Source organism: Hyperolius riggenbachi, chromosome 9 (genome assembly GCF_040937935.1).
Source record: "Hyperolius riggenbachi isolate aHypRig1 chromosome 9, aHypRig1.pri, whole genome shotgun sequence".
In the NCBI taxonomy this organism is placed as follows: domain Eukaryota; kingdom Metazoa; phylum Chordata; class Amphibia; order Anura; family Hyperoliidae; genus Hyperolius; species Hyperolius riggenbachi.
The window spans coordinates 282344311-282405258 of NC_090654.1; the positions used below are offsets into that span (position 1 = coordinate 282344311).

A 60948-nucleotide genomic window follows, 5' to 3' on the forward strand; every position below is an offset into this window, starting at 1 on the left:
AGAACTGGAAGGGATCACTGTAAGAAGAAAATGGTGAGCTTCTGAGAGGAACTGATGGCAAGGTAACTATGTAATGTTCATGTGAAGTTACCTCATGTGTTTATTTTAAATAATTTTACTCAGTACAGGTCCTCTTTAATGGCTGACGGGACCACGTGATGCGGAGTGTTCCGATCACGTGGTCTCCACAGTCATTTTAATGGCGCACCGAGAGCCACATAACACGGCTTTATATAGCGTCCACCTTTGCCACCAGCAAGCGTTGCGTTAGGGGACGTTATGCGACCTTAACGTCCCCTGCAACACAACGTCTAAGTCTGAAAGTAGCCTTAAAAGAAAAGTTCTACTGTGGATAATTTATTTGCCCATTTCTCCCGGTTATGGCAATGTTTAAATTATATCCCTAGTACAATGTATGGTGACAACATTTTATCCTACCTAATAATAGGCAAGTGTCTCTGCGTCCCATGTCACTGTTTTTTTGTTGTGCGCATGTGCAGGGATGCAAAGACACTGAGGGGGAAAGACATGCAGACACAGCCAGGAGGGGCGGATGCGTATGCGCGTGCAGCAGGCGGGCGGCAGGCGTGTGCGCGACGGGCACGCGTGCGGCAGGCGCATGCGCTTGTGACAGACTTAGAGCCTGTTTTTAACCTCCTTGCCGGTCTAATTCTCCCCGGCAAGGAGGCAGCGCAGCACTTTTTTTTTAATTTATTTATTTTTTCAAATCATGTAGCGAGCCCTCGGCTGAGTGGTGGCATCCCCCCACCCACTCTGATCGCCTTCGGCGATCAGAGTAAGCAGGAAATCCCGTTCAGAACGGGATTTCCTGCTGGGCTTCCCTGGTCGCCATGGCGACCGGGTGGGATGACGTCACCGACGTCATGGACGTCACAGGGAATCCCGATCCGCGCCTCAGCGCTGCCTGGCACTGATTGGCCAGGCTGCGCAGGGGTCTGGGGCGGGGCGGCTCGGCGCAGCGGGTAGCGGCGGATCGGCGACGAGCGGCGGCGATCGAATGTTACAAGCAGCTAGCAAAGTGCTAGCTGCTGGTAACAAAAAAAAATTATGCAAATCGGCCCAGCGGGGCCTGAGAAATACTCCTGCGCAGGTTACCCCGAGCTGAGCTCGGGATAACCGGCAAGGAGGTTAAACGGGCTAAGGTCACTAGTTTTGAAATAAAGGTGCATTTTTTCAGTTTTGCATTCATCACTAATTGCAAGCACATAATCTAATATTAATATACCCTCTTGACATACATATTAAAAACAAATTCTGTCCTTAATGTATGTGTAAGGTGTAATTTTACTATTTGGCCACAGGATGCCCTCCTGCATTATTTTCTATTAGGCTAGATGCACACATAGCAGAAACGCAAGCGTTGTGGAAAACGCTGCGTTATTGCCGCTAATGGAAGTCTATGGGCCGCAGGAAAAAACGCATATATAAAACGCAGGTTTTGTTGCATAATCTTCAAAAACGCACATAATGAAAGTCAATAGGAACGCAATGGTTTGCGTTTTTCATGTGTTCTCCATGCGTTTTTATATGCGTTTTTCCCCCCAAAAAATTTGTTTTGCATATTTCCACTTCCTGTTGTCTTCCTGGTGATTTGCATAAATGGAAATATAAAACGCATGAAAAATGCAAGCGCATTAAAACGCACACAAAACGCTTAAAAAAATGCATCTGCTGTAAAAATAAACGCAAATGTACCAAAAACGCAGCAAGAACGCACAAAAAACGCACTCAACATAAACTGAAAACATGTCATAAAACGCAGCCTTTCATGTTACGTTATGTGTGCATCTAGCCTCGGTATGCAGATAGGATGTGAGGCGTGGCTGTGTTACTTCGGAAGTGACGCAGATATCTCATTGATGCCAGCGATCACATGGACCTAGAGGGGAGATGAATGAATGGGAACATTATTTAATGAAAGCTCATCAAACGATGTTTCATGACGCAGGCCACCCGCGGCAAGCGTTCCTTTTTAAATGACCGCCATGTTGGATCGCTCCGATTCCCATTGACTTTCACGGTAATGTTTCCCCGATTGTATAAATGATCGTTTAAAAGGATCATTCGTTTTCAAAGTCCCCAACGATGCTTGCAGATTCAGCCAGATGAATCGGGGAACAATCGTTCGGCGGCAGAGATCCCCAATCTGTCTGGCCAGGGGTACTTAGCTTTAGGGCCAGTTTCCACTTGTGATGCTGTGAGTTCCAGGGCTGTGGAATTGGTACAAAAATCATCCGTCTCCTCAGGTTATGAAACCTCCGACTCCAGGTTAGTGGTGTCCCTACCATAGGACGCAGGGGGGCGTGGCGCACCGGGTGTCAGACACCCAGGGGGGTGTCGCCACGACCCCCCACAGCAGCACAGCAGGAGGAGGAAGCAGGGCTAGAAGGAGGGGCTGTGGAGGCAGCGGTGGGGAGAGGGGACATATCCCCCCCCTCACCTGGGACCTCTCCTTCTGCCTCTCTCTCCCCCTCCAGAATAGCGGCGACAAGTGCGGGGTGGCCGGTGTAGTGTCAGAATGGCCAGCCCCGCAGATTCGGCAGCCCTGCATGCGCAGTAGGAACCTGTGTCCCATTAAATTACGCAGCCACGTAAAACGTCCTAAATATCTCCGCTTCCGCACCACGTACACTCCCGAAATTTTCAGGGGAGGGAGAGGACCCCCAGATCTAGCTCTGTGCCGAATTGCAGCCCCCGAGCCCCGCTGGTTCCCGAGACTGATTGCAGTAAACCTATCTCGGGAACTAGCGGGGCTCGGGGGCTGCAATTCGACACAGAGCTAGATCTAGGGGTCCCCTCCCTCCGCTGAAAATTTCGGGAGTGTAGGAGGTGCGGAAGCGGAGATATTTCAGGTAAATAATGTCTAACTTCCCACTGAGCATGCGTCATACTCAGTGAGGAAGGCTGCTTCTGGGCTGCCCATTCTGACATTACACCGGAGGCGTATGGACAATTACTCACCTGATTTCCGCCTTCCAAGCGTGGAGCGCAGCGTCATGACGTTACAGGTCTCCGTTTTCAATGCCGCCCACTGTGCTTCCTGATTAGCGTAAGCACAGTGGGCGGTATTGGAGGCGGAGACCTGTAACGTCATGACGTTTGGATCGCGGAGATTAGGTGAGTAATTCTCTGTACGCCTCCGGCCGCCCCGCACTTGTCGCCGCTATTCTGGAGAGGGGAGAGAGAGGCAGAAGGAGTGGTCCCAGGTGAGGGACCCCTCCACAGCCCCTCCATCTAGCCCTGCTTCCCACTCCTGGGGAACCTACACTGGGGGCAACTATACTAGCTTACTGGGGGCAACTATACTAGCTTACTGGGGGAAACTATACATATTGGGGGCAACTATACTAGCTTACTGGGGGCAACTATACTAGTTTACTGGGGGCAACTATACATATTGGGGGCAACTATACTAGCTTACTGGGGGCAACTATACTAGCCATACTGGGGGCAACTATACTAGCCATACTGGGGGCAACTATACTAGCTTACTGGGGGCAACTATACTAGCCATATTGGGGGCAACTATACTAGCCATATTGGGGGCAACTATACTAGCCATACTTGGGGCAACTATACTAGCTATACTGGGGACAACTATACTAGCTACACTGGGGACAACTATACTTACTGGGGGCAACTATATTAGCTATACTGGGGGCAACTAAACTATACTAGCTATACTGGGGGCAACTAAACTATACTAGCTATACTGGGGGCAACTATACTGGCTGGGGCAACTATACTATTTATACTGGCTGGGGCAACTACACTAGCTATACTGGCTGGGGGCAACTATACTAACTGTACTGGCTGGGGGCAACTATACTAGCTATACTGTCTGGGGGCAACTATACTAGCTATACTGGCTGGGGGCGACCATACTAGCTATACTGGGGCAACTATACTAACTATACTGGGGCAACTATACTAACTTTATTGGGGGCAACTATACTAGCTATACTGGGGGCAACTATACTAGCTATACTGGGGCAACTATATTACCTACACTAAGGGCAACTATACTAGCTATATTGGGGGCAACTATACCAGCTATACTGGGGCAATGGCAGCGCCATTCTCCAAGCACCTTTGAAGCACCCCCCAGCGTGAACTGACTTTCGGCGTCTAATAGACGCTGTGTCAGTTCACTGACAGCAGCAGCCCACAGCTGCGGCAGAGCAGGGCTACAGTAAAATGGCGTCTGAAGCCCTGCTCTGGAGACTTTGAGTCTGCAGTGCAGGGCTTCGGGTGACATTTTCCCATAGCCCTGCTCTAAGCGCGGGAGTTTCAGTTGCTGGCTGGCTGCAGAGGATTGTGGGAGCTGCGCCGGACAGAGGTCGGGACAGGAGGTCTGCTGCTGCTTCAGGCGAGTAAATGTTTTTTTTTTAATTTATATTAGCAGGTGTATCGACTGTTCTGGCCAGGTCTGCTACATGATTGAAGTGTTTTCTGGCCAGGTCGGCCACATGATTGCACGTATTTTCTGGTCAAATCTTCCACATAATTTCATGTATTTTCTGGTCAAATCTTTCACATGCTTGCATGTATTTTCTGGCCAGGTCTGCTACATGATTGAAGTGTTTTCTGGCCACGTCTGCCACATGATTGCATGTATTTTCTGGTCAAATCTGCTGACATGATTGCATGTATTTTCTGGCCAGGTCTGCTACATGATTGAAGTGTTTTCTGTCCAGGTTTGCTACGTGATTGTATGCATTTTCTGGTCAGGTCTGCTACATGATTGAAGTGGTTTCTGGCCAGGTCTGCCACGATTGCATATATTTTCTGGTCAAATCTGCCGCCATGATTGCATGTATTTTCTAGGCAAATCTACCGCCATGATTGCATTTATTTTCTGGGCAAATCTACTCACTTTACGTGTATTTTCTTGAGAAAACCTGCACAATTATGTGAATTTTCTGGGAAAAGGCTCACCAAAACTTGGGCCCACTGTCTTTGCGTTGCACTTTTAAAGGGAACCCGAGGTGAGAATAATATTGAGGCTGCCATATTTATCTCCTTTTAAGCAATGCCAGTTGCCTGGCTGCCGTGCTGGTCCTCTGCCTCTAATTCTTTCAACCATAGATCCTGAACAAGCATGCAGCAGGTCAGGGGTTTCTGACAATATTGTCAGAACTGACGAGATTAGTTGCATGCTTGTTTCTGGTGTAATTCAATTCACTACTGCAGCCAAATAGATCAGCAGGGCTCCCTATTGTTTAAAAGGAAATAAATATGGCAGCCTCCATATCACTCTCATCCCGGGTTCACTTTAAATTAGTTAGCTCCGCCCTCATCTGGTCATGGCCATGCCCATTTTTCACCGCAGTGCGTTTCGCGCGCCGTAGGTTATAGCCACACCCATTTTTTTGGGGGGTGTCTTTTAATACCCAGCACCGGGTGTCAAATGCCCTAGGTACTCCACTGCTCCAGGTACCCAAAATGGCTCCGACTCCAACTCCTCAACTCCGACTCCATAGCCCTGGTGAGGACACATCTGAATCCCTCTAGCCCTGGCTGCCATACACAGCTATGGGGATTGTGATGCGGCATGCATTTAAATGATGCATTTTTTTCCCCACTAGCCAATTCCACATTTGAATTTGCATGCGCTGCGAATCACCCCTAGTGGAAGGAAGTCCTTAAGGGCCAATTCACACTAGAGCGTTTTGCAGTGATTTTGGCAAAACGCTCAAACGCTAGCGCTTTCTAAAAGCGCTAGTGTAATAAAACCCTATGGGGCCGTTCTTACTTGGGCGATTTCCGCTAATCGCTGCAAATTGCCCCAAAATCGCGAAACGCAAACCATTTTCAGGCAATTTCCCGGCGATCCTGTTTCAGTGCTATAGGAGCGCTAAACGCGATCATGGGATAATCGCCGCAGTGTCCAGTGATTTTTCAGCGTGAAATCGCAAAAATCGCCGGCGTTTTGCGCTTTTAAGTGTGAATGGGTCCTTAAGTGTTTGCAGTGTTTTCCCTCCACCTATTAATTGTAAGCTTGATGGGACAGGTCCTCTTCCCTTCCTACTGCCTGTGTTCCCCCACCTCTTAGATTGCAAGCCTGATGGGACAGGTCCTCTTCCCTCTTATTGCATGCTGTGTTCCCTAACCTCTTAAATTGTAAGCTTAATGGGACAGGTCCTCTTCTCTCCTACTGTATTCTGTGTTCCCCCCTCTCTGATGCTGGGTACACACTATGAGATTTTCTGACCGATTTACTGTCCGATCGATTATTTCCAACATGTCCGATTTGATTTCCGATCGATTTTCGAGCATTTTCCGATCGATTTCCTGTTAAAGTGAACGGAAATCGATAGTGTGTACCCAGCAAGCCTGATGGGACAGGTCCTCTTCCCTCCTCTTGTATCCTGTGTTCCCCCACCAAGAAGTTACTTTTGGAAAAATAGATTGTAATCTTAAATTGAATAGAAATGTAAATAAATTGTATGGTGTGTGGCCACCTTTAGGGAAAGCCAGTTTTAACGGAATTGAAGAAACATCCTGCTGTTCACCTTCATTTCTTTAATTCCTTCTCAGCACTCCCAGTTCTGCTTATTATAGCCCTCGGATACATAAATGTGTCTACCTGCTGCCTTCTCTGGTGGAGCGCGAAATCTCTCCTATAATCACACTGATTGTTTTTGCTACATTAATTTTCATGCTGTATCTGAGCAGATCTGCATCCCAGATACTCGAGTATTCTTGTAGGTTATTAGCGCTGTTTGTGGTAAAAACAACACGATTGTCAGCGAATGCTAATTCACAGGTACATATGGCTGGCATTCTGCAGTGTCCCAAAGTCATCTTGCTTAAGGTGGCCACACACCATACAATTTTTTAAATATCTGTTCAATTTAAGAATTGCAATCAATTTTTCTGACTGATTGTAACATTGTAAAAATATGACCAATGTACCACACACCTATGTTCAATTTTCCCCCCAATTATGATAAAAATGATTGGAAACTATACCAAAATTGCTAGGGTGTGTATATTAATAAATTGACAATCCAACACACACCATACAATCTTTAGAAAGATTGAAGAAAAATATCTGGCAGTCCGGATCGATTAAAATCGAAGAAAACGGGAAATCCGATCTGATTTTTCAGTCGAATGAAAAAAAAGCTTTCGATTTTTTCGGGAGATACGATCGTTTTTATCGAATGACTGTAAAATCGGATCATTTTATTGTATCGTGTGTGGCCACCTTTAGGCTCAACACACACCATACAATCTTGGTTGTTCAATCTTACCACTTTCATGTAGTATAAGAGCTTATACAATCAATCATTCAAGGTATTTTCAATCTGTTGGCCTTTATACTACATAGATTTGGTAAATCTGTACAACCAAGATTGTATGGTGTGTGTTGAGCTTTAAAGAGACATTGAAGCGAAAAAAAAATTATGATATTATGATTTGTATGTGTAGTACAGCTAAGAAATAAAACATTAAGATCAGATACATCAGTCTAATTGTTTCCAGTACAGGAAGAGTTAAGAAATTCCAGTTGTTATCTCTATGCAAAAAAGCCATTAAGCTCTGCAACTTTGAAAGTCGTGGAGAGGGCTGTTTTCTGACTTTTATTATCTCAACTGTTATTGAACTATTTACTTTTTCTCTGCCAGAGGAGAGTTCATTAATTCACAGACTGCTCTGAAAGACTCATTTTGAATGCAGAGTGTTGTGTAATCTGCACATATTAGAGAATGATGCAATGTTAGAAAAAACACTACATACCTGAAAATAAAAATATGAGAATATTTTCTTTGCTGCTAATCATCTAGTAATTATTCATAGTACACAACCAATTCACTATATCATATTTTTTTTTTCGCTTCAGTGTCTCTTTAAAGAGACTCCGTAACAAAAATTGCATCCTGTTTCATCCTACAAGTTCCAAAAGCTATTCTAATGTGTTCTGGCTAACTGCAGCACGTTCTACTATCACCATCTCTGTAATAAATCAACTTATCTCTCTCTTGTCAGACTTGTCAGCCTGTGTCTGGAAGGCTGCCAAGTTCTTCAGTGTTGTGGTTCTGTGATGCATCTCCCCCCTCCAGGCCCCTCTCTGCACACTGCCTGTGTATTATTTAGATTAGTGCAGCTTCTCTCTGCTCTATTATCTTTTACAAGCTGGATAAATCGTCCTCTGAGCTGGCTGGGCTTTCACATACTGAAGAATTACATACAGGCACAGCTGTCTGCACTCTGCAGGAAGAAACAGCCTGACACTTCAGTGGAAGATAGCTGCAGGGGGAAAGATGCACACAAATGATCTCTTGAGATTAAAAAGGAAGGGTGTATACAGCCTGCTTGTGTATGGATGTATTTTCTATGTGTACATCAACCTACTTCCTGTTTTGGTGGCCATTTTGTTTGTTTATAAACAAACTTTTTAAAACTGTTTTTAACCACTTTTAATGCGGCGGGGAGCGGCGAAATTGTGACAGAGGGTAATAGGAGATGTCCCCTAACGCACTGGTATGTTTACTTTTGTGCGATTTTAACAATACAGATTCTCTTTAAAGAAAACCTGTACTGAAAAAAAGTTCCCCTGGGGGGTACTCACCTCAGTAGGGGGAAGCCTCTGGACCTTATTGAGGCTTTCCACGTCCTCCTGTGTGTCCCACGGCGGTCTCGCTGCAGCCCCCGGAACGCACAGGCGACAAATCCTGTGCAATATTTACCTTTTTCGGGCTCCAGCAGGGAGGCTGTTGCGGCTTTTCTGACGGAGATAGGTGAAAATAGCCGATCTCCGTCGGATCTGCTCTACTGCGCAGGCACAGGATACTAGCGCCTGCGCAGTAGAGCGGCCCGACGGAGATCGGCTATTTTCGCCTATCTCCGTGGGAAGAGCGGATACTGCGCCTATTTACATCGCCGCCGCTCCGGGAGGATTTTCGCCGCCACTCCGGGAGGATTTTCTCCGCCGCCGTGGGACCGAGGAGGATGGGGTAGGCCTCAATAGGATCCGGAGGCTTTCCCTACCTGAGGTGAGTACCCCCCAGGGGAGTTTTTTTCCATTACAGATTTTCTTTAAAGAGACTCTGAAGTCTCTCAAAAAACAGGTTATTCTTTTAAAATCCTCTTTAATATCACTGCCCTAATTGAAACGATGCATCCCCGCAGCTGAACTCAAACTAAATCACCCTAAACTGCCGGGCAAAAATCCACGACTTTCTTGGTCGTGGATTTTGCTGCCCGGGGAGGCAGAGCTTTGGGCTGTAGCTCTGCCTCCATTCACGTCAATCCACGCCTATCTCCGCCTCTCCCCCGCCCTTCTCAGTGAAAGAAGACTGAGAGGTGGCGATCCGCGCAGATGAAGGCGTCAAGAGGCAGAGGTGCAGCCCAAAGCTCTGCCTCTTCATGGAAGCGCTCCCCGCAGTGTGCCCCAGGGAGTTTGGGGTGATTTAGGTGATTAGGGTGTGTAAGTGCCTGAGGCCAGTGATTTGAGAAGGGGGCTGCCTCTCCCACATAAGGAGCCTGTAGGCTCCTTATGAAAAATCCCACCCTGACCTTTACACTGTTACATTACTGTTGGCTCTGCCCAAATCATGTCATGGCCACACCCATTTTTCACCTGCTGCCAGGAAATGACAAACAGGAAGTGGTCATGTGTATGCATGCTAACCTGACTAAAAAAATATTCTTATTATGTCAACTATATAGTTTTATTTAATAAAGATTATTTTTGCCACTGATTTTAAAAAATAAAATGTCTTGAGAAATCCAAGTGACGAGAGTAGTTTTGTATTTCTGACATGACTTAGTCTCGATCCTCCCGCACGTAGAAAGTTAATAGGTCGGTGATCCTCCCTGACACGAATCGCCCTCTGACTTTCATGATTTTCACAGTCTTCCGTTACTGTAGCTCAGCAAAGTCTAAATATTATTCTTTGCTATTGTTGTGTGGTGAGAGCCGGGCCTGAGTATTGTGCCGCTTCGAGGATCACCGCAGGACAGATGTTCCTCGAAAGTCTCACGCCCCAGACTGCACGGCTCCTCGCCCCTCAGGTACTCGTCTCAATGGCTTTGTTCAAGGAGGGCGGTGGAATCTCATGGCAAAGTTCAGTGAAAACATTACTTAAAGTACCTCTGTCGTGAAAATTTAAAATACTTGTAAACACATAAAAAGAAGAAGTAAATTTCTGAGTAAAATGAGCCTTAAATTACTTTTCTCCTATGTTACTGTCACTTACAGTAAGTAGTAGAAATCTGACAGACCCAACAGGTTTTGGATTAGCCCATCTCCTCATGGGGGGGGGGGGGGGGGGGGGGGTAGGGTCTCAGGATTTTCTTTATTTACAAAAGCACTTAGTGAATGGCAGTTGCTCCATCCAACTGCCAAAAAAGCGTGCAGCAAGCAGGGAGGCTGGCCAGCATCTTTATATAAATCTTTTTCAGGGAGTGTCTTTATAAAGAATAAAGGCCATGCTGAGAATCCCCCATGAAGAGATGGACTAACCCAAAACCTATCGGTAATGTCAGATTTCTACTACCTACTGTAAGTGACAGCAACATAGGAGAAAAGTAATTTATGGCTCATTTTACTCTGGAAGAAATGGACTTTGTATTTGTATGTGTTTTGAATTTTAAGATTTACGTGACAGTTCCTCTTTAATAAGAACTGGAAAGAAAATATTTTCATTTTGTGCTGTGGTCAACAAAGCTCAAAATACAAAAAGGGTCCTTCACTTTTGTGTTTTAGCCTACCTTATTTAGTGATGTTTGTAGGGTTCAAGCCAGCAGAATTTAACTTTCCCTAAAGCTGCTTTCACAGTGGAAGGTTACAGGCGCACGTCAGAGCAGCCTGTAACGCAGCCCCACCGCACAGTAATGAAGAATCAATGGGCTGTTCACAGTGCCCACGTTGCGTTACACTGTAACGCAACACATCCGTTGAGAGTGCTGCATGCTGTGCGTTATGCGCGGCCGCGTTAGACTGTGCGCACATGCTCAGTAGTGTTGGGGAGGAGTGGAGAGCAGCCAGGCACTTGGCTAATTAATATTCACTGCACTCAGTGACGTGCAGTGTTTACTTCCTGGAGCGGCCGCTCTGTGTGGCGATTGGCTGACGGGACCACGTGACGTCCAAAGCAGGGAGCAGCAGGTGTTGCGTTAGGGGGCACGTTATGTGCCCTATAATGTCCCCTAAACACAACGTCCTGATGTGTAAGTAGCCTTAAAGTGGACCTGAACTCTTGCACAGGACAAAAGGAAAACATATAGAAAATCACCCTGTGGGTATGTAGAGAGTTTAGCCTAATTCCACCTCATCTGTGACTAATCACAACTGTAATTTGATCTCTCAGCTGTGGCCACTGGCTGCCGCAGAGCCGCTAATATGTAAGCACAGGATGTTAACCCTATGTCTGCTTCCATGAAAGCAGGAAGTAGACACACTGAAGATTTATTGCCGGACTTGTATCAGCTGCAACAAAGAAATGTTTTTCTGTAAAGGTTATTATGCTGTTGCTTATCTTACAGAGCAAAGAGGAAGTTCTGATATTACAGTGTAACAGTGTGCTGACCAGGAAGCTGTTATGGGGTAACGGCCATTTTCAAAATGGAGGACGGAGAATTCCATTGACCACAGTGGACAAACAGGACGTGACAGAGGTGAAAACGATTGATGAGTTGCCTACACAGGAGGTTAGTATGATTTGCTATCTGATCTGAAAAATAAAAGTCAAAATAACCATACACAGGTCATACTTACCTCCTGTGTAGTCTGCTCATCAATCTCTTTCTCCTCTCCTACGTCCTGTTTGTCCACACCGGCCAAACAGGAAATGACGCAGCATGATGCCGTCACTTCCTGCCTCGGGTATGCGGAAGCATATTGTTAAAATATGTTTCCGCATAGATATATATGACAGCCTGTAACAGCTGTTTTCTTTTTTATGACTATTATGAGCATGATGTAACATCCTTGTTATGGGCAAGTTATGTCTTGTATTACTTTTTATAAAAAGTATTAATTTTAAAAAAATATACGTTTCCGCACATGAGCGGCATGATATCACGCCGGTAATTTTTTTAAAATCCACGCGTCGCCATAGACTAACACGACTTCCAGGCGACGCAGATCACCGCAAGTCACCGCAGAAGCCGCGCAGTTCTGGACCTGCATCAGGGATGCTGAGAAAATGTCACTTCCGTTGCTTCGCGTCGTATCACGGAAGTATTCATTGCCCACAATGGGGTGCGGTAAAAATTCTGTAACACCCCGGTGTGAAAGGGCTCACAGACTCAGCACAGACGTACAGTAGCATGAAAATATTGCACCCTTTTGATGTTGCATGTCTATAGCTGTTCCAACATTCTGAGCAAACAGTATTGGCTATCATTCATAAAAGTGCTGTCGCTAAAGTAAATCCGTGCGGGGAAACACCGCTGTCGGTATTTCAGCCTTCTGGGTGGTCATTCATAAAAATGTTGCCTGTTGCGATAGGAGTGCGGAGATATTCCGCTGTAGGCTGGCGTTAGGCTCTCGGTAGGCATGCGGAAACAGGAGAAGCTGGCCAAGTCCCTCCATGTGCTGCTCTCTCTGCTGCTGCTTGGGAGGTCTGTCCCATTCACTTACATATACTCCGTAGGCTTCTCGCTACATCCAGGGGAGCGGTAATCCCCGTCCACATACCGCTTGCGTAAAGTTTTATGCATTGACATTTTGTTACATTTCCGCATGGAATCACCGCACAATGCGGTAATTTATCGCTCTGCTTGAGAAAGTCAGCTTCGCATGCGGAAACGGCCTTTATGAATACACATTTTGCTCAGTGCTCGGTAAAGTCGGCTGTTTTTAGCATTTCCGCATGCGGGAACGCTTTATGAATGATAGCCATTGAGTCTGATGAAGGCTGCGCAGCCAAAAGCTTAAAGGACACCTGAAGCGAAAATAAACTAATGAAAGAAACAATTGTATCTATCTTCCTTCTCCTAAAAATGACTTTTTAAGATATTCCACAGTTTTATTTTACATTTAAATCTACTTGTTAAGTTTTAACTGTTTTATTCTTTTTGCTCAATGACACATTCATTGAAGTATGCCAGAGCTAAAATCTATGAACTATTGGCCCTTTTTATCTCTTTCCTGCTCTCAGAAGCCATTTTCTGCTAGGAAAGGGTTTTATAGTTGGAATTTCTTATCACTGTAGTCACTTCCTGTCTGAGTCAGGACTGAGTCAGCCACTTACAAACCTGATATTTAACTCTTTCAGGCAGAGAAAGAAAACAACGAACACAGCCTAGTTATTTGTGTGCTTGGCACTGTACATACATGTCTATCTCATCATGTCACATGTCACTTCGGGTATCCTTTAATCTCATTCTTTAAGTTAGCCAATAAATGGTATCATTCTGATTCAAAAGTTCTAGATGAAGAATTGGTCACAGGCCGGGGCGTAACAATAAACCCTGCAAGGGATGCAGCCCAGAAGCCACAGGGGGCCCTGTCCTAAGAGACTGACAACTAAGGGCAAGGAGAGAAAAAACTTTCTGCTTTCTGCACAATTGTTCTAATGACTGCCTCTGCTCAGCCACTGATAAGGAATCATAGAGGTTCGCAGACAAAAATGTGTAGACAGTGGCTCTACCCCTTTCCAAGTGCTCTGTAGTAGTGATACTGGAGGAGTCTGCGGAGCCAGTTCTGCTCCATCTCTGAGCAAGCCTTATCAAAGTTAACACGCCTGATCAGGTAACATGCCTTATCAGAGTAGCATAGCGAGCGCTACGAACTTATGCCTGCTAATTGGCAATGATGAGAGCTCCACTCGTCCTGGGTTCTTATGCTACTCTGTTAAGGCATGTTAACTTTGATAAGGCATGCTATTTGTCTTAGTGACTTAAAGAGAACCAGAGATGAAGCACCCTCATGTATTTTACCTTAAGCCTCATCTACACGCGTAGATGAGGCTGCGATCCGGCGGCTCGATTAGCCGCCGGATCGCCTCTTCCGCGTACCCGCGCGTGCCCGCCGTGTCCCCACTCGCCGCCGCATTCGATTCCCCGCTGGTCCCCGCCGGCGCCGCTTATCTTCCGCTCGATTCCCTGCCATTGTCCCCTCGCGGGGAGCGAGCAGAGAATCGGCGGAAGCAAGACCCGTCCTGTTGGATCTTATCAATCGAGCCGCATCAGCGGCTCAATTGATAAGGAGCATCGCGGCTTTATAAATCAGTGGGAACATGACAGTAACCACCTAATCTACTCTTTGTTTCATTGTTCTGTTTAATCTGACTGTTATCACCTCTGATAAGAATCCCCCACTGAGCACTCAGGCTGCTCAGTCTAGCTTTGCTACGGAAAGATTATAGCTGAGTCTGTCTTCTGTGGTGTCTTTTCAAGCCCAAGCCTGCCCCCTTGTGGCTCTGCTATAATGACTCAGCAATAATCATTCCCAGCAAAGCCAGACTGAATGCTCAGTCCGGGATTCTTATCACAGCTGATAACAGACACTTTTAGCAGTGAGGATGAAACCGAGAGCATGGTAAGTGTTTTCTCTAATGTTCTTACTGATATATATGGTAAAATACACAAGGGTGCTTCGTCTCTGGTTCCCTTTAAGCCCCATGTGTGTCTGTATGTGTGAAACATGCACGTTTTATCACAGAACCTAATGTAATTGATAGAGAAAATGCATGTTTTTATCTGCATGGGGAAAATACATCCAAGTGCGCACTAGCCAATTGAATAAGGCCCAGTGCACACCAAAAACCTCTAGCAGATGAGCAAAACGCTAGTGGTTTTTGGAGCAGATTTCAGAGCGATTCTAGGCATGTTTGGAGAGATTTTCTAAACATGCTTAGCGTTTTTTGCAGCGTTTTTGTGTATCAGATTTCATATATTATTACAGTAAAGCTGTTACTGAACAGCTTCTGTAACAAAAACGCCTGGAAAACCTTCTGATCTAGCGTTTTTCAGAGCGGTTTTCCACTTTCCTATACTTTAACATTGAGGCAGAAATGCATCAGAAATCTAAAAAATTGCAGCAGCCCCCCGAGTTTGCATTTGTGGAAAAAACGAACCGCTCCGGTGTGCACCAGCCCATCGAAATACATTACCCAAGCGGTTTTCAAACAGCTAGCGTTTTTAAAAAACGCTCCAGAACCGCTCTGGTGTGCACCAGCCCTAACATTGATTCTTATTTTACCTGTTCATAAAACCGGGGGGAGGATTGGCGTCAGGGGGGCCCAGTGATTTCTAGTTACGCTCCTGGTCACAGGTTCAGATAGTGTTTCTAGTTACGCTCCTGGTCACAGGTTCAGATAGTGTTTCTAGTTACGCTCTTGGTCACAGGTTCAGATAGTGTTTCTAGTTACGCTCCTGGTCACAGGTTCAGATAGTGTTTCTAGTTACGCTCCTGGTCACAGGTTCAGATAGTGTTTCTAGTTACGCTCTTGGTCACAGGTTCAGATAGTGTTTCTAGTTACGCTCCTGGTCACAGGTTCAGATAGTGTTTCTAGTTACGCTCCTGGTCACAGGTTCAGATAGTGTTTCTAGTTACGCTCTGTCCTGGTCACAGGATCAGATAGTGGAGAGATCTAATGTGGCTGAGCTGGTTTGGAGCATTCACCAGAACTGTCACAAACCAGTGCAGCGAGTTCCTCTGGTTGTGGAGTAGTGCGCCGGGATGAACAGTCTGTACTGTGTGTTTTCCCTGAGGAAAGAGGCCATTGTGCCAGGACTGTAGACTCAGCGCTGGCTGCTTCTTATGTCTGTTGTGCAATGCCAGGCAATGGAAGACTGTGGCCCTCATTAAATTCACTTTTACCCCTTGGTGATATTTTCATATCTCATGGATAAAATGCCACCAGGATCCAGGAAGTAAGGGAACACTCAGAATGATTTTGCCAGTACTTTTCACCTACTTTTGGTACTTATTCAATTGCAGAGTGCTTAGAAGTTGTTTTAACCACTTGAGGACCACAGTGTTAAACCCGCCTAAATAGGGCTGCTCAAATCTGGATCCGGGAGATACCCGGATAGTTGCTATCCGGATATCTCCCAGTAAACCTGTGCGGGGCGGGGGGGTCAAGCTTACCTGTCTGACGTCTTCTTCGTCCGTCCCTCGGCGCCTCCCACGATGCGGTCCAAGCGGCGGTCACGTGATTACAAACACTTCCTCCTTCCGGGTTGAAGGAGGAAGTGTTTGTAGTCACGTGACGCGCGTGGACCGCATCGTGGGAGGCGCCGAGGGACGGACGAAGAAGACGTCAGACAGGTAAGCTTGATAGCAACTATCTGGGTTTCTCCTGGATCCGGATTTGAGCAGCCCTACCCCTAAAGACCAGGCCATTTTTCTTAAAAAGGGCCACTGCAGCCTTAAGGCCTCGATGTAGGGCCGCACAACTCAGTACACAAGTGAACTTTCCCCTTCCCCCCTTTTCTCCGCACTAACCGAGCTCTCTGTTGGTGGGGTCTAAACGCTCCCCCCATGTTTTTTTTTTTTAATGAATTTTCCCTAACTCCCTCCCCCCACCCAGCTAATCACGGCGATCGGCTGTCATAGGCTTCAGCCTATGAGAGCCGATCGCTCTCCTGTGTCCCAGGGGGACCGCCGTGTCACACAGCTGTCCCTAGTACAGCCCATTGGTCTTTATTTAGTTAAAGGACAACTGTAGTGATAAGAATAGGGAGGCTGCCATATTTATTTCCTTTTAAGCAATACCAGTTGCTTGTCAGACCTGACAATGTCAGAAACTTCTGATCTGCTGCATGCTTGTTCAGGATCTATGGCTTAAAGCCAATGGTTACCAATCTAAAAATAAAAAAGTCAGATGCTCACCTAAGGAGAGGGAAGGCTCGGTCCTAATGAGCCTTCCCTCTCCTCTCCCGGTGCTGCGCTGGCTCCCCCGTTCGCGTCCGCCGCCGCAGGGACTTCGGAGGTCTTCAGGAGCACTCGGGCTTCCGAAGACGGGCCGCTCCATACTACGTATGCGCGAGTGCGTTATAGAGGGCGCTCGCGCATGCGTAGTATGGAGCGGCCCGTCCTCGGGAGCCTGAGTGCTCCCGAAAGCTCCCTTCGCCTGCGGAAGTGGCAGTACTTGACCGAACTGGTCGAATACTGCTACGGGGGATCCTGCTCGGGACCGGGCACCGGGAGAGGAGAGGGAAGGCTCATTAGGACCGAGCCTTCCCTCTCCTTAGGTGAGTATCTGACTTTATTTTTAGATTGGTAAACATTCACTTTAAAGCAGGCATGGGCAGACTCGGCCCTCCAGCTGTTACAGAACTACAAGTCCCACAATGCATTTGCCTTTCTGAGTCATGACTGTGGCTGTCAGACCCCTGCAATGCATTGTGGGACTTGTAGTTCCTTAACAGCTGGAGGGCCAAGTTTGCCCATGCCTGGCGTAAAGTATTAGAGGCAGAGAGAGGATGAGCAGGATGGCCAGGAGGCAACTGGTTTATTGCAGCCAACAGAGAGGGCTGGTGCACACCAGAGCTGTTCTGGAGCGTTTTTTAAACCGCTTACAGGGGGAAAACCGCTTGGCTAATGAAAGTGAATGGGATGGAGGACACCAGAGCGGGTCGTTTTTTTCCCCCAAACGCAAACTCGGGGGCTGCAGCATTTTTTAGATTTCTGAGGCGTTTCCTCCTCAGTGTTAAAGTTTAGGAAACAGGAAAACAGCTCTGAAAACCGCTAGATCAGAGCAGTTTTCCAGGCATTTTTGTCACAGAAGCTGTTCAGTAACAGCTTTGCTGTAACAATATATGAAATCTACTACACAAAAACGCATCCAAAACCGCTAGGTATGTTTAGAAAACATCTCTAAACATGCCTAGAATCACTCTAGGTAAAGTTATTGAAAAGGCTGTCTATCTGCAACTTGAAACCAGGCTGTCAGTAAACAACATCCTGGACCCTCTACAATCTGGCTTTAAGAAACACCACAGCTGTGAAACAGCCCTCATCCAAGTCTGCAACGATCTGCTCATGGCAAGGGACAGAGGGGAATGTTCCATCCTAATCCTGTTCGATCTCTCAGCGGCTTTTGATACAGTTGACCATGAAATCCTGCTTAACCTCCTTGCCGGTTTTCCCGACCTGAGCTCGGGGTAGAAAAAAGCAGCTGCTATCGGTGATCCCGAGCTCAGGTCGGGGTAGGCATTGCAGAGCTTTACCTGTAGTTGTGGAGTCCCGCGCGCGATCTCGCTGCGCAGCGGGACTCCAGCCTCTCTCCCCGGCAGTGTGGGGTCTTGGAGCAGCGCAGCCGTGGTGGTGGCAGCAGAGCGGTGGTGGCAGCGTGACGTCATCGGGGGCGGGGCTAACATTGAAAACGAACTTCTCTATATTAGAGAAATATAGAGAAGTTCGTTTATATGTATATTAGCACCATCTTGTGGGCAAAGAGAAAACTGCAGCCCAGGAGCCCAGGAAGGTAATTTTTTTTTTATTTTGCTGCAGATCTCCCTGCCAGAATGATTTTTTCAGGTTTTAGGGTCTGAAAGAGTGAAAAAAAAATTGCACCGCTTTTAGACCCTAAAATCTGGAAAGAATCAGACCGCCAAGGAGGTTAACAGACTGCAGGAGTACTGTGGCATCAGTGGATCAGTCCTCCAGTGGTTCAGATCATTCCTGACTGACAGAACACAGAGAGTATCCCTAGGTCCTATAGTGTCCAAACCTGCACCTCTACAATTCCGAGTGCCACAAGGATCAATCCTATCCCCTCTGCTGTTTGCAATCTACATGTTGCCACTCGGTACACTTATCCAACGACATGGCCTGACGTACCACTGCTACGCCGATGACACACAGCTATACCTGTCCTTCAAACCTGGTGGAACAGACCCTACTCCAAAAATAAACTCTTGCTTAGCTGAGCTTCAGGCATGGATGAATGATAACTGGTTGAAACTGAATGCTGACAAAACTGAGGTCCTCTTTGTCCAAAGCCAGTGCTCGCCATCAAAACAGCTCTATCCTAAAGCAACACCAATCAGGATTGGGAATTCAGACATAAACAGCTCCAACCTTGTGCGCAGCCTTGGCGTACTAATCGATGGGGATTTAAGCTTCAGTAACCAAATTTCATCTGTAGTTAAATCTTCCTACTTTCATCTGAAGAACATTGCAAAGATTAAACATCTGATTCCCCCAGAGGATCTTCCAACCCTAGTCCACGCCTTCATCACATCACGGCTGGACTACTGCAATGCCCTTTATGCTGGCCTCCCCAAAAAGGACCTGCGTCGCCTGCAATTAGTGCAGAATGCTGCTGCCAGATTGCTAACAAACCAGCCTCGCCAGGGTCACATTACACCGATCCTTCGCTCACTGCACTGGCTACCAGTAGAATGGGGAATACTCTTCAAGATTGGACTGCTGACATTCAAATCCCTGCACAATCTGGGCCCTGGATACATGAAGGACCTGCTGAAGCTGCACCACACCTCTCACAACCTCAGATCAGCAAGTTCTATAAACTTGGTCACTCCCAGAGTGCACCTCAGAAAATCTGGAGACAGAGCCTTCTGTCATGCTGCCCCTACTCTTTGGAACTCCCTGCCACACCCAGTAAAGACAGCACCATCCCTGGAGCTATTCAAATCCAGACTGAAAAGCCACCTGTTTAGCCTGGCATTTCCGGACTTATAAAATTCTTCCTCTGTACCACAATGGTCTGAGCCATGCTTATGCGCTTTGAGTCCTATGGGAGAAAAGCGCTCTACAAATGTCATTTGTTGTTTGTTGTTGAAATCTGCTTCAAAAACTTCTAGCGTTTTGCGGATCTGCTAGAGGTTTTTGGTGTGCACTGGGCCAGAGATCTGTCTTTTGGTCGATCAGCCATCAAAATCGCTAGATGTATAGCCAGCCTAACAGGAAACAGTAGGAGGAGGTTCTTGCCCTTGTGAGCTTATAGTGGAGTGGAGACAGTAGGGGAGGAGACACATGGGTTTGCGGATGAGGACATGCTACCTAAAGCAAATGATAGGCTTGTCTGAAGAGGCGTGTCTTGAGGGTGTGTTTGAATATTTTCAGGCTGACGGAAAGGCAGTGGAGGAGTCTAATGAAAATCGATCTGCTGTGTGAGGTAGAAATCAATTCCAATCACGAAGGAATTGCTTGTTTTGCCACATCAGGTAACAATCTATAAGGCTATGTTCACAGTGACACATTGCTGTGCGTTTGACAATATAATCACAGTTATCGTGAGGCAATTATATTGTACTGGTACATTCGCATTAATGCGCTAGCAGTGCGGTGGAATCCGTCGGGCATAATGCAACGTATGCAGCATGCATAACATGTTGACATGAAGCATAATTTGCATGCACATTAACAGTTGCGGTGTAGCACACTTTGCATGCGTATTAACAGTTGCGGTGTAGCATACTTTGCATGCGCATTAACAGTTGCGGTGTAGCATACTTTGCATGCGCATTAACAGTTGTCATGAAGCATACTTTGCATGCGCATTAACAGTTGAAGTGAAGCATACTTTGCATGCGCATTAACAGTTGTCGTGAAGCATACTTTGCATGCGCATTAACAGTTGTCATGAAGCATATTTTGCATGCGTATTAACAGTTGAAGTGAAGCATACTTTGCATGCGCATTAACAGTTGCAGTGTAGCACACTTTGCATGCACATTAACAGTTGTCATGAAGCATACTTTGCATGCGCATTAACAGTTGAAGTGAAGCATACTTTGCATGCATATTATCAGTTGCAGAGAAGCATACTTTGCATGTGCAGCTGGGGGTGGGGCGAAGAGACACAGGTGGGGTGGCCACAGCTTCAGAAGACTTTGCATAAAAATGGCCAAAGCGATCTTTCCGATGGAAGGGGCAGAGTTTCAGACTTATAATGATTTAAAATGAACATGAACTCTTCCACAGGACAGAAAGGAAAACATAGAGAAATGTACCCTGTGTGTATTTAGAGAGTTTAGCCTAATTCCCCCTCATCTGTAAATAATCACAAGTTGTAATTTGATCCCTCAGCTGTGTCAGCTGGCTGCTTTGGCAGAGCAGTTCATTTACAAACACAGGATACTGACCCTATGGCTGCTTCCATGAAAGCAGGAAGTAGACACACTGCATTTATTGCAGGAACAAAGAAATGTTTTTCTTTAACCTCCCCAGCGGTAACTCAGAGTCTGGCTCGGGGCAGAAAACAGCAGCTCAGAGTGGTAACCCCAAGCCTGACTCGTGGAAGCCACTGGGAACTAAGAGTGCAGCACGCAGCGGGCGTTTCAACTCCCCTCCCTCTAGGATCCAGACACTGGCAGCCATTCCTGTCCTCGGAGGCTCTGCGGCAATCTCCTTACACGGTTACAGCACCACCCGGAGGACAGAGGGAGAATTGCAGCGCTGGATACCAGGAAGGTGAGTTATGCTAAGTACACACCATAAGATAGTTTGGCAGATAGATAATTTTCCTTCATGTCTGATCTTATTTTCAATCATTTTTCTGATCAATTTCTCATTGAAGTGAATGTAAATTGATAAAAAAAAAAAAAAGATAAGAAAATCGATCGGACAGTAAATCGGCTGAAAAATCTCATCGTGTGTACCTAGCGTAAGTGCTGGGCTGCTGCAGATCTCTCTGCGGTGGTTTTTCCTGGTTTTAGGGTCTGAAAGTGTGCTAAATAGTTGCAATGCTTTCACACCCTAAAATCCAGAAATAATCCTACTGCCAGGGGGGGTTAAGGGCCCATTCACTCTGGCAATCGCACGCTAGCGCACTCGTGTTTGGCGCAGGTGATTTCACCACGATTGACACGGTAAAATCACCGTACACTCGTGCAATTTTTGAGTGATTGCAATTAGCACTGAATCGCGTTTTGCGATTGACGCTTATCGTGAATCGTCTGCGATCGACTGCAATCGCGGCAGTGAGATTTCTGCCATTATTTAGTATTGTGCTAGCGCTTCGGCGACTAGTGGGACTTGCCCACTAATTGTCCCAGTGTGGATGGGCCCTAAAGGTGGGTACACACATCAGATAAAAGTCTTTGGAAAATGAAAGATCACAGACCAATTTTACCCCATTCCATGTAGTATGAGAGCCATACCTACACAGTCTATTCTATGGAGCTGCACTCCCCATCAGACAGAAATCTTACCCCCTTCCATGTAGTATGAGAGCCACACCTACACAGTCTATTCTATGGAGCTGCACTCCCCATCAGACAGAAATCTTACCCCCTTCCATGTAGTATGAGAGCCATACCTACACAGTCTATTCTATGGAGCTGCACTCCCCATCAGACAGAGATCTTACCCCCTTCCATGTAGTATGAGAGCCATACCTACACAGTCTATTCTATGGAGCTGCACTCCACATCAGACAGAAATCTTACCCCCTTCCATGTAGTATGAGAGCCACACCTACACAGTCTATTCTATGGAGCTGATCTCCCCATCAGACAGAAATCTTACCCCCTTCCATGTAGTATGAGAGCCACACCTACACAGTCTATTCTATGGAGCTGCACTCCCCATCAGACCGAAATCTTACCACCCTCCATGTAGTATGAGAGCCACACCTACACAGTCTATTCTATGGAGCTGCACTCCCCATCAGACAGAAATCTTACCCCCTTCCATGTAGTATGAGAGCCACACCTACACAGTCTATTCTATGGAGCTGATCTCCCCATCAGACAGGAATCTTACCCCCTTCCATGTAGTATGAGAGCCACACCTACACAGTCTATTCTATGGAGCTGCACTCCCCATCAGACAGAAATCTTACCCCCTTCCATGTAGTATGAGAGCCACACCTACACAGTCTATTCTATGGAGCTGCACTCCCCATCAGACCGAAATCTTACCACCCTCCATGTAGTATGAGAGCCACACCTACACAGTCTATTCTATGGAGCTGAACTCCCCATCAGGCAGAGATCTTACCCCCTTCCATGTAGTATGAGAGCCACACCTACACAGTCTATTCTATGGAGCTGCACTCCCCATCAGACAGAGATCTTACCCCCTTCCATGTAGTATGAGAGCCATACCTACACAGTCTATTCTATGGAGCTGCACTCCCCATCAGACAGAAATCTTACCCCCTTCCATGTAGTATGAGAGCCACACCTACACAGTCTATTCTATGGAGCTGCACTCCCCATCAGACAGAAATCTTACCCTCTTCCATGTAGTATGAGAGCCACACCTACACAGTCTATTCTATGGAGCTGCACTCCCCATCAGACAGAAATCTTACCCTCTTCCATGTAGTATGAGAGCCACACCTACACAGTCTATTCTATGGAGCTGCACTCCCCATCAGACAGGAATCTTACCCCCTTCCATGTAGTATGAGAGCCACACCTACACAGTCTATTCTATGGAGCTGCACTCCCCATCAGACAGAAATCTTACCCCCTTCCATGTAGTATGAGAGCCACACCTACACAGTCTATTCTATGGAGCTGCACTCCCCATCAGACAGAAATCTCACCCCTTCCATGTAGTATGAGAGCCATACCTACACAGTCTATTCTATGGAGCTGCACTCCCCATCAGACAGAGATCTTACCCCCTTCCATGTAGTATGAGAGCCATACCTACACAGTCTATTCTATGGAGCTGAGCTCCCCATCAGACAGAAATCTTACCCCCTTCCATGTAGTATGAGAGCCACACCTACACAGTCTATTCTATGGAGCTGCACTCCCCATCAGACAGAAATCTCACCCCTTCCATGTAGTATGAGAGCCATACCTACACAGTCTATTCTATGGAGCTGCACTCCCCATCAGACAGAGATCTTACCCCCTTCCATGTAGTATGAGAGCCACACCTACACAGTCTATTCTATGGAGCTGAGCTCCCCATCAGACAGAAATCTTACCCCCTTCCATGTAGTATGAGAGCCACACCTACACAGTCTATTCTATGGAGCTGCACTCCCCATCAGACAGAGATCTTACCCCCTTCCATGTAGTATGAGAGCCACACCTACACAGTCTATTCTATGGAGCTGCACTCCCCATCAGACAGAAATCTTACCCCCTCCATGTAGTATGAGAGCCACACCTACACAGTCTATTCTATGGAGCTGATCTCCCCATCAGACAGGAATCTTACCCCCTTCCATGTAGTATGAGAGCCACACCTACACAGTCTATTCTATGGAGCTGCACTCCCCATCAGACAGAGATCTTACCCCCTTCCATGTAGTATGAGAGCCACACCTACACAGTCTATTCTATGGAGCTGCACTCCCCATCAGACAGAAATCTTACCCCTTCCATGTAGTATGAGAGCCACACCTACACAGTCTATTCTATGGAGCTGATCTCCCCATCAGACAGAAATCTTACCCCTTCCATGTAGTATGAGAGCCACACCTACACAGTCTATTCTATGGAGCTGCACTCCCCATCAGACAGAAATCTTTGCAAGATGCTGCACACAAAGATGCTGTACAGACACAAAAGATCAGTATCTGCAAAAGATCTGTTCCTGCAAATTGCATTCATAGTCTATATCTGCAAATCTCATACACACCTTATTTAACAGACATTCATGGAGCCAAGCAGTTTAGTGTATCAGAAATTGTCATACTCAAGCACAAGTATATTTGTAGATTCAGTCAATAATTGAGAATCATTTAATCTTTTCAATGCCATTTTATTGAAAAATGCAAACTTTAAACCTGTAAAATGCACAGTGCTCAATATGCAGGGATTTGCATGCATTACAGTCAATCAGTGCAGCTAAAGATTGCAACCATGCACAAGGCAAGTCATAGATGACAAGCAGTTCCCTCGGTTTAGCAAGCACAGACAGCGTCTAAGCTAGATCAAAATGCACAGTGCGCAATATGCAGGGGATTTGCATGCAATACAGTAACCAGGAGGCAGCTTCGGTCTCACCAGTTTATGCTGCTTGCAGACTTTAGCCCATGCAACAGCCGGTGCTTTCGAGGTAATCCATGCGGGCTCAGAGTAGCGTGCAGATAGTGATCACGGCTCATGGGTGTCGGATTAAAGCCCACCTTCTTTCCACTATAGCCGGATAGGCCCAGTGCACTCTGGGCGGATCCGCCGGCCGCATCCGCCTGAAAATCCGCATGGCTAATATCTCTATGGGCTGGTGCACACCGGCGGTTTGAGGTTTTTAGCAAGCCGCAAACTTGCCTCTTGCTGCACGTTTGCGGTTTGCTTAAAACCTCAAACCGCCGGTGTGCACTAGCCCATCGCATCAAGATCCGCCCGGTGTGCACTGGGACTAAACTGTCATCCGCACCCAAAACCGCTAGCGTTTTGTGGATCTGCTAGCGGTTTTGGTGTGCACTGGGCCATACAGAGTTCCGCTCGGGCCAAAAAACAGGTTCACTACAACCGAGATTGTCTTCTATGCAAAGTTACTATACCCAACGTTACTCCTGTGTACTTATAATTAGGGCTGCTCAAATCCCATCCAGGAGACATCCGGATAGTTGCTATCCGGATATCTCCCAGTAAACCTGTGCGGGGTGGGTGGGGGTCAATCTTATCTGTCTGACGTCTTCTTCGTCCGTTTCTCGGCGCCTACCACGATGCGGTCCACGCACGTGACTACAACCACTTCCGAAGAAGACGTCAGACAGGTAAGATTGACCCGCACAGGTTTACTGGGAGATATCCGGATAGCAACTATCCGGATGTCTCCCGGATCGGATTTGAGCAGCCCTGCTTATAATGCTTGGCCGGGATCTGGACATTTAGTTTATTGTACCCAAAGTTATACTACAGTAGAATCCCTTTATAGTAAACTGCAAGGGACTGGGCCAAGTAGTTTACTCAATCAGAAGTTTACTATATCATTAGTTTACTATGTCAGAAATGGTCATACTTAAGCACATAAAGTACCATATAAACTTGAGTATAAGCCGACCGGAATATAAGCCGACCCCCCAGTTTATACCCTAAAAAACAGGGAAAAATTATTGACCCGAGTATAAGCCGAGGTATATCCAGTACAGGTAGCCAGGTGTAGATGTCTGCAGTATAGGTATACTATAGTATTGGATCTCAAGTCAGTTAATAATTGGGAGACATTTTTCTTTCCAATGCTTCAGCAAGCGAGCACAGACATCATCTAAAGGTGAAAATCAATTAACCCTTCGCACACTCACATGCAAATGTTCAAACAAATGCATTCACAGATTCACTTATCCAGGCACAACTGTTATCCCTACAGCTAAGTTAAAAGCCGGGGTTTTAGTTCACAGAAGAATGCATTCTTATGCTTAGTCACCTATACTGCGCAGAAGTACCCAGATAAACATAGGTGTCCTAACTCTGGCCCTGTAACATGCATAGTGCAGACATGCAAACACATTAATTGCATCAAACCTATCAATGGATTAGGAGCACACATCCTGACGTCCTCTCCTGGGACAGACAGTGCATCTTACCAATCGCACAAGGGAGCTAATGTTATGTGTCCATGTGCACCATGCGCATTCTTATCATTGACCCCTGTGGCTAGGGTCCAATTCGGTGCACTCCCCCCTTCCCCTGTATGTTTGTCAGCATGCACACAGCTTATGCTGGTGTTTGTGCATGGTGCACATGGACACATAACGTTAGCTCCCTTGTGCGATTGGTAAGATGCACTGTCTGTCCCAGGAGAGGAAGTTAGGATGTGTGCTCCTAATCCATTGATAGGTTTGATGCAATGAATGTGTTTGCATGTCTGCACTATGCATGTTACAGGGCCAGAGTTAGGACACCTATGTTTATCTGGGTACTTCTGCGCAGTATAGGTGACTAAGCATAAGAATGCATTCTTCTGTGAACTAAAACCCTGGCTTTTAATTTAGCTGTAGGGATAACAGTTGTGCCTGGACGAGTAAATATGTGAATGCATTTGTTTGAACATTTGCATGTGAGTGTGCGAAGGGTTAATTGATTTTTGCTGTTTCTAGCCACACCCCCTTCAGCACCTCCCTTCCCCTAATAATTTATTTAATGTCCTAACTAGAGGCGATGTGCCTGGATATATGTATGTTTATTATTATCATCTAAAGGTAGCCACACACCATACAATTTTTTAAATATCTGTTCATTTCAAGAATTGCAATCAATTTTTCTGACTGATTGTAACATTCAAAAAATATGACCAATGTACCACACACGTTAAATGTTTTCCCCAATTATGATAAAAATGATTTGAAACTGAGAAAATTGCTAGGGTGTGTATATTAATAAATTGATAATCTAATGCTGGGCATACACGGCACTAGAAGTCCTTATCAATCGAGCCGCTGATGGCTCCATTGATAATATCCGACAGGTCCGATGACCTGCCGGATAGATTTCCTGCTCGATCCCGAGCGGTAATCGATCCGAGCAAACAAGCGGGGATCGATCCGGCGGCTAATCGGCCGCCGGATCGACCCGTGTATGCCCAGCAAAACACACACCATACAATCTTTAGAAAAATTCCAGCATTCCAGATCAATGAAAATTGAAAAAAAAAAAAACGGTAAATACGATTGGATTTTTCAGTCGAATGAAATAAAAAAACTTTCGATTTTTTGGGGAGATCCAATCATATTTATCGAATTGCCGTAAAATTGAATCATTTTATTGTATCGTGTGTGTGTGGCCACCTTAACCTCCCTGGCGGTCAATTAAATCCGCCAGGGAGGCAGCGCAGCACTATTTTTTTTTTTTTTTTAAATCATGTAGCTAGCCTAGCACTAGCTACAGGATAGCCGTTGAGCAGTGGCATCCCCCTACCCTCTCTGATCGCCTCCGGCGATCAGGCCCGTCAGGAAATCCCGTTCTGAACGGGATTTCCATGAGGGCTTCCCCCCATGGCGACGGGCGCGATTACGTCACCGACGTCGTGACGTCAGAGGGAGTCCCGATCCACCCCTCAGCGCTGCCTGGCACTGATTGGCCAGGCAGCGCACGGGGTTTCGGGGGGGCACCGTCTGACGCGGCAGGTAGCGGCGATCGAAGGTAACACGCAGCTAGCAATGTGCTAGCTGCGTGTATAACAAAAAATTATGCAAATCCTCCAGCGCGGCTTACCCCGTGTCCAGCACGGGGTTACCGCTAAGGAGGTTAAGCTAGATCAAAATTCAGTGTTCAATATGCAGGGATTTGCATGCAATCATCATGCAACGGCTTGCACAAGAATCATAGATCTTATCAGTTGATGCAGGTACAGTACTGATCGTGTGCTCCTCTGTCCACATTTCTGTGAAGCCTGGATGATACTGTAGCATTGCTGCCATGCACAAGCAAGTCACAGATGGCAGGCAATTGAAGTGGTATAAGTGGCAGCCAGCCCACCATCTGACCACGGCTCATATGTCTCCGACTGACTTATGCTACACTTTCCACTATAGTCAGATACAGAATACCACAGAGGCCAAAAAACAGGTTCACTATAACAGAAGTTTTATTATATCAGCGTTTACTATACCAGGCCTGGTCCGGGACCCTTAGTTTACTATACCCGAATGTTTACTATAACGAGGTTATACGCGTACATTTGAATACGGCGCTGGTAGACTTGGGCGCAGGATCCAGCTGTTATATGGCTGGTCCTGCTTCTGCACAAGTCCGGGGCGTTTTAATTACTATTCCCCCTCCAGGCCGACATGGATAGTGGGGGAATGAAATAATTCGGCTTCCAGCGATTGCTGGAGGCCGAATTATTGTGTTTTTTAAGCAACTTCGGGTCCGTCTTCTGACGGAGCCGACCTTCCTCACTGAGTGCCGCTATAGACTGATTCCCATTACAGTCTATGGCGGCACTCGCTGCGCCCAAAGCTAGCAGCGCTGAAAAGCACTGCTCCGAGGTTATACTGATGGGGTTTTGTAACGTGCAGCCACACCCATGCTTGAGCGGCTCCGTGCTACCGTGCAGTGATCTGTGGACATGTGCAGGGCCGCTGGGCTCGTACACGGAGGAGAATGCGGCTGTGAGGAAGCTACAACGGTTCTTTAGAGGGTCCCGGGGCAGCGCAGGAGGGGTGAAGGAAGACTGGCGAAGAGAGGCCTCCCGCTACCGAGATACATTTCTAACGTTTTATCACTATACTGATTACAGGTACCCTTTACCAACTGTGAAGGCATTTGAACAAGAAGTAAACCATCAAGAGCACCCAATCGTGTATTATTCATAATACAATGTAAATATGGTATGTAGTGAATAATACACACAAGTATAGGTTGCCAAGACCAGGCAACCACTCAAAAAGCAAGATGGGAGATTAGGCCTGTCCCCACGTCCAACGCTAACGCAATCGTAACCCAATGTGAACGAGGCCTCAAGGTTAGCATAAGTGCAATTTCATGCACGCTTTTCTGGACCCACATTGGTGGACGCAACACAATACAACCCCGAGCTTAAAGGAGCACTACAACATAAAACTGTAAAATTTAAAATATGTACAAACATATACAAATAAGAAGTACATTTTTTCCAGAGTAAAATGAGCCATAAATTACTTTTCTACTAATATTCTGTCACTTACAGTAGGTTGTACAAATCTGACAGAAGTGACAGGTTTTGGACTAGTTCATCTCTTTATAGGGGATTCTCAGGGATATATTTATTTTCAAAAGCACTTAGTGAATGGCAGTTACTTTGTCCAACTGCCAAAAAACTGTGTAGGGAGTAGGAAAGCTGGCCAGCATCATTGTATAAATCCTTTTTAGGGCTGGAACCCACTAGAGCGATTTTTTGAGCGTTTAGGGAGCGTGGGGAATCGCTAGCGATTTCCCTAAACACTCTGCCAATGTAAATGGATGGTGCAAATTCCACAGAAGCGATTGCGATTAGCAAAATCGCAAACGCAGGACATGCAGCATTTTGTTAGCATTTGCGCTTCAATGTAAAGTATAGAATTGCTGGCTTAATCGCTCATCAAAACCTGCACGGAGCGATTTTGCTAGCGTTTTGAAGTTACTGCACACTGTAACAAAATTAAAATTAATAGAAAGGACCAATCAGACTTTAAAACGCTAATCGCTAAATGCTACACAACCGCTGGCAAATTGATACAATTTTTAAAATCGCTCCCTAAAACGCTTAAAGGGGTTCTGTGGGGGTTTCTAAAGAGAAAAACTGCCACTTACCTTGGGCTTCTATGAGCCCCGTGCAGCGGTAATGTCCCACGACGTCCTGATCCCATCCGCCGTTCCCCGCAGCCGGCACCGGGCTATTATTCGTCTGACATACAGACGAATAATGCGCGTTGCCGTGCCTCCGCTCGCGTCATCTGAGGCTTACTGCGCAGGCGCAGTACAACGGAGCATTGTACTGCGCTTGCGCAGTAAGCTTCCGATGACGCAGGCGGAAGCGAGCGGGTGCGAGGCCACTCTAGCGCAGCCGCAGTTGGATCCCATGCCGCTTAGACCGGCGGCGGAGAACCGCAGATGGGAGGAGGACGGCGTGGGACATTACCGCTGCACCGGGCTGATAGAAGCCCAAGGTAAGTGTCCGCTTTTCTCTTCCACAACCCCCCACAGAACCCCTTTAAGGAAATTGCTTACAAACTGCTCATACAAAACGCTAGCGATTTGTAGTGGGTTTTAGGCCTCAGTGAATATCTTTATAAAGAATAAAAGCCTTGCTGAGAATCCCCTATGAAGAGATGGACTAGTCCAAAACCTGTCACTTCTGTCAGATTTCTACTACCTACTGTAAGTGACAGCAACATAGGAGAAAAGTAATGTATGGCTCATTTTACTCTGGAAAAAATGTACTTCCTATTTGTCTATGTTTGCACCTATTTTAAATTGTTCTCTATAGTGCCCCTTTAAATTGCATGTTGCACCCTCATAGCTTGGCTGCATTAGGACAACACGAAATACATCAGTTCTGATTATCCTGCCTACTACAGCCTCTCCAAACAAAACCATAAAAACAGGGAATATACAGCTCTGCTACCGCTTCTCATCCTACACAGAAGAATAATAAACGTCGTTATTGTCACAACAGAACATGAATTAACGCCTGTAGTCCGCCATTTGTGCGTGACGTCATTGACAAGGCGCGCTCCCGCCGCAATATTGTGGGGAAACAGGCGCGCGGATGCCCCTCTCTCTCCTGAGGCAAAACTGTAGCGGTGGTGTGTGAGAGCGCGCCCCCGACGCCATATGTAGGAAGCGAGCGAGCGAGCGCGGCCGAGGCTCTCTCTCTTTCCTGAGGGCATAGTTGTGGTGTGAGAGCGCGCTCCCGCAGTAAGCGCGCGGAAACCACCGTCTCCTGAGGCCATAGTTGTGCTGTGTGAGAGCGCGTCCCCGCCGATAGCCATTCTCATGAAGCAATCTTGCTGTGTGTGAGAGCGCGCCCCAGTAAGCCTCTCTCTCAAAGCAATAGATTGGAGGTATAAGTGAAAGCGCGCCCCCGCCGCCCACCTCATGGATAGAACTGGGCGCGCGCCTCCAAGCCTTCACCCACGTGACCCCGTCCTCTCGCTCTGTGGATGGCGGCCGGCCTGCCTTGGCCCCGCCCCCCTCCTCAGGATGCCGCCCGCGCCGCCTCCCAGGCCGGCCGTTGAAATGTCTGCTGCTCTCGCGAGATGATGCCGGAGCGGACGGCCGCGAGATTTGCTGGCCGGGCTCGCTAAAAAATTACGTGCGGAAAACCCCCCACCCCCCGCGATAACCCCACCGGGCCCGAGCAGCCGGAAGTAGCCCCCGAGCAGCAGCCGAGACGGCGGCGGTGGTGGAGGAGGAGGCGGCGCTCCTGGCCATGGGGGACACGCTGTACATCGCCGCGGACGGCTCGGAGCTGCCGGCCGAGCTGGTGGAGCTGCACGAGATTGAGGTGGAATCCATCGAGACGACGGTGGTGGGCGAGGAGGAGGAAGAGGAGGGCGAGCCGGCCATGATCGCCCTCCAGCCGCTGCCGCCGCTCCACCAGGAGCTGATCCTCGTGCAGACCCGCGAGGAGGTGGTGGGCGGGGAGGACTCGGAATCCGAGCTGCGGCCGGAGGACGGCGGATACGAGGAGCAGATCCTCATCCCGGTGCCGCAGCCGGGCGGCGGGGAGGACGGCGGGGATTACATCGAGCAGACGCTGGTGACGGTGGCCGGGAGGAGCGGCGGCCGCCTCAGGAGGAGCGGCGGCGGAGGGAAGAAGAGCAGCGGCAAGAGGAGCGGCTACCTGAGCGGCGAGGCCGGGGCGCGCAAGTGGGAGCAGAAGCAGGTGCAGATCAAGACGCTGGAGGGCGAGTTCTCCGTCACCATGTGGGCCTCAGGTGAGCTGCTGCTGCTACTGCGCCGCCATCTTCACTCAGCAAACATGGCGGGCCTAAACATGGCGGGCGCTGGGGAGAGAGGGGGGGGGGGGGGAAGATGGCGGACGGGGCTCGGGAGCGAGCGGGGGAGGGGGACCTGCTGCTAGGCCGCAATGGCGCACTTCATACACCGGGGGGAGGGGCCGCCGCCATCATCATTCCCGCTGCTGCTCAGCGCCCTGCCTGACTTCCCCTCCTCCCCCCTGTCCTGTGTGCTGTCCTGTCTCCTCCACTGGTCTCCTGACTGTCCCCACACTGCCCTGTCCGCTCCACTGCGCTCCTGACTGTCCCCATACTGCCCTGTCCCCTCCACTGGTCTCCTGACTGTCCCCATACTGCCCTGTCCCCTCCACTGCTCTCCTGACTGTCCCCACACTGCCCTGTCCACTCCTCTCCTGACTGTCCCCTCCACTGTTCTCCTGACTCACTGTCCGGTGTTCCAACTAACTAGCATACATTGACAGAATAGCATACATTTAAAGTTATATACCCCTTGTTAGTAGAATCAATGTCCCCTTGCCCGCTCGCTTCGCTTGCTGGGCTGCGGGCTCGGTCCTCGCTTCGCTCGGACAACTTTTTATTCTAACTCTATGTCCACTTGGATAGTGGAGATTGCACATCAGCACACAGGCAGCTAACTGGGGTTGAAAAGGTTAATGCTGCTGATGGGTATTATGGGGTTAATGTATGCCCTGCATGACTTTGCACATGCTCAGTAGCATTTGTATGCTATTCTGTCGGGTATGCTAAAATGTTGGAACACCGGTCCCCTCCACTGGCCTCCTGACTGTCCTGTGTCCTGTCTCCACCACTGCTCTCCTGGCTGTCCCCATGCTGCCCTGTCTCCTCCACTGCTCTCATCACTGTCCCCATGCTGCCCTGTCTCCTCCACTGCTCTCATCACTGTCCCCATGCTGCCCTGTCCCCTCCACTGCTCTCATCACTGTCCCCATGCTGCCCTGTCCCCTCCACTGCTCTCCTGACTGTCCCCAATACTGTCCTGTCCCATCCACTGCTCTCCTGACTGTCCCCAATACTGTCCTGTCCCATCCACTGCTCTCCTGACTGTCCCCATACTGCTCCCCTGGACTGTCCCCACCCTATGCTGGCTGTACTGCTGTCCACTGCTCTCCTGACACTGTGTCCCCACACTGTACTCTGTACCTCTACTGGCCTCCACACTGCTGTCCCCACACTCATCACCCTTCTCACTACACAGCGCATAGGCTGCCTGACTATCCCCCACCCCACACTAGCTGTGTGCTGTCCTTCCATTGACTGTCCCCATGCTGTACCTGTGTGCGCTGTCCCTTCACTGCTCTCCTGACTGTCCCCATTTTTTACTATGTGCTGTACTTCTCGCTATTCCCACTACACAGTCCTTAGGACGCCTAACTGCCTCCCACTGCTGCTGTGTAATGTCCCACTACTGGTCCCCTGGCCGCTTGTCCCCATACTGGCCATTACTCTGCTATCCCAATACTGTACTGTCCTCATCACTGTTCCCACTACACAGCACCCAGGCCTCCTGCATTTACCCCACCCTGCACTGTCTTGTGTTCTGTCTCCTGTCACACTGTCCCCATACTATAGTATATACTGTCCCTGTACTGGTCCCCTGACTGACTGTCCCCATACTGTGCACTGCCCTGTGTACTGTCGCTCCACTGGTCTCCTGACATTGTTCCCATACTGTACTATGTACTGTCCCTCTACTGCTCCCCTGACAGTCCCCATACTGTACTCTGCCCTGTGTACTGTCCCTCCACTGGTATGCTGACACTGTCTCCATACTGTACTATGTACTGTCCCTCTACTGCTCCCCTGACTGACTGTCCCCATACTGTACACTGCCCTGTGTACTGTCCCTCCACTGGTATGCTGACACTGTCTCCATACTGTACTGTCCATCTCCTGTATAGTGGCTGGGGAGTGTAATGGTTAAGGGCTCTGCCTCTGACACAGGAGACCTGGGTTCAAATCTCGGCTCTGCCTGTTCAGTAAGCCAGCACCTATTCAGTAAGGAGTTTCTTGGGCAAGTCTCCTTAACACTGCTACTGCTTACTGAGTGCGCTCTAGTGGCTGCCTCACAAGCGCTTTGAGTACGACAGGAGAAAGGCGCTATACAAATACTGCTATTATTATTACTGGCCTCTAGACTTCTATACTGTCCCTGTACTGTATACATTCCCTTTACTGGCCTCCTGACTTACTGTACTGTATAATGCCCTTTACTAGTCTCCTGACACTGTGTTCCCATACTGTGCTGTCCTCCAGACTGACTACTGTATACTGACCTGTGTACAGTTCCCATGCTGTACTGTATGCTGTCCCTCTACTGGCCTCTAGACTGACTGTCCCCATACTATATTGTCTACTGTCCTTGTCTCCTGACTGTCCCCGTACTATGCTGTCTACTGCCCTGTTTCCTGTCCTTGTCTCCTGACTGTCCCCGTACTGGCCTCCACTGTGCTGTGTGCTGTCTTCCTCACCATTCCCACTACACAGCGTCCAGGCCGCCTGACTCCCCTACCCCATACTGGCTGTGTACGGTCCCTCCACTAGTCTCCTGACTGACCCCATACAGTACTGTGCTCGCCATTCCTACTACACATCGCCCAGGCCATCTGTAACCATTCTTTCCTGTGTTTGCTATCCCGTCACTGTTCTCCTGACTCTACACATACTACACTGTGTTGTCCTCATCACCATTCCCACAACACAGAGCTGAGGCTTCCTGTTTGTCCCAGTACTGTGCTGTGTACTGTTTAATCATACTAACGTCCTATGTGCGGGTCCCCATACTGGCCTCCTGTTGTGTACTGTTCCCATATGGGCAGCTTGTCATTGTGCTTCCTGCTGACACGGCGTCCCTACAAGCCATTACATATATGTACTGTATGTCTCTATTGACAAATGCAGATGTGTGCCATCCAATACTTGTATATCTGTGCACAGGCTTGCATGCCATCACGATTATACACCTCTCATGCAGTGTTGCCAACTCATCACACACACACACACACACACACACACACACACACACACACACACACACACACACACACACACACACACACACACACACACACACACACACACACACACACACACACACACCAGGGCTGTGGAGTCGGGCAATTTTGGGTGCCTGGAGTCGGGGGAAAAATGCAGCGACTCCGTCTCCTAATGAATTTGTAACTGTAATTAAAATAGAAAATATGATAAAATGTTCTATTTCTCAGATAATAATCATTAAAAATAATGTATATATACAGTAATAGCTGTGCTTAGTCCACAAAAATGAAATAAACCAATCAAAATTAGTTACTTGTGCTGCTTCAATAAAGCAGTCCCCGTATTTTTAAAGTCAGATATATATATCTGATTGTGACTGTATATAATGTGTACACAGGAATCTCTTATATATACTAAATAACCTCTATGCTGTAAGTATAAAGCCTGATGTGTAGCCATGTCACTAATAGAGATGGTCAACGAGATGGAAATAATTCTGCATTGATGCTGATTTATGCAAATGTATGCACTCCCTTTGCTGATGAAATCAAATAATTTGATATGTTATTAAAATTTGGTTTGGTGACTACAAATTAAAGGGTAACTGAGACGGATGAAAAGTAAAGTTTTATACATACCTGGGGCTTCCTCCAGGCCCCTTCAGGCTAATCAGTCCCTCACTGTCCTCCACCACCCGGATCTTCTGCTATGAGTCCTGGTAATTCAGCCAGTCAGCGATGTCCGGCCGCATGCCGCTCCCACAGCCAGGAACATTCTGCACCTGCGCAATAGTGCTGCACAGGTGTAGTATGCTCCTGGCGGCGGAGTGTGTGCATGCGCACTACACCTGAGTGGCTCAAGTACCTGGACTCAGCAGAAAATCCAGGTGGTGGAGGAGGACAATGAGGGACTGATTATCCTGAAGGAGGCTGGAGGAAGCCCCAGGTATGTATAAAACTTTAATTTCATCTGTCTCAGGTTTACTTTGTTACACAGTAGTACTATACTCTACATATGCTCTCCCCACAGAGCTGCAGGGAATCCACTGAGAATGCTGTGCACATTGAACACAGAGGTGTTGTCTGTTTACAATCTCCTCATTCCCCTGCAGAGTACCTGCACATCATTCTTACATGTACCCACACTTACAGTGCCTAGGGCCTAATAGATGTTCTTTGTTCCGGTTTGTACCTTTTACAAGTACTCTTACCAAGGACTAGTTTTAGTCTAAAGGGAATAAATATAGTAGTCTACATATCCTTCTCACTTCAGTTGTCTTGTAAAATTCCTAAGCGTTGGTAGTTAAGAGACAAATTTCATGTTACATACTTTTAATCAACAAAATTGTAATATGCAAATTAGAGGAGTCGTGGAGTCGGAGTCGGTGGAATCCTAAACTAAGGAGTCGGAGTCGGTGGATTTTTGGACCGACTCCACAGCCCTGCATTATACAGACCTTGTGGCTTGTTTGGCTGCTGTTTAGGTGCTGATTATGTGTCAGTAGCCCCTAGAACATGCATAACTTAAGTGTCAGTATTGATTTGGCAACCCTGCTCACACAGTACAGCATGAGGTCAATACTTGGTTTATATAGTGATGTATTCAAGTGAGCTGGAACACCAGATTAACTGAAAATAAAATAATCATCCAATGAGAAATCACTCATATAGCCTGCCTATCTTGGTTTGTGTCCGCTGTTAGATTTAGGAGAAAATGTGATATGAAAAAAAAAATCTGCTGTCTTCCGTCTTTACTGTTCCTCTGCTAAAAGTGGCATAACGTCTGCCATTATTTCTTTTTATCCCAGCTCACTGTTAATTTCCCTCCCTACTGCCACAGCTTACTGTCCCTCTCACAGCAAACATCACATAGACAACCAGTTTACATTACTGTATAAAAACTCTTTAGTTATGCTGTGTACACACAATTCAGTTTACTGTTCCATCAACTAGTAATGGAAGTTGTATTGTGTGTAATGTCCAAACTGCTCTTAATCAATAATGGGATTGTTTTTCTCTCATGATAACTTAGGAACATCTTTCCCGTTATACTGAGCAGATCTGACATGTTGGAAAGAATTGTCAAATTCCTGCCAAATGGGCAAGAAATTGCATTGTGTGTGTATATTAGCATGGGGGGATTCAATTGCCTCCTTCTGGTCCTAGTGTCCTTATCTTATCTGTATGAAATTTTCTGTTATTTGCATGCTTAGATGAGCTTGATGCTGTAGCTAAAGATGGCCATACAGCTAGCTGTTTGTTTGTTTTTTGTCCGATTGACCATCCATTTCGATAATTTTATTGAAACAGATGAAAATTGATGCCGCAACAAGTATGCCCACTCGTCTATCCAGCAGTTTCTGGTCTGGAATTGGTCGGCTGCATGTAGCAGTGGCATGTGTTACGGATGCCACTGTTGGTTGTACACAAATGTGTCAGGATTGGAGAAATCGCAGAACCCAGAACATCCTGAAAATCACCCCTTTTCAGTTTTTCTTAGCTTTTAATTAAAGTGTATCTGAGATGGTAAATTGGCCATTTATTTATACTTACCCGGGGTTTCCACCATCCTCATGAGGACTGTCCTCTGCGGCCCCTCCGTTCTGCCGCTATGACTCCCGGTGATGTGGTCAGTCGACACCAGTCGTGGGCTTCTGCGCATGCCCAACCGTGTGCGCCACTGCTGTACTCCTGTCCCTTGGAGCGTTCTGCTCCTGCACAGTCTTACCGTGCAGAACTCTCCAGGCCACGGGAGCACTGTGAGAGGTGAGCATGGCGGAGCATGAGCAGAAGCCCACCACTGCCTGGATTACCAGGAATCATAGTGGCAGAATGAAGAGGACGACTAGGGAGGCCACGGGCCTGGAGGGAGCCCCAGGTAAGTATAAATCGGGGCCATTGACCAACCTCAGGTTTACTTTAAAGGACTTGTGCGAGCAAATTAAAAAATAAAATAAAAATAGATCTACTTAACCGGGGCTTCCTCCAGCCCCTGGCAGCAGATGTGTTCCCCCTCTGTTACAGATGCCGGAAGGCATCTACTGCGCGAACGCTGCTTGTGATCGCGCTCACGTGGTCTGGAGTGTTCTGCGCAGGGCTACTGCGCCTGCACAGAACACTCCTGACCATGTCAGCACAGGCAGAGTAGATAGGCTGCTAGGGGCTGGAGCAATATCAAATGCATGGTAATATAACTGTCACTGTGGGCACTGGTATGGAGACTCTAATGGCCTAGGTGTGTGTATATGTACTGCATATATTTTTTTTTTTTGTAGCCAATATACTATATGGTATTCAGAAACTGGATATAGCTGCTTGTTTACATCATTGCTGGGATTTGTCCTGCCTTTACATACAGTGGTGTGAAAAACTATTTGCCCCCTTCCTGATTTCTTATTCTTTTGCATGTTTGTCACACTTAAATGTTTCTGCTCATCAAAAACCGTTAACTGTTAGTCAAAGATAACATAATTGAACACAAAATGCAGTTTTAAATGATGGTTTTTATTATTTAGCAAGAAAAAAACCTCAAAACCTACATGGAGCTGTGTGAAAAAGAAATTTCCCCCTGAACCTAAGTGGTTGGGCCACCCTTAGCAGCAATAACTGCAATCACGCGTTTGCGATAACTTGCAACAAGTCTTTTACAGCGCTCTGGAGGAATTTTGGCCCACTCATCTTTGCAGAATTGTTGTAATTCAGCTTTATTTGAGGGTTTTCTAGCATGAACCACCTTTTTAAGGTCATGCCACAACATCTCAATAGGATTCAGGTCAGGACTTTGACTAGGCCACTCCAAAGTCTTCATTTTTTTTTTCTTCAGCCATTCAGAGGTGGATTTGCTGGTTTGTTTTGGGTCATTGTCCTGCTGCAGCACCCAAAATCGCTTCAGCTTGAGTTGACAAACAGATGGCCGGACATTCTCCTTCAGGATTCTTTGGTAGACAGTAGAATTCATGGTTCCCTCTATCACAGCAAGCCTTCCACGTCCTGAAGCAGCAAAACAACCCCAGACCATCACACTACCACCACCATATTTTACTGTTGGTATGATGTTCTTCTGCTGAAATGCTGTGTTACTTCTACGCCAGATGTAACGGGACACGCACCGTCTAAAAAGTTCAACTTTAGTCTCGTCGGTCCACAAGGTATTTTCCCAAAAGTCTTGGCAATCATTGAGATGTTTTTTTTTAGCAAAATTGAGACGAGCCTTAATGTTTTTTTTTTTTTTTTTTTTTGCTTAAAAGTGGTTTGCGCCTTGGATATCTGCTATGCAGGCCGTTTTTGCCCAGTCTCTTTCTTATGGTGGAGTCGTGAACATTGACCTCAATTGAGGCAAGTGAGGCCTGCAGTTCTTTAGATGTTGTCCTGGAGTCTTTTGTGGCCTCTCGGATGAGTTTTCTCTGCGCTCTTGGGGTAATTTTGGTCAGCCGGCCACTCCTGGGAAGGTTCATCACTGTTCCATGTTTTTGCCATTTGTGGATAATGGCTCTCACTGTGGTTCGCTGGAGTCCCAACCCTTTAGAAATGGCTTTATAACCTTTACCAGACTGATAGATCTCAATTACAGTACTTTTGTTCTCATTTGTACCAGAATTTCTTTGGATCTTGGCATGATGTCTAGCTTTTGAGGTGCTTTTGGTCTACTTCTGTGCGTCAGCTCCTATTTAAGTGATTTCTTGATTGAAACAGGTGTGGCAGCAATCAGGCATGAGGGTGACTACAGAAATTGAACTCAGGTGTGATAAACCACAGTTAAGTTATTTTTTTACCAAGGGGGGCAATCACTTTTTCACACATGGTCAAGTAGATTTGCAGTTTTTTTCCTCACTAAATATTAAAAACCATCATTTAAAACTGCATTTTGTGTTCAATTATGTTATCTTTGACTAAGTTAATGGTTTTTGATGAGCAGAAACATTTAAGTGTGACAAACATGCAAAAGAATAAGAAATCAGGAAGGGGGCAAATAGCTTTTCACACCACTGTATGCAATATATTGGTATGCGGTTTAATCTGGTATACAGTATACGTGACATCAGTCGCTGTGTGCACATCTATAGGAGAACATGGGGGGGGGGGGGGCTCTGAAGGTCTGTATGTGACTGTAAACAGTAGTATCTCCACTATACTGAGGGCTGTGGAGCGGCGTGTCCACTATACTGAGGGCTGTGGAGCGGCGTGTCCACTATACTGAGGGCTGTGGAGCGGCGTGTCCACTATACTGAGGGCTGTGGAGCGGCGTGTCCACTATACTGAGGGCTGTGGAGCGGCGTGTCCACTATACTGAGGGCTGTGGAGCGGCGTGTCCACTATACTGAGGGCTGTGGAGCGGCGTGTCCACTATACTGGGGGCTGTGGAGCGGCGTGTCCACTATACTGGGGGCTGTGGAGCGGCGTGTCCACTATACTGGGGGCTGTGGAGCGGCGTGTCCACTATACTGGGGGCTGTGGAGCGGCGTGTCCACTATACTGGGGGCTGTGGAGCGGCGTGTCCACTATACTGGGGGCTGTGGAGCGGCGTGTCCACTATACTGGGGGCTGTGGAGCGGCGTGTCCACTATACTGGGGGCTGTGGAGCGGCGTGTCCACTATACTGGGGGCTGTGGAGCGGCGTGTCCACTATACTGGGGGCTGTGGAGCGGCGTGTCCACTATACTGGGGGCTGTGGAGCGGCGTGTCCACTATACTGGGGGCTGTGGAGCGGCGTGTCCACTATACTGGGGGCTGTGGAGCGGCGTGTCCACTATACTGGGGGCTGTGGAGCGGCGTGTCCACTATACTGGGGGCTGTGGAGCGGCGTGTCCACTATACTGGGGGCTGTGGAGCGGCGTGTCCACTATACTGGGGGCTGTGGAGCGGCGTGTCCACTATACTGGGGGCTGTGGAGCGGCGTGTCCACTATACTGGGGGCTGTGGAGCGGCGTGTCCACTATACTGGGGGCTGTGGAGCGGCGTGTCCACTATACTGGGGGCTGTGGAGCGGCGTGTCCACTATACTGGGGGCTGTGGAGCGGCGTGTCCACTATACTGGGGGCTGTGGAGCGGCGTGTCCACTATACTGGGGGCTGTGGAGCGGCGTGTCCACTATACTGGGGGCTGTGGAGCGGCGTGTCCACTATACTGGGGGCTGTGGAGCGGCGTGTCCACTATACTGGGGGCCGTGGAGCGGCGTGTCCACTATACTGGGGGCCGTGGAGCGGCGTGTCCACTATACTGGGGGCCGTGGAGCGGCGTGTCCACTATACTGGGGGCCGTGGAGCGGCGTGTCCACTATACTGGGGGCCGTGGAGCGGCGTCTCCCCTATACTGAGGACCACTTGTAGCAATTACACAATATTTAAACACTACATTTGCAGCTTTGTGTCTTTACAAGAGACCCTAGACAAGCCACTGGACAAGCATGCATGTGACTTTTTGGCACTTCTGACTTTTTTTTTTTTAATCTCTGATTAGGAAATCCCACTAGAATGATTGCATGAATGGATGGCATCCTTGTTTACTAGGTTTTAGGCCTCGTTCACATCTGCTGCGCTGAAAACCGTGTGAAAGCGCATGGTAAACGCGCGCTTTAGTGCGCGTTTCTGTGCGTTGCGCTGCGCTTCTTTAAAGCATGTTTTGCTTGTTGTACCAGCAGCAGTTGTCAAACTTTGTTTTTGTATGTAAATGTATTTTTTTCTCCAATTAGGGGTAAAAAAACGCATGCACTTGTACGCGCTTCTATGCGCTAAAAAAGCGCCCCCATTCACTTGCAGTGATGTGTGCTTTCCAGCTCAACGCACAGAAATGCATGCAACCCTACGTTTCTGTAACGCTGCTCAGCACAGCGCATAGATGTGAACCAGTTACATGTGAAAATAAATACCTTGCTGATCGCACAGGGCAGTGCGCTGTAAAAAGCGCACAGAAACGGCCCTGATGTGAACGAGGCCTTAGTGTAGGTTCACACTTGTGTGTGCAGAAAGTATTTATACAGCGCCAACATGTTCCGCAGAGCTGCAAAGAATATATTGTCTTGTCACTTAACTGTTCCTCAGAGGAGCTAACAGTCTAATCCCTACCATAGTCCTATGTCTATGTCGAACACAGTGAATCCAGCGCAGGAGACTTGGGCGCATAGGGAATATCTTTGGAGCCGTCAGAAGACTGAGCTGAAGTTACTTTTAAAACGCAATAAGAATGATTTCATTCCCCACCATCCATGGCGGCCTGGAGGGCGAATAGTATTTAACACGGCCAGGACTTGTGCAGCAGCAGGATCAGCCATATTACAGGCTATAACCTGCGCCCAAGTCTCCCGCGTCGATTCCTCTCGTACGTGTCTATGTATGTATCGTGTAGTGTACATATGATAGTCTAGGGCCAACTTAGAGGAAGCCAATTCCCTTATCTGTATTTGGAATGTGGGAGGAAACCATTGTGCCCAGAGGAAACCCATGCAGACACGTGGAGAACATACAAACTCTGTGCAGATAGTGCCCTGGCTGGGATTCGAACTGGGCACCCAGTGCTGCAAGGCGAGTGAGCTAACTCCACTTAGATGTTATACCAATGTGCATGGCTGAAAAATTCAGACGGGCAGAGCTGCTAGTGTGTTCAGGTTGGAAGAAAGGCCTCTGCAGTGTATTCAAAGCAGACATGAACTCTTGCACTAGAGAAGGAAAACAGAGAAATCCACACTGTTTTAGAGAACTGCCTGTTTAATTCCCCCTTATCTGCAACAAATGAGCTAGTGTAATTTTGAGCTGTCAAGTCTCTGCCACCAATTTCTGAGCTAATATGTAAAAGCAGGAGGTTAACCCTCTCTGTGCTCTCAGTAAACTAGGAAGTAAAGGTGGCCATACACTGGTCGATTTTGCCATCAGATCGGCCAACAGATCCCGCTCTGATCGAATCTGATCAGAGAGGGATGGTATGGCTGCCTTTACCGCAAAGAGATTGTGAATCGATTTCAGCATGAAACCGATCACAATCTGTGCAGCTGCCCCCACCCCGCGCATACATTACCTGATCCGGCCGGCGCGAGTCCCCTGGTCTCCGCTGGGTTCCGGGCCGGCTGGCTTCACGGAGCCGAGGATTCGGAGGTTTCATAAACTGAGTCTGAGTCGGAAGATTTTTGTACCGACTCCACAGCCCTGGTAGTTACTGTGCAGTACGCTCCCAGTGAAGCACAACTTGGCCAGAATACCGGGCTGTCCAGCGGAGGATAGGAGCTGCTTGGGGAGATGGCGAGGGACTGAGCGGCCTCAGGGAGGAAGTCCCAGGTGAGTATAAAACCTGACACTACTTTCGATTGGTACTGCTTATATATAGACAGTGTGTATTCATGTTTAACATGAGCGGCAGGCATAGTCAGTGACGTCACATATATACTCAAGCTCTGGTGATTGTAATAGGGGGCTGTGTGAGACTCAGACCATTATATTCTTTTCAGTATACAGTTACAATTCAAACCTAAGTCTTAAATGGTCACAGAATTCCATATATTGGAGCTTTGTTGAGCTTTGACTATATTTAGAGAGGGATATATAAAATAGATCTATATTCTAATGCTACATACCATTTGTTGCCAGCAGATGGCAGTCTTGTCATCCTGAGAAGTCTATTGCTGAATATCCTGGCGACAATTTACATAAGGGAATACTACTGTACACACACTATTCATTGGCAGGTTCATACTTGGCTCCATAGGGAAGTAATAGTGATAAGTAAAAGGCTTACAACTTGTCCAACTTCTTTCCCCAACATCTTCTAATCATGAGAATTTCACCTGCTCTGTCTATGGCCTGTGGGCTACAAAGGCAGCGGATGTTAGAGGAGTAACATAAATTAAAATGTATAAACTGACCCATCTGTGACACAGAATCCAGGCTTCCTGGATGGAGACTGAAGTTCCATTTACATAAGATAATTCCTCCCCCTTTACTACTGAGCAAAAACTGCTAAAGATATGTGCTGATCGGTGTCTTATAAGAGCCCAGTGTTTGCGCACTGTGAGGGTCTGTGACCCTAGAGTGCAGCCAAGACTATCAGGGGGCTTCCCTGTTACTAAACACAGAGAGCAACTGCATCAGCCAAGTAAGAGGGACAACAGTATCCATCTGGCTGTACATGAGGATCCTGAGGCTTCCCTGACTGCCGCTACGTACAGTATGTCTTTCTGAATGCAGGCTTTGGCTCAGGTTCTCTTTTTTTTTTTTTTTGGGGGGGGGGGAGGGTTGAAGACCATTTTTAAAATAAAAATCAATACTTGCCTGAGGAGAGGCTCTGGGTCCTATAGAGTCATCCCGTTCTCCTCCCAGTGTCCATGTTCCCCCACAGGCCTCCCCGTTAGCAGGCCGCGGCCAATTGGTTGTGGACTACTCTCTTCCGGGTTGGGGAGACATCAGCAGTTTTAAGAAGCACTCGAGCGTCTGAAGATGGGCTGCTCCGTACTGCGCACACGTGAGCGCCCTCGTTCACTCGCGTGTGCGCAGTGCGGAGCTACTTCTTAGGAAGCCCGAGTACTTCCGAAGATTGCTTGAAGTCTCCCGCGTCGTCGGGAGATTCAAACGAAGGAGACCGGCAGGAGAGGGAAGGCTGTATAGGACCCAGAGCCTTCCCTCTCCTCGGGAGTATCCGGTTTTTATTTTTACCCACGCTTCAGATTCACTTTAAAGGACAACTGAAGTGAGAGGGATATGGAGGCTGCCATATTTATTTCCTTTTATGCAGTACCAGTTGCCTGGCTGTCCTGCTGATATTCTGCCTCTAATACTTTTAGCCTTAGACCCTGAACAAGCATGCGAGAGATCAGGTGTTTCTGACATTGTCAGATCTGACGAGATTGGCTGCATGCTTATTTCTGCTGTGATTCAGACACTACTGATGCCAAACAGATCAGGAGCACTGCCAGGCAACTAGTATTGTTTGAAAGGAAATAAATATGGCAGCCTCCATTTACCTCTTACCTCAGTTGCCCTTTAAAGCAGATCTGAGATGAAAAACTAACTATAACAAATAACTTAAATTTTAGATTTTTTCAGAGTTTACACAGCAAATCTAGCTGCAAACAGCTTCAACAGTATATCATTATTTCTTCCTGTGATACAATGAGAGCAGTCATGTTCTGCTTGCGATCATTACACAGGTAAGCTGCTCTGCATCTCCAGCCCTCAGCCTGTGAAAACTTCACTCCCTTTTTCTCCCCTCTGCCTCTGAAATCTCTCACTACCAACTCCTCCTCCTGGCCAGACTGAGCTCCCATAGGCCCCTGCTACATGGGTCTCAGAGTGTCTAGGCGCTGGAGGAGCTGTGGGCAAGGCTTGTTCTGTTTATAGGGAATAAGGTTATTAAAAAAAAAAAATTTGGCTTGAAGAATGCCATATAAACTATATGTAATGAACAGAATTATGCGATGAGTAAAAGTTTCTCGGATCCACTCTTTAGATAATCCTAACATCTTTTCGTAAACCTTACCCGAGATGGCCAATAAACAAAATATACATACTGTCGCCGCCTAGTTCATCCGCAACTGGCCCCGGTAAGTCGTCCAGTCAGGGTCATTCTGCACGCTCTCCCGTCACCGTGAGGCGCACCTGTGCAGGCGCAGAATGCTCCCGTCGGTGGAAGTGCGCATGCAGCCGCACATGTGCAGTTGGCCGAGGACTGAAGGACTTTCCGCGGCCATTTGTAGAAGAACGAGGAGGCAGACGATGGCGGTGAGGACGCAGTAGGCCTTAGAGGGGGCTGGAGGAGGCCCCAGGTATGTATATTTTGTTTATAATTCCCCATCTCTGGTTTTCCTGTAAAGTATACCTGAGGCAAAATTTAAAGAAAAAAAAAAAATACTTGCCTTGTAAGTGGTAATCCTCTGGATCCTCCAGACGCTTCCCATGTCCTGGAGGCCACCATTGCCACACGTGCATCCAAGGAACATGCCTGACAAGAGCTGCTCTGTTACCCCAGGAACGCTCCCCATCATGTACGAGTGGCTGTGCTACTGTGTAGTCTGTGATTGGAACGCGATCACCTTAGGCAACATTGCTGGACCGAACTGCACAGATGCGAGTCAGCTGACAATGCATACTATTGCTTTGCGGAGTGGCGAGGGGTGTGACAAGAGGTGTGCACAAAGGAATAGCAAATTAATTAACCCTGCGCCACAGTTCCCCACTGATTATTATCACCAAAATGACAGTTCCTGGGGTCGCTGCAGATAGTCCAGTCACTGGGTAATAGATTCAAAGTTGCTGCTGCGCTCTCCAGACCTGCAAGAAATAAATCTCCACATAGGGCAATATCGTTCAATCTGTATAGATCACCACTCCATTTATTCCACGTGACTCATGTGAGGTGCTCTCCCAATTAATAACCTTATCCCCTCTCGCTAGGATGCTCACCAGATTCTGGCCACCCCAGCGTTCAGGTGGATCATGCACAGTATGTTTAAATTCAGTTCGCTGATTTCTATAAAGAGGAAAGAAATCTCCACATAGGGTAATACAGTTCAAACTCAGTAATTCCAAACACTGATTCCACCCTGTGTTTCTCAAAATCACCCTGTGATTGTGTCAATCCACCGTGCTGCACAACACACTGCTCACCAGATGCAGCCCACCTCTGATCCTAGGTGGAAGTCACGCTATATGTAATTGCCAGAAAAACTTCTCACTCCTAGATCCTTTTAACAGGCCATTTCAAGGTCTTGCTTTAATTCCACTTTAAAAATTGCTCAATGTAAAAAATATATAAAAACAAAAAACCATCATAGCGTAACACAGTAATCAATAATACTGACGTCGCACAGGAGGAAGAGAGCGCACGGACCGGCCGGTCAGTACAGAAGCGCACGGACTGATACCCTGCGACCTGAAGAGGTGGCGGAACGGGAGAGCGCGGAGTTCTTAGGCGCACCCGGATACCAGACGACATCCAGACGGATGGGCATTGGCAGCTGTTGATGTTTGATATGCGCAGAACGCACATGGAGGCGTAAGTGAGACTGAATCTTTGCGCAGTGCAATATTGATTACTGTGTTACGCTATGATGGTTTCTTGTTTTTATATATTTTTTACATTGAGCAATTTTTAAAGTGGAATTAAAGCAAGACCTTGAAATGGCCTGTTAAAAGGATCTAGGAGTGAGAAGTTTTTCTGGCAATTACATATAGCGTGACTTCCACCTAGGATCAGAGGTGGGCTGCATCTGGTGAGCAGTGTGTTGTGCAGCACGGTGGATTGACACAATCACAGGGTGATTTTGAGAAACACAGGGTGGAATCAGTGTTTGGAATTACTGAGTTTGAACTGTATTACCCTATGTGGAGATTTCTTTCCTCTTTATAGAAATCAGCGAACTGAATTTAAACATACTGTGCATGATCCACCTGAACGCTGGGGTGGCCAGAATCTGGTGAGCATCCTAGCGAGAGGGGATAAGGTTATTAATTGGGAGAGCACCTCACATGAGTCACGTGGAATAAATGGAGTGGTGATCTATACAGATTGAACGATATTGCCCTATGTGGAGATTTATTTCTTGCAGGTCTGGAGAGCGCAGCAGCAACTTTGAATCCACAAAGGAATAGGCCGTCGCTGGGGGTGGGTTTATCCGCTGGGCATATCGCTTGCGAGTCTTGGATCAGGCATCTCTGTACACACACCTTTATTATCGGCTGATGTGGTCGTTATTGGCCGCCTCAGCCGACTTTAGTCAAGCGTGTGTACGACTTTTTTTTTTTTTTTTTTAGATTGCATTCACATCATCAAAATAGAGCAAGCATAACATACAACTTCACGTCTTGCTAAAACCATTGTACAGTCTCATGTAATACAGTTAATTATTTTATATTCTTGGCTTCTGCAGCACTTTACACAGTACATAAGCATGCTACTGACTATGCCCCAGGGCTCAAACCCACTTGACAGCCTTTTCTAAGCACTAGTGATTTGAAAAAGCTCTTGCTAATGCAGTACTATGGGGGATTTTGATGGGATCACACTCATAGCATTACATTAGCAAGAGCTTTCAAATCACAAGCGCTTAGAAACAACTTAGTAATGTACTGCTAGTGGGTTCTAGACCTTAAAAGAGCTCCCAGTCTAATCCCTACCATAGTCATATGTCCATTGTAGTCTAGGGCCAACATAGGGGGAAGTCAATTAACTCTGTATTTATGGGTATTATCGGAGGCCATTCGGAGGCGGCCTGGTGATGCGCTGATCCCACTTTTTGCGCAATTTTCCATTTTATTTGGTAGCGCACCCAGGCTATGCATATGCATAGGTAGGATTTAGTTAGTGTTAGGTCCCCTCCCATGGAGGATTGACTTCTTCGCAGTGGGAGGGACGAGTACTTAACAAGTTGCATGCAAGCTGTTACAGGAAACCAACATCCTCCAGGGGTAGACAGGTCATGTGTATGCTCGGTGTGTATTTTATCCCACAAGTGGGGCTTGCACTCTTTTGCAGGTAGGCACTCATCTGTTTTTAAGTAGCGCTGTTCATTTCCTTGCTATGTACTACTTTAATTCATTTTTGGTCAGCCGCTCCCACTTAACAGCTTTGCTTTTGGTGTATATGCAGAGCTTCTGTTTGGGTTCAAGGTGCGTTTGCAGTCTCTGGGGGGGCTCAGCGCATCTCTGATCGAAGGCCATTCGGAGGCGGCCTGGTGATGCGCTGATCCCACTTTTTGCGCAATTTTCTATTTATAGGTGTGAGGGGTAACTGGGGTGTCCGGAGGAAACCCACGCAGACATGGGGAGGGCATACAAACTCTGTGCAGATAGTTCCCTGGCTGTGATTCAAACCCATGGACCCAGTGCTGCAAGGCGAGGTGCTATCCACTACACCACTGCTGAAAACAATAACTAATATGATCCAATGTTGGCCAGGGCTGTGGAGTTGCTACAAAAATCCTCCAACTGATTTCATGAGCAAAGAGTGCGTACATTTGCATAAATTATTTCCATCTCATTGACCATCTCTATTAGTGACACGGCTACACATCAGGCTTTATTCTTACAGCATAGATGTTTAGTACATATAAAAGAGTCTGATGTACACATCGTATATACAGTCAAAATCAGATATGTATACCTGACTTTAAAAATACGGGGACTGCTTTATTGAAGCAGCACAAGTAACTATTTTTTGATTGGTTTATTTCATTTTTGTGGACTAAGCTGTATATATTTGACTACTATTATCTGAGAAATATAACCTTTTATAATATTTTCTATTTTAATTAGTTTAGATTCATTAGGAGTCAGTGCATTTTTTCCCAACTCCAGGTACCCAAAATTGCTCCAACTCCTCGACTCTGACTCCACAGCCCTGATGTTATAGTCGCTTCCATTTGAGCTGTCGCAGCTATGCAAGGCAGCCTCCCCAGTGAAAAGTGCAGAGCGTCAGAGCAATGATCAGGAAATAACCCACATTGGTGCAATTACTGTCCCCACCTCCATCCGCAACCTTAGTACGGCTTGTAGTGCAAAGCAGCCCATTGATAAGAACGGAGGTTCTAGTGCCCGGTCATGTTGGGGGGGGTTGTCCTTTGCATTTCTTCAGTGGACAAACCTGCCTGCTTAACCTCCCTGGCGGTGCATTTCTGTCTGGATTTATGGGTCTAAAAGCAGTACTTATTTATTTTTTAAATTTTTTTCCCCAAGAATTTTAGGCCTCCAATTCTTAAGTTGTAACTCACTAAAATATTTCAGAATAAAAGCCCGGTAGACATTCTGCATATAAATAAGACTGGAACACAGTTGTTGAATTAATACAATTAATGAATTAACTTAAATTGTGAAACTGTACAAATAAGGCAGGCAGAGAGTATTCTGCCTGCCTTATTTGCCCGACGTCACACCACACCGCCACTTTGCCATCGTGATTTGCATCCGGGATCCCTGGAAAAATAGAGGTTAAGGGAATCCTGTCGGCTGGGGGGAGAAGCCTGGGTCCCGCTGACCAGCACTGATTGCGCATGGGACCCAGGAATACAATGCGCACGGTGGTTTGGGCTAACCCGATCTGAGCTCGTGCTTACTGCTCTCAGCACCTTTATCTCAGCCCAAGCTCCACTCAGGATTACCGCCAGGGGGGTTAAGGTAGTGGACTGCATTGCAACTCTGAATGCCATGATCTGCTTTAGAGTGGCAGCAGACCCTGCCTAGAGCCAGATTCGGCTCAGTGTGAAGAAAGCCAGTCATACAATCCAAAATTACTATGCATCAGTGCGATACGCTGGCTTAGCATACAGTTTTGTTTAAAGCGGAATATAACCAACTTTCAACTTTGCTCTAAAACATTTACAGCATATTATATGCAAAAAGCATTTTTTTTTTTTTTTACTAGACCAGCATTGGAAGGGTTAAACATAGAGGTTTAAAGTTCCGTGGAGAGATATGCAGAAGTTCAGATTGTTACATTCTATTTAGTTATATGTATCTATTGAGAAACGTTACACACTCTTTGGCTGTCCTCCAACTCCTTCTCAGTCAGAGAGATGAGTCACATTCAACACTTAGATACATTTATGTAAACAAAATGTATCTATGTCAGCTTCAGATGCATCTGCAGAAATCTCCAGGAACTTTAAAGCCCTGTGTAACCCTTTCAATGCTGGTCTAGTAAAAAAAAAAAAAAAATGCTGGTTGCATATAATATACTGTAAATCATGTTTTAGAGCAAAGTTGAAATGCAGGGTTATATTCCGCTTTAAGGCGGACCTGAACTCAGAAATTCCACTCTGCTCTAAAATATAAGCAACATCATAATAACCTTTAAAGAAAAACATTTCTTTGTTACAGCTGATACAAATCTTGCAATAAATCTGCTGTGTCTACTTCCTGCTTTCATGGAAGCAGACAGGGTTAACATCCTGTGTTATTCGCTGTTCTGCCCTGGCTGAGGAGATTCCTGACCTGAGACAGCTGAAGTGATGAAATTACACTAAACTCTCTAAATGCATACAGGGAGCATTTCTCTATTTTCCTTCTGTCCTGTGCAAGAGTTCAAGTCTACTTAATTTTTGGTGGTTAAAGTCACTGATATTCAATAAAATGAGGCCTCAGAATGCAGTTATTGACTGTAGTTGTGCTGTAGAGTTGTTTTGTACGGCTGGTTTGTCCTTGTTTTTTCTTTAGTCCCTCAGCAGCAATATGTGAGGGAGCAGGCTGGTGTTGTACTTTATTTTCTGGTTGAACTCGGTCTTTTTTCAACCCAAATAACTATGTAACTTGTCGCACCCTCTAAGCAGAACAAGCAGTAGTTTGCTGTGATGAGAGGACTTGTTTTGCTTTATCTTTGCAATCAGAGCGCATTCGAATAGTTTTTGTAACCTCTGCAAAACCTGTTTTGTGTTTTTTTTCTGCAGATGATAAGAAAGACATTGACCATGAGACGGTGGTGGAGGAGCAGATTATTGGTGAAAACTCCCCACCTGATTACTCGGAGTACATGACTGGAAAGAAGCTGCCTCCAGGTGGCATTCCGGGCATTGACCTGTCCGATCCAAAGCAGCTGGCGGAATTTGCAAGGTAATTGCTGTACAGTTTAAAATGTCTAGCTGGTGGGTGTCTCTTCAGGGCTGGCCAAACTCCAGGAGCGAGGTGACAGTGGCTCCTTACACATGGCAACTGGTATATACTCTCTCATGTAATTGTCAGTGCAGCTAGCTCATGTAACGTTTGTCATCTCCTAGGCTAAACAGACTGTCTCCTACATTCAATGTTCATATGTCCGCTCTGGGATCATTACACTTGAAGGCCAGTTCACCCTGGAAGTGCTTAAAAGGGAATCTGAAGTGAAAATAAAATTATGATTTGTATGTGTAGTACAGCTAAGAAATAAAACATTAGGAGCAGAGACATAAGTCTAATATTATTTCCAGTACAGGAAGAGTTAATAAACTCTGGTTATCCATGCAAAAGAGCCACTGATCTCTAAACTTTCAAAATTGCAGAGTCTTCTGAAGTGTCCGGGGGGGGGGGGGGGGGGGCGGTATCTTCAAAGAAGTTGGCCGCTGCTTGGCTAAGTTGATCTGCTGGGCGAATAGTTTACCGAGCGCCAGTTGCTGTACACGCGCCTATCGCCTGAGGGGGTCGTTATTGGCCAATTCTAGACTGGTGTGTGTATGAGGCTTTATACTCTTAGCCATAGATTATGATGTTTGAGTTTAGGTTCCTGCATTCGGAAACTCGAAATACACAGCACTTTAGCACCTGAGCTGGTGGACAGGGTCGGGGGGTCGGGTTTCACAAAGTGCTTCACATGACTCAGATGTTTCCTCCTAAAGGAAAGGCGGAAGCAGCAGTCACATACAGCACAGGGTAACCCACACTTCAGTGACCTCCCCGTGACCCTGTCCAGTAGCTGGAGCGCGGTGTTCGGCATAATTCGGGTTTCCGAAATGCTGCATCCCAAGTTTGAACACCAATACTTGCCACAGTCACTGAACAAGCATGGGGATCAGGTGCTCTGACTTCTGAGGTCTAATGGGATTTGCTGCATGCATGTTTCTGGTGTGTGATGCATACTAGGGCTTTGGAGTCGGAGCAATTTTGGGTACCTGGAGTCGGGGGCGGTGGTTTCATAAAATGAGTCAGATGATTTTTGTACGGACACCACAGCCCTGATTCATGCATTATTGCATCCAAAGAGACCAGCAGGACTGCCCGGCAACTGGTATTGTTTAAAAGGAAATCAAAATTGCAGCCTCCACATTCTTCTCTGTTCAGGTGTCCCTTAAAGGGGTTCTTCCGCGAATGAGGAAAAAAAATCAAAATGGTTTATGCATGTTCTATTAAAAATCCTTCTAAAATAGTGTGAAAATTTTTTCAAAAAAATGAATGGTTTCACCAATACAACATGTAATGTATACAGTGACGGCTGACGGGACTGTGAGGCTAATCCATTTGTTAGGGGTGTTTTTTTTGTTACTTTCACTTCATAAGCTGCTCCCTACCTAGTTTTCATTGCTGTAATGCAGGGCTATGATGAAGTGCTGTGCAATGGCAGTTACAGCTATTAAAATAACGGCTGTGCTGCTCTGTAGTTTCTGCTTGTACTTCCTCACAGAGCTGACCCCCCTCCCCCCGCCTCTCCCTGTAGGCAGAGGTCGGGCAGCTCTTCGGAGCAAATCACGTGTTTACCTCGTTGCCGGGCAACCAGACTTCAGCGTCTGTGCAGAGGACTTCCTATCCATTGCACGGCAAGTTAGCTGCCTGAGCTACAGTTCAGTACAGTACAGAGAGGGGGGGGGGGATGGGGGTCAGCTCTGTAAGGAAGTACAAGCAGAAACTACAGAGCAGCACAGCCGTTATTCAGCTGTAACTGCCATTGCACAGCACTTCATCATAGCCCTGCATTACAGCAATGAAAACTAGGTAGGGAGCAGCTTGTGAAATGACAGTAACAAAAAAACCACCCCTAACAAATGGATTAGCCTCACAGTCACCTCAGCCGTCACTGTATACATTACATGTTGTATTGGTGAAACCATTCATTTTTTTAAAAAACTTTTCACACTATTTTAGAAGGATTTTTAATAGATTATGCATAAACCATTTTGATTTTTTTTCCTCATTCGCGGAAGAACCCCTTTAAAGTAATTCTAGTGTGGACAGTTGCTGAGAGAACTGGACACGCTTGGTGGCACTTTCACTTTGTCTTTTTGAGTTCAGACTTATGCCCCCTTGCCCCCCCCCCGTTGTGCTGTGCTAGGACGCTATAACATTTTTGTCATTATTATTGATTCAATAATTCCAAGAGGGAGAAAGATTCCAGGAGCAGCTCACCAAACAATCTTTTAATCCAATTGTATTATTATTGATTTATAACGCGCTAACATATTCTGTGGTGCTGTACAAAGTAGGAAACCAAACAAGGGGTAAATGATGATAGAAAATGAGAGATCTATTGAGATAAATATATAATCTTACTCACTCTCACACACTCCAACCCACAAAAAGGTGAGAAAGCCCTGCCTGCTGCATGCTTTTTGGCAGTTGGAAACAGCTGTAAACAGCTATTTCCCACAATGCAGCAAGGTTCACAGACAGGAAACTGCCAGGAGTAGCACGTTCCTCAGTTTCTTGTGGGAGGGGTTTCACCACAATATCAGTCATACAGCGCCCCCTGATGGTCTGTTTGTGAAAAAAAATTCTTATGTAAAAGGGAGTATCAGCTACTGATTGGGATAAAGTTCAATTCTTGGTCGGAGTTTCTCTTTAAGTCCTGACCGGCTGTATTTGTAAAGCAGCGATTTGACTCTCTCCACTGATCACGTATAATGTGTTTTTTCTCTTGAAGAATGAAGCCTAGGAAAATCAAAGAAGATGATGCCCCAAGAACGATCGCCTGCCCTCACAAAGTAAGCCTGGTGTGTTTGTGTGCTTGTGTGTGTCTGTGCTTTGCGTTGAGTGCGTGCGTTGCTCTCTCATGATACCATATAAGCATTCCAGCATTCACTGGATAGGTTTCCTTCTCTTTTTTATTTTTGCAGAGACCAAAAAATGTTTTGAAACCTTGTTCTGCAAACCTATAAGATGGCAGTTAAACTACCATATTTTTGGGACTATCATACACTTTGGACTATAAGACGGACCTAGATTTAGAGGACAAACTCTATGGGAAAAAATATACTAAACATGGTGCAGGGGACAGGGATGCTCAAATTCGGATTCGGAAGATACCCAGATAGTTGCTATCCGGATATCTCCCAGTAAAGCTGTGCGGGGGGAGGGTTGTCAATCTTACCTCTCTGACGTCTTCTTCGTCTGTCCCTGGCGCCTCCCACGATGCGGTCCATGCAGCAGTCACGTGACTACAAACACTTCCTCCTTCCAGGTTGAAGAAGGAAGTGTTTTTAGTCACGTGATGCGCCAGGGATGGATGAAGAGGACGTCAGGCAGGTAAGATTGCCCACCCCGCACAGGTTTACTGGGAGATATCCGGATAGCAACTATCCGGGTATCTCCCGAATCCGAATTTGAGCATCCCTGCCACGATCTGGAAGATGAGCTGGATGGCCTCCTTGATATAGTAGCGCCCGTCCACCCCGACCACAGCACCCTGTCCTGCCACTCTGCTGGAACACTGTGACCCACTTCCTAAGCCTGCTTGTACCCGGCTTCTGATCTGGTGCGGCTGAGCGTTCACGCTGACTTTCTTCAAAGCCATGATGACACTGGAGACTGCAGCCCAAAGGAGCACTGGCCCGGCCCACTGTACGGTGGGAGAGGGATGAGAGTACTGGAGGGGGCCGCCATAGACTTCAAATACAGGAAGTGACGTCACTTCCAATATTTGAAGCCTATATCGCATTACCGCACATCGCTTCTCTCTCATATGCATGCGGGCTGCCGCTAATCTGAAGATCTGACAACTACAGGCACCAGGCGGGCAGCGCAGCCGGAACTAGGGACAGCTATTCAGAGGGAGACCCACTCGGACGGCAGCGCGTATCAGCCCATGATGGCAGAGCAGAACTGAGGAAATGTGGGTGGGCCTTGAAGCACCCGGGCGGGGTTTCAAAATAGCCAGGCGGCCCGCCCACCTAATTGGTCCTGGGGAAAACACTGACTAGCGCTTAGAAATCGCTTCTAGTGGGTTTCTGGCCTTAGAGTGGTAAAGAAACCCACTAGGAGCGTTTGCTTTGATGGTTCCATTAAAAGAATATATCCAACGTTACAGAGCCACATAGGACCCCTTTATCAAGGCAATGTTTGCTCGGAGGCAGAAATCTGCTGCTGCTGCTGCTGATCCCAGATGAATACACATCCCTTTCCTGCAAGTGTCTAGGGGAGCCAGACTCCCACTACAGGAACCTTTGTACAGCGGCAGACAGATTTATGCCTCTGAGCAAACATTGCCTTGATAAAGGGGTCCTACATGGCTCCGAAACGTTGGCTATATTCTTTTACATGGAACCAATAAAGACTAACTTTGGATGTGCCAGCTCTTTTCTTCTTGCTTCAATTCTGGTTCACTTTAAAACCATGTGCTTGGTTCAGTTTTCTAACACCCCCTCCAAGAAGCGTCGTCTGCCTAGCTTGCCTGAGCCTACAAGTGACCCTGCCGATAGGCACACCTCTGCCTGCCACACAATTGAGAACATGAATGGCTGCAGTATTGGACTTTTCCGACTCATCGTAATGTCTCTGAAATGTGAACACTGTTCGTGTCTAATTTGCAGGGATGCACCAAGATGTTCAGGGATAACTCTGCGATGAGGAAACATCTACACACACACGGTCCACGGGTACACGTCTGTGCCGAATGTGGCAAGGCCTTTGTCGAAAGCTCAAAGCTGAAGAGGCATCAGCTGGTCCACACTGGCGAGAAGCCATTTCAGGTAATCCTCCTTCCTTTGCCCAGCAAGACCTCACCTGGATATGTGAGATGGACCCAGTCTAGGGTGAACACTTGTTTTTAGTGAATTTGCCATCTTATGGTGTGATTTTGTTTACGTGTTTTTTTTTTTTCTGTGATCAGTTTTCCTGAATGAATATTGGGGACATTTGGTAAAGTTTCTCATTTGGAGTCTTTCTCTCTTTTTTTCTGCCTAATATTCTGCAGCTCCGTTGCCAGGGCTCCCTGTGAAATGGGTACCCCGTCTGTGGCCAGGGCTCCCTGTGAAATGGGTACCCCGTCTGTGGCCAGGGCTCCCTGTGACATGGGTACCCCGTCTGTGGCCAGGGCTCCCTGTGACATGGGTACCCCGTCTGTGGCCAGGGCTCCCTGTGAAATGGGTACCCCGTCTGTGGCCAGGGCTCCCTGTGACATGGGTACCCCGTCTGTGGCCAGGGCTCCCTGTGACATGGGTACCCCGTCTGTGGCCAGGGCTCCCTGTGACATGGGTACCCCGTCTGTGGCCAGGGCTCCCTGTGCCATGGGTACCCCGTCTGTGGCCAGGGCTCCCTGTGCCATGGGTACCCCGTCTGTGGCCAGGGCTCCCTGTGCCATGGGTACCCCGTCTGTGGCCAGGGCTCCCTGTGCCATGGGTACCCCGTCTGTGGCCAGGGCTCCCTGTGAAATGGGTACCCCGTCTGTGGCCAGGGCTCCCTGTGAAATGGGTACCCCGTCTGTGGCCAGGGCTCCCTGTGACATGGGTACCCCGTCTGTGGCCAGGGCTCCCTGTGACATGGGTACCCCGTCTGTGGCCAGGGCTCCCTGTGACATGGGTACCCCGTCTGTGGCCAGGGCTCCCTGTGACATGGGTACCCCGTCTGTGGCCAGGGCTCCCTGTGACATGGGTACCCCGTCTGTGGCCAGGGCTCCCTGTGAAATGGGTACCCCGTCTGTGGCCAGGGCTCCCTGTGACATGGGTACCCCGTCTGTGGCCAGGGCTCCCTGTGACATGGGTACCCCGTCTGTGGCCAGGGCTCCCTGTGACATGGGTACGCCCTCTGTTGCCGGGGCCCCCTGCGCCAAGAGTACCTACTGAGGCAAGACAATACTATGTTCTGGAATGTGTAGACTTTAGAGGTCCGTCTATTTTGTGGTCACCTAATACTTGTGCATGACTTGACTATATAGAGGTTTATTCTTTATATTTCGCTATAGATTTTTAATTGATTTTTTTTTTGCCTCCCTTCCCTTTTTCCAGTGCACATTTGAAGGTTGCGGAAAGCGATTCTCATTGGACTTCAATTTGCGCACTCACGTGCGGATTCACACCGGGGACCGGCCCTATGTTTGTCCCTTTGACGGCTGCAACAAGAAATTCGCCCAGTCAACCAATCTGAAATCTCACATTTTAACACACGCTAAAGCCAAAAACAACCAGTAACACTTTGCCAGTCGGACAGACGTCTTAACCGGTGCGTGATCAGATTATGCCTCCCCCCCTCCTTTGTACATGATTTCCAGGAATACATTTTAAAAGAAACCTACTGGTCTAAGACAGTTTTGATAAAGTACTGTAGTAAATCCCACAACGGACTCCTCCGATCCAGTGCTTACGAGGCTGTTACCCTGCTACCCGGTTTTCGAAGTGTTTCTTTTTGTAAAGTTCCCCCTCCCACCGCCGCAGCCCACCCCAGCAGAAGAGTACCCGGACCCCCACATCTATATGGAGACTTGACGCCACAATTGTCCAATAATCGGATGTTCACACTTCTATACGGACGCTCACCTTTTCTTGGATTATGTTTTTTAATTTTATTTTCTATTTTTTTTTTTCCAAGTGTGCATATTGTACACTGTTTTTTGGGGATATGCTTCGTAAATGCTGCGTGATTAATTCCGGAGGTCGATAACTTTTTTTGCTTGCAGTAGATTTTTCTTTAAAAGAATGGACAGTTACTGTATTAAATGCATACTTCAAAAGTATTTTTCCTGTAAGAAAACGTAAAAAAAATGCAAAAAAATGGAAACAAAACTTTAATAGGTTTGCTATTTTTTGTTTTGTTTTGTTTTTTAGATGTTAACACATTTTTGTATAATTGTACCGTATATAGCTGTATTGAAATCATGTAACATCAAGTAGTAGATGTGATTTAAGCTAGTGTTGATAAAGTTCCATTTTAGTAATTTTTGTTTTTCGGTGGGTGGGGATGATGTGGACAGATGCAGGTATATTCATAGGCTTTTTTTTTTTTTTTTTAATTACCCCACTTTAATTTGCGAAGATCAGTTTGGGAATTTGTTGCTGAATTGTACAACATAGGATCCTGTGTTTTTTGTTTCTCTTCTGCCTTTTGTTGCCCACTTCGACGTCCTCTGGAAAAGGCTATCCAATTATTTATGAATTAGTCCAGTGTTTCCTAAACTTTGGTCATCCGTGTACAGCCATTGGAGTGAAACCCAGCCAAACTTGTTTAGGCCAGGGACACACTTAAGCGGTTTTGGGCGCGTTTTTGAAACGCCGACAATCGCCCGGGCCTTTCAAAAACTCTTTGCTAGTGTAAGTTAGTGGTATTGAGCCCACTAGAGTGCTTGAGATTTTGAAAATCGCAAATGCAGCACATGCAGCATTTTGTAAGGGCTCTTTCACATCAGAGCTTGCGTTGGAGAACGCTCAAAGCATACGTTTTGTTGTATGCGATTTAATGCGTTTTGATATGCGGTGCACTGCAGTGAGTGTGCGTTTTTAATCCGTTTTCAATGCGTTACAGCACATAAAAAACGCAGGTATTTTTTTTTCTTTTAGTTTTCAACTTTCTACATTGTTCCTCTGTTGCATTCTGGGACTGATTGCCTGCGTTAACGGATGAAAAACGCGCATACTATGCGTTTTACATTGACTAACATTGTAACGCATAAAGCTAGCGTTGGCCGAAAAACTGCGCCTGGGTGCAGTGTAACGCAACGCACAAAAAGGCTGCGTTATATGTGAAAGCTAAAATGAAAGTCTATGGACTTCAATTTCACCTTGGGTAACGCAAACTTTACCCTTTGCGTTGAAACGCAGAAAATCTGCCCTAATGTGAAAGAGCCCTAAGCGTTTGTGCTCCAGTACGCAGTATATGATTTACCTTAACCGCTGGAAAATGCAACATAAAACGCTGACAAAGCGTTTTGCGATTTCTAGTCTATCCTAGCCCTTAAAGTGAACCATAGATTAAGTACCCTCATGTATGTTACCATATTTGTCAGTGGGAACATTAGAGAAAACGCCTAACCTGCTCTCCGCTTCATCCTTCTCTGCTCAGTCTGCCAATTATCAGCCCTAATGAAATCCCAGACTGAGCATTCAGTCTGGCTTTGCTCAGGAATCATCATAGCTGAGTCTGTCTTCTCTGATGTCTTTTCAAGCCCAAGCCTGCCCCCTTCTGGCTCTGCTATGATTCCTGAGCAAAGCCAGACTGAACGCTCAGTTGGGGATTTTATCAGGATTGATAACAAGCAGGCTGAGCAGTCAAGGATGAAACAGAAAGCAAGGTAGGTGTTTTCTCTAATGTTCCCGCTGATATACATGGTAAAATACATGAGGGCGCTTCGTCTCTGGTTTGCTTTAAAGTATTGTATGCAAAATGTCTGCTCTCTAACACATCATCTGTTTTGTTTGGTTTCCACCTCCTTGTTAGCACTGCATATTTTCACAATCCGTTGCAGTATGCCTTTATATTCAAATCATTGCTGTTTTTTCTATGTAAAAAAAAAATCACTACCATGGAAATGAATATAAATGTTTTGTAGCTTTCAAATATACAGAAACGTGTAACCAGTTAAGGTGCCCATACACTTCCTCGATTTTTTTTTTTTTTCCCCCTCCCATTTGATTCCCTGCAGATTGGATTGAGTAAAGGTCAGATCGATTACTTTTGCTTGGTTTTGACTAAAAATCGGACAGTATGGAAGATCTAGGTTGATTGGGGGTAGGGCAGGCGTGTCAGTAAATTGATAGCCCATAGCGTTTTTTAAAAATGTATTTTAATTGCCTGAGCTGTATGGCAAGGAAATGGGGTTATTTACCCAGAAGTCCATTGTATATCATGCGCTCCAAATAGCTTGCACTCGTCCTATTGGACGCGTTTCAAGACTCACTACTGCGCACTTCCTCCCTCCGGCTTGGAGGAAGTGCACAGTAGTGAGTCTTGCAATGTGTCCAATAGGACGAGTGCATGCTATTTGGAGTGCATGATATACAATGGACTTATGAGTCAATAACCCCTTGTTTCTCTTGCTGCACAGCTGAGGCAATTAAGCCTCATTTACATCACGTATTCGAGTGCTTAACCACTGGTGAGTACTCG

At 47.0% G+C, this 60948-nt stretch overlaps 1 protein-coding gene across 1 annotated transcript; it reads left to right on the forward strand.

Annotated features, from left to right (window-relative positions):
- Positions 1-31471: 31471 nt before the first annotated feature.
- On the forward strand, positions 31472-60080 carry YY1 (YY1 transcription factor). Its single transcript, XM_068254694.1, has 5 exons — positions 31472-32210; positions 51624-51786; positions 54560-54620; positions 56445-56603; positions 57858-60080. Exons 1-5 carry the CDS (start codon positions 31703-31705, stop codon positions 58038-58040), a joined length of 1074 nt encoding a protein of 357 aa, XP_068110795.1. The 5' UTR covers positions 31472-31702; the 3' UTR covers positions 58041-60080.
- Positions 60081-60948: the final 868 nt, after the last annotated feature.

What these genes read in the sequence shown, in the direction of transcription:
- YY1 (XM_068254694.1), top strand. Translation starts at nt 31,703, where the DNA reads ATGGGGGACACGCTGTACATCGCCGCGGACGGCTCGGAGCTGCCGGCC. An exon ending in CAGCTGGCGGAATTTGCAAG is followed by an intron (nt 51,787 to 54,559) that starts GTAATTGCTGTA and finishes TTTCTCTTGAAG; the next exon opens with AATGAAGCCTAGGAAAATCA. An exon ending in CTGGCGAGAAGCCATTTCAG is followed by an intron (nt 56,604 to 57,857) that starts GTAATCCTCCTT and finishes CCCTTTTTCCAG; the next exon opens with TGCACATTTGAAGGTTGCGG.